Source organism: Eublepharis macularius, chromosome 6 (genome assembly GCF_028583425.1).
Source record: "Eublepharis macularius isolate TG4126 chromosome 6, MPM_Emac_v1.0, whole genome shotgun sequence".
NCBI classification, from domain to species: Eukaryota; Metazoa; Chordata; class Lepidosauria; order Squamata; family Eublepharidae; genus Eublepharis; species Eublepharis macularius.
The window spans coordinates 9,296,544-9,368,632 of NC_072795.1; the positions used below are offsets into that span (position 1 = coordinate 9,296,544).

Here is a 72,089-nt window from a genome sequence, read left to right on the forward strand (position 1 = left end):
GACCTTTTGTACCATTTGAACATGTTCTTCCTCGGTGTCGGAATAAATTAAAACATCATCAAGGTACACTACCACCCCTTTGTATAGAAATTCATGTAGAACTTCATTTATCATGGACATGAATACAGACGGGGCTCCCGTCAATCCAAAAGGCATAACTAAGTATTCATATTGTCCGAGGGGCGTATTAAACGCGGTTTTCCACTCATCCCCTGCCTTGATACGAACGTGGAAGTAAGCATCTTTTAAATCTAATTTCGTAAAGATCTTACCTTGGGCCACGACGTTGAGAAGGTCTCGGATGAGCGGTATAGGATAGGCGTTGTTGGTGGACACTGCATTTAGTCCTCGGAAGTCCGTGCACAGTCTGAGCCCCCCATCCTTCTTTTTCACGAAGAGAACTGGAGCGGCGTGGGAGCTAGAGGCTGGGCGGATGAACCCTCGTTGGAGGTTGGTGTCGATGAATTTCCGGAGCTCCTCACGTTCATGGAGACTCATGGGATAGAGTCGTCCTTTAGGCAAGGAGGCTCCGGGTAAAATTTCCACCGCACAGTCCGTTCTTCGGTGCGGGGGTAGAGTATCAGCTTCCTCCTCCGAGAAAGCATTCAGAAAAGGCCAGTACGGTTCAGGTATTTGGTTGACTTCTTCTTGGGTGAGGAGGGCCTTTTCTTTATAAGTTGGGTCTTCGCCCCAGTTTTGATTCCAACGGTGATTTTTACAGTTGGCATGATTGAAGGTAATACATCCTTGAGCCCAGTCTATGTAGGGATTGTGATCACATAGCCATTTGCTGCCTAGAATTAACGGGTACTTGGCAGTAGAGCTGATGACAAAGGACCTCTTTTCCCAATGTTGTCCCATGCCTGTGATCACTGGGATGGTTTCAGTCGTGACCGGATTCATGTTGGTACCATCCATTTGTTCAAAAATTACTGGATTTTGTAAATCCCGAGTTGGTAAAACCAGTCCATTGACTAGAGCTGGGGCTATGATGTCTCTTGAGCAACCCGAGTCAATAAGAGCTTGCACCCGAATGTGCATTTTTCTCTCTGGGTTGATTAAAGTCACTGGCATGAATAAAATGGACCCAGGTGGCCGGTTCCGTGCAGGGACGGGCTTGGGGCGGATCTGTCGTTTGGGCCCTTTTACGACAGATCCATCTCGTTTCCCGACTGGGGACTTTCTGGATTGACTTCTGCAGATGGGGAAGCGGGATCGTATTCCATAACTTCTTCCGCTTCCAGCCCTCTTTCTGAGGCTGGCCTTTGGGAAGCGCCGCGGCCTCTGTTTGCTCGTGGAGCTGGAGTCGGGCGTTGGAGCGCAGGGAACGGAGCAAGGGTTGGACGCCGTAATTGGAGCGGAGGTCTTTGCACAGGCCGGTAGGGGCATTGTGCTGCAAAGTGACCAGCCTGTCCGCATTGCAAACACAGCCCTTGTTGCCATCTAGCATCTCTCGCTCCACGGGTGGCGTAACCAGCTCCCCGAGCTCCCTTTTGTAAGGTCAATGGTTTTCTTTGTCCCGTTTGTTGTTGTTGCTCAACCAAACGGACTTCCAAAATGCGATTTTCCACTTCGCAAACAAGTTGAATCCAACCTAACAGCGTAGGGGGATTGTCTTGCATGAGGGCTCTGTCCAAAAGTCTCGGATTAAGTCCTTGTTTGAACAGAATAATTTTTGTGGACTCCTCACACCTGGGGCACTTGGCAGCCAATTGTCGGAATTTCGTGATATAGTCTCTCGCTGCCATGTTGCCCTGCTTAATGGCCTGCAATTCTGTTCGGGCCCTGGTTTCCTCTAAGGGATCTTCATATTGTGCTCTAATAGCATCCACCAACCCCTGGAGAGTATCGAGTTCTGGGGCCCCGATATTATATAGTCCTACGTACCAGTTCGCTGCTTTCCCTTGTAAACGGGAGCCGAGGTGTTCAATTTGGCTGGCCTCGCTGCCGAAGAGGTGTCCCCACCGGTTGAAGAATTGCACGACTTGCACTAGAAAAAAGCCCAGTTTGGAGGGATCCCCATCAAAAGTGGCGTCTAGTTTCACCCAACCCATTGGGAGGTCTTGCCTCGGAGCCGGGGCTGGGTAGAAGTCCGCCGGAAGCCTCAATGGCACTTGAGGTATGAGGGGACCCGGTTGTGCTGGCGGTGGCCTCACCGGTTGAGCCGGGGGTGCCGGTCTCGGCTGGGCTGGTGGCGGTGCTCTCGGCAGGGCTGGTGGCAAGGCCGGAGGTGCTGGCCGTAGCGGTTGAGGTGCTGGCGGTTGAGGTTGATGTGGCGAAGTAGTAATCGGCCGCTGAGGGGTGGGTTGGTGGGGTCGCAGTGGTGTAGGTCCCATCGGTTGGGTCGGAGGCGGTCTTACGGGTTGTTCCAGTGGCAAACGTATCGGCTGCAGCGGCGGGGTTAGTTGTGGTCGAAGCGGAAGGGGCCGCAGCGGCGAAGGCCGAATGGGTGGAAGGCCGCGCGGGCTTGCCCCTCCGGGCGTTGTTGTTCTGGGAAGCGTCGGCTGGCCTTTTGGCGCTGGTAGACCATCTCCCGGAGGTTGCCCGACGGGAACAGTTTCGCGCGGTTGACCAGGGGCTCCCTCCCCTGATGGAGCCACGGGTGCTCCCGCTTGGTCCGGCCGGACCGTTGTCGGGGAAGTATGGGGGGGTATCACCGGTGTATCACTTGGCTTTTCCTCCCCTTCCGTAGGCCTCTCAACGGGGGTCTCGTCTGGCGGCACATCCCCTCCCGTGATAGGAGGTTCGATGGGAGTCTCACCGGATGGCACAACCGGGTGGTCCCTTCTCGGTGGAGTTTCCCGCTGAGGGGGAAGTTCCTTGGGTTGTTCTCCCGATTCGCCAGGATAGGTGCCCCCCCCGCCGGTAGGCGACGACCGCTGCTGGACTTCCTCCATCGGATAGGAGATGACACTTTGAAGGGTAGCTATCTGTATCGCCATCTCTTCAGGAGACAGTCTTTCCCCTGCCCCCATTGAGGAAATTAAATGGATGGCGTGAGCCAAGCTTTCTTCCATATCCATCAGCTTAGCTTCTAATTGTTGTATACGACTTGGCCCTGGTTGTTCGCTCAGGGAACCTTCATTCGCTGTACTCACCGGGGAGAAAGGGCCCCACGGAGGAGGGTCCCCTTGAACTATTCGCGACCTCGCGGCTAGAATTCCCTTGGCCATACCCGTCACGGCCGAGATGCTGGTATCTACCGCATAGGTGCGACCTCGTATCTGCTCCCAACTTGGTTCAGGGACTTCCGTTGGCTCCTTCCACGGGGCAAGTTCGGAATAATCCCAACTCAGGGCGCCTCGGCGAGACGTGTCCCCCTCCATCTGCTCAAACGTCCTGTTCCAATATCGCCATGGTTGGCTGCTATCTAGTTCCGGGACGGTTTCTAGGCTTCGGCGCCCGTCCATCGAGACTCGTGGATGGAGTCCACCTGCCCGGCGCTCTCTGGTTTCTCGGGGTCTGGCTCCCCACTCCGACGGGGTGGGCACCGAGATCAAGGGGAGAGCGGTTGCTTTCGGCCTTGCCCCGAGATTGCTTTCGGTCTCGTTTCGAGTACTGAAGTCGATGAGAGGCAGGGTAGAAGTGGAAGCTCCGGTTCCGTTCCCGGTTGCTCCCAGCTCCTGGGAGTCTTGGGTTTGCACCGGTTGATTGTCGGGAGACGCATACGGATCAAACAAAGGATCCCTGTCCGGGACAACCTTGGATTCCGCTGGGCCCGACGCAGACATCATTGGTAACAAAATGTCAGACTGTGGCTAAATAAGGTACTCTCTGCAAGATTCCCTTTAGAAGCAAGAATAAGTCCAATGTCTGGCAAAGGAAGCTTTATTGCAGAAAAGGTCCATTATAGTCCACTGTCCTGAATAGGAGACTCAGGATGGTACATGATCATTGTTACCAATGAAGAGCAAGCATAGGATACAGAGTAACAATACCCATCTGGAACAGCCTCCCCCCACAGTTCTCAAAACAACATCTTGCAGTCCTGGGAAGCTGCTCTCCTTCAAGGCCAATGCCTGGTGGAACGGTGTTAGACAAAACAGTCCTCTGGTGGGAATGCTGCCTGGGAACTGGTGCACCTGAGGAGAAAACACTTAAACACTAAAAGCATTAGAAAATGGAGTCAGTATAGTTAAGATATATACTGGACCTGACAGACTGTGGCTAAATAAGGTACTCTCTGCAAGATTCCCTTTAGAAGCAAGAATAAGTCCAATGTCTGGCAAAGGAAGCTTTATTGCAGAAAAGGTCCATTATAGTCCACTGTCCTGAATAGGAGACTCAGGATGGTACATGATCATTGTTACCAATGAAGAGCAAGCATAGGATACAGAGTAACAATACCCATCTGGAACAGCCTCCCCCCACAGTTCTCAAAACAACATCTTGCAGTCCTGGGAAGCTGCTCTCCTTCAAGGCCTGACATTTCTCCTGACATTTCTGCCCCCCTTAAAATAGATCCCCCCCTGGTTTATATGGGTAGCGAGTATGAAAAGCTTTGGTCAATCTAGGAGCATGAACATGTGCAGAGTTCACCCATTCATCGTAACCAGAATCAAAGTCCTTCCATCTAATGAGGTAAAAAAGCTGATTTCTCTTGATTTTAGAGTCCAAAATTTGTTGTACCTCATAGTGTATTTGGTCGTCAATTAAAGTTGGAATGGGTGGAGCTTTGATATGCCATTTGTTGTCGGTGGGAGCTCTCTTCAAAAGGCTGACATGGAACGTATCATGCACATGGCGAAGGTTCTTGGGCAATGTTACAGCGACAGTCACTTTATTTATTACCTTGCGCACAGGAAAAGGTCCTAAGAATTTCAAAGCGAGTTTGCGGCTTGTCTGAGCTAGCTGTAGGTTCTTTGTGGAAATATACACATGATCTCCTGGTTGTAATTCCCATGCGGCCACACGATGGCGATCTGCGTACTTTTTGTAATCCAGTTTGGCTTTTTCAAGGTGTCTCTTAATGATAGTCCATTGCTGCACCGCCTCCCCCCACCATGAGGATACATCTGGCAATTTAGAGGAATGGGGAGTCGCCTTGAAGAGCCAGCAGCAGAGCAGCAACAGATGTGGCTGCCTAAGGCAGTCCAGGCAGCAGCTAGGTTGTTAGGGGTGGGGCTAGGAGGTGGAGGCTGGGATTGGTGAAGGGATAAAAGGGGAGTCCCCGCTACAAGCAGGGTGGAGAGTAATGAGTCAGATGAGAAGTGTGGAGAGATGAGGAGGAGACAGGAGTACCTTGAGAAGGCAGGGACTGCAGTTAAAGGGGCAGTGGCTGACCCCAAACCCAGGGGCGCTACCAACCCAGAGGGGAGAGCGTCACAATCATATTCAAAACTTCTAGCCTGGATCGAATTCTGTGGCAACACAAATACTATCTTACTCTCAATGCAACTAAAGATGCATAAAAGTCACCGCTCAGCCTCTGAATGTTTGTAGTTGTTTTCTGGATCATTCCTGTTACCCCAACCCCACAGCTGGTCTACTCTTGCTGAAATCACTTCATCTCTTCTGGGTTTCCCACAGACTGCAGCAGGCTTCTAATGCATTGGCTCCTTCCTTCTCCTTCATGATTTTTACTCGGAATAGAAAAGGTATACCTTTGCTCTCCATCTTTAATCTATGTGACCGTGGTTGAGGCTGTGGCACCCTGGACTTGTCACAGCCCCCTTACCTGAAGGTGGATTGGTCACCAGCAGCAGGCGCAGGAAGCCCCTGGGATGGGGTGCAGCTCCAGCCAGCAGAAAGGGAAGGGAAAAGGGGGGCAGAGGGAGAGACCAGCCAGAGGCACGCTGCCCAACCCCACCCCAAAGGGCAAGAGGCACACACACACCTGCCCATGGTGCCAATGAGGGGGTAGAGGTATTGGAAATCGCTGCCCAGGCCCCAGGGGAAACCAGCAACAAAGGGAGCTGTCTGCACTCCAGGAGACCAGCCCAGCTCCTCGTAAGCAAAGGCAGAGGAGGCCACCTGGAAAGGCCTGGCCAGCCGTGCCCTGCAAGAAAGACTGAGGGAAGAGGGAGAGGAGGCACACCTGGGGGAAGCCCCAGCTGGGAGGCATTCACATACAGCCTCACCCTGCAGGAGAGGCCAGGAAAGCCAGGAGAAACTAGGGAATGAGAAGGAACACCTGAGGGCAGACACAGCTGGGCAGCGTCAGGAGAGAGAAGGAGCCTGGAAGGAAGGGAGGGGGAAGGTGGAGGAAACCCTATAAAAGCTGACTCGGGGGGGGGGGGTGTTTGTGGTGGGTTGTGTAGGAGTGATGGAGTGGAGAGAAGTGAGAGAATGCGAGGAGGCAAGTTGATGAAGGAGGAGGAGAGTAAGATTGGTGATGGGGTCAGGTTGAGCAGGCCAGTGAGTGGACTGAGAGGGAGCCGGGGTGAGGTATACCGCCCCCCCTTTCACAGAGCAGGGTCCTGCAGCATCCCTGACACCCCCCTGATGTTGGAGATAGGTGCACCGGCATGCTGCTTAGCAGTGTCTGCAGCAAGCCCTGACATTATCCACCCTTATTTTCCAGTTCATATGGCACCACGCAGAGACGTTTTGCTCCTCTCTGTTAGTTAGTTAGATCCTCATGGGTGGAAATACTAGACACTCACTTCTCTCCTGTCCCTCCATGCCCAATTTTCCCCATGTTTACACCTTTATCTTAGATGTATCTCCTCCAAATTGGATGCGACATTTGCCCCAAGGCCAGTGCTCTGGCTCATGCTGTCTGTCACCCCTGTGCCCTCATACCTGGCCTCACCCTCAGTGGTGATCCCTTCACCTCTTCCTTCATGCCACCTCCTCCTTGACTCCCAGCTGGCTGCTGTGAGGGGAAAGGCTTTCTGCCAGGCTCTACTGGCTCCTCTCCAATCCCTTAGGACTGGGAGGTTGCTTGCATTTAATCAGGAGAACTTTTGCCCTCTCACAGTACTACACTCAATCCTTCAATAAATGTCTCTCTCTAAACCTTTTAATCTGTTTCTGTTCTTCTTTTCCTACTGAATCATGAGCCTCACAGTTACTCACAGCCACCTCATTAAGTAAGATGCATGTTCCTACTATCTGCATAAACAAGCAAGCTAATTTCTAGTCACTCTGAACACACATGTTCACATGCATGCAGGGGTGAGGAAACACCCATGGAACAAAATTTGCTATTCGTAGGTTTGGATTAGAGTATATTGATGTTTGCTAGTAAATGGTCTTCCCCATAATTATTTTGATAATATGAGTGTTACTTTAATCCATGCCTAGATAACCAGTTTCCAAAACTACTTGGCTACGGTGCTAGGAGACTCCCCATATATTTCACTTAATCTATGGAGCTTATAAAAGGATGACAGCAGAAACGTGAGACAATAATCTGTGAGGAAAGAAAAACCACTAGAGAAAGAACGTTCATCTCACCTAGCTGCACTAGACAGACACAAGGAAGGAGAAAACAAAACAAGGACAATGCTGGGTGAACAGGCATTCCTTCTTTCTCTGCTGGCATGTCTCCTGATTCTGTACCTTCTGAAACGGCTCTTGTCTTGCAAGGGTGGAGAAACAGTCATGAAACAAAATTTGCCTCCAGGGCCTCCTCGGCTTCCACTCATTGGGAGCATTTGGGTATTAGGGCCGGTGATTACTCTAGAACGTCCTATTAAGGTATGTAATTCTATTTTATTTATTTAATCAATTCATTTTATCACCTCCCTTGTTTGTTGACAGTCAAGGGCAAACTACAGTATTTGTAAAAGCAATGCAATAAAGAGCATTATATTACACAAAATACGCAATGCTACAAGACTGGATTGCACTATTAGGCAGTAAACGATGCCATCAAGAGGAATTATGCCACTAGAGAAGAAGAAATGAAGAACAATATAATATACAGTAAACAATGCATACAGTGGATAATATAGAGTAAATGATACATTGGTGGAGGGAATGTTATTTTTTTAAAGAACCAGACAATTCAAGCTACAGCCCTCTGTGTGTGTGTTATTCGCTGCCAAGTTGATGCAGACTTAGGGTGTCCCTATGGATGAAACACGTCCTATCATTAACAAACTTACTCAGATCTTGTAAACTGGAGGGTTTGGCTTCTTGTACTGAATCAAGCCATCTTGTTTTAGGTCTTCCTCTTTTCCTGCTGCCTTCCACTTTTCCCAGCATTATTGACTTTTCCAGGGAACCTTGTCTTCTCATGATGTGACCAAAATACGATAGCTTCAGTCTTGTCAATTTGGCTTCCAGGGAGAACACAAGCTTGATTTGATCTAGAACCCACTTATTTGTCTTTTTGGCTGTCCGGGGTATCCAGAAAATTCTCCTCCATCACTGCAGACCGAGGCGATGTTCATCAGAAAGGCTGAGGTCTTAGATGGAATTGTGCTTCCCATGTGTGATGGAATTGACCAACTCAGTGAATAATCTATGGTTTAAACTGGGCTCAACATCATTACTGGACAGGCAAGTTAATTAAGCTGCAAAAAATTCTTTCTGCCATTTTAATTTAAACTGGAGGATGGCTCTCTGCTTTGACCTGGACGATGTGGTAAGAAAAGTGAACCATATATAAACTCCCAGGAGTCTTTGGCTCCATCATTCTGTAGTAAGAACAAAGATCTGAAGTCATGTTTTACCATAAGGGGTTCCATGCCATTGCACTCACAAAGATCTGCACCAAGACCTGCGTTCAGCACGCATCGTTAAAGATCTGGTTATTATTCTAGGATCGGGGGATAAAAACAGCCACTTCTGCGCTGCTTATCTTATCTTATTTGTCTTCTAGCAAGCTTCACGTTAATTGGCTTGTTGGGAAGAGCTTATCTAAAAGTGATACAGACACTCCCTTTGAGAGGATGTATTAGGAAGAGAACAGTTAAGTAGATTTCATTATTTGGGATGTAGATAATTCTGCACTGCCTTGCTCCATATGCTAGAAGCATTCAGAAGACATCAGCAAAATGCCATTTCCTTCTTTTCTGCTCCATCTATCTTCCATCGCAATTTCCTTCTTTCCTGCTATACCTGTCTTTAAAAATCTGTTGATTCCAGTTGCTGCAAACCTTTAGAGATGACATTGGAGATGCTGGACCAGGCCCATATGAAAACAGGTTAATGCAGGACAGTAATAGCATCATAACAGAAAAAATACAATGGGCTCTAGAAAGGGGAGGGCAGGCTGGTGGGTATTACAACCTCCTCTGTGCCTGATCCAGGCCAGGTGAAAGGGGGATGGGCATTGCCACCTGCTCTGTGTCCGATCCCGGCTGGGTGAAGGTGGGTATTGATGCCAGCACCACACATGATCCTGGTCAGGCGAAGTGGGGATGGGCATTGCCTCCTGTTTTGCACCTCACCCCGGGTAAGTGAAGAGGGAGGGCATTGCCACCTTCTCCATTCCTGATCCCTGCCGGGTGAATGCAGGGATAGGGATTACCTCCTGCTCCACACCTGATCCTGGCTGGGCAAAGAGGAGGCAGGCAGTACCTCCTACCCCACACCTGTTCCCAGGTGGGTGAAGGGGGGCAGGCATTGCCTCCTGGCCAGGTGAAGGTGGTAGAGAATTGCCACCTGCTCTGCAGCTGATCCTGGCCAGGTGAAGGCAGGAGCAGGCATTACCACCTGCTCTGCGTCTGATCCCAGGTGAGTGAAGGCAGGAGGGCATTGCCACCTGCTCCGCTCCTGATCCTGGCTGGATGAAGGGATCCAGACAGCATCCAGAGCATTATGATAGAAATATGCTTCAACTCAAACTTTAGAAAACACTTGAACAAATCTGGTAGTATTTTATCTGAAATGTGATACAATAATAAACTTCTCAAGATCTCTGGCTGAGTTGAGCAGACAGCCGAGAGGACTTCTTTTCATTAAAGGGGTCACAGTTACCTACAAGTGGAGAATCTTTATTATCTCCTTTCAATTTGCACAGACTTCCTCAAATGCATTTATTCACAATTTCAATGAATGCAAAATGTCCGGGGGGGGGGGGCGGGGTGCAGTTGAGGGGGTCACAATCAGGATTTCAAAAATACTTGCTGTTTGTCTGCTAATGACAGATAAACCCCTTCCTGCGCTCTTCATCCCCTGCCCTTGCTCAATGGAGAGGTAGGGGAAAATAATGAAGGGATGACATCACCACATTGAGCAACTCTCTAGGAATTCTCCCAATCTCTATGCTCTTTACCATAAAAGACTGCGGAAATTACAGTGTTGCTTGATATTTTGACATCACTTCCCAGACTCCACCCTGAAGTGATGTTGCCATACCATTTGACTATTCTTCTCCCCATGCCCCACTCCCAAAGCTCTGGCTATTGCAAGAAGTAGGCCTGATAAACCTAGTGAACAAGCTGCATTCTGACTGAACCATGGAAGTCCAGATACCCTCGGCTCACTGATACTTCCATTAACTGGCTATACCTTTTCTTACATACTGCTAATTTTTTATCTTCTCTCTCAGCATCAGGGGAAGTTCAACAGTTTGTTTTCATGTCAAAACTCACATGGTGCAGCTTCTGAGGAAGCTGATTTAGTTTTTGAAAAATTTTTATGCACAATCGATAGTGGCTTTCGTGTTTGTGCAGAATTTCCAAATGGACAGTATTATACAACCACAGAGTTCAGAAGGGCTTATAGACTACCACATTCAATGGTTTGCTAAATGGTGAAGTCAAAGCTAGAGCACCTCCAACAGACAACTGTGCAGTTTCTGGTTGAACGCCTGCAACAACGAATTGTTTCCACTGTTGAGCCACCGTGACCATTAGTAAGCTTGTTCTAATGTTCAACTGAAATCTGGAGGTAGTGGGGAATGCTGTCAAGTCATGGCTGACTTATGGTGACCCCTGCTGGAGTTTTCGAGGCAAGAGAATAACAGAGGTGGTTTGCCATTGCCTGCCCCTGCATCCCTGATCTTCATTGGAGGTGTCCCGTCCAATTACTTGCCAAGGCTGATCCTGCTTAACTTCTGAGATCTGATGAAATTGGGTTCCCCTAGACTATCCAGGTCAGAACAATTGCCATCAGGTACATGGCAAGAACAGAAAGCGAAAATAGGGACCACCCCGGTGCAAGCAGACAAAACCAGGGCTGTGAAGTGAAAACTCAATGAATACACATTAAGAACACTCAAATTATCAAAAATATAGTAATAATGTGTATATACAAAATAATCCAAGCACTAAAGTAATCAAGATGTGAGTATTACAATAACCATCCCAGTAAAAACAGCACAAAAGTGCTCACTGGCACAAAACAGTAAAGGGGGGGGTGCACGCAGGCACCTCCTAAGGATTATACAACCTAAGGGCAGCGACACTCAATTACAACAATACAAGGGTGCACACTGGCACTACCATTCAATTAGGCAGCCATGAAACGGTTTACAAAGAAAACATTTAAAGGGCGAAAATGTCCAATCATATCAAGCTGCAATTGAAGAAAAGAGGCTGCGAAGAGCTGAAGGGGTCCAGCGCCAAGTCAGCAAATTCAGCCGCCTCATCAGCCACAGGACGGGATTTGCCAGCATACGTAGTATTAGCCCGTTTCGTGAATGGATCACTTCTTCAGCAGGCACATGTAGTTAGAACCCTGTGGAACAGTTTCGCATACTCTCTCAGTGAAGCCGCCATTAGTCACAGACGCTGTGAACAATTGCCATCAGGTACATGGCACCTGTTGGACTGCACAGAGACAAGGAAGCAAACAGGTTGCTTAACTATACCTCATGATTTCTTGTGTTCATGTGCATGGTCAGGCATGATACAGCCCATCCCTTGCAGGTGTCCGTCTTTTGATTGGGATATTGGTGTGGTGGTTATGAAGCTCCAAGTGGGAAGTATTTGCAGACAACCACTAGAAAGTACAGATCAGAGCACTTTCTCCCTTCTAAGGTGAGATCTGTGCAGATGTAGCACTCATAAATGAAAGTGCCTGTATCACTTGCAAAGAATGTTGAGCCACCTGTGTAACCCTAGGAAGAAAAAGACTGACAATGCTTCTTAAAATCTTTTTTAGCTGATTAATATCACTACTGAGATAATTGTTCAGGAAAGCATTTTTACAAATGGAGCAGGAATGTGGCAAAATGAAAGTGTGCAAAAGGAAACTTTTTATATTGGAAAACAAAACAATGGCCCACAGAGTGGAAATGGTCAGTCTGCATTGCAATTCTGAAAAAAGGAGATGCTAAAGAGTACAGCAATGATCAGACCATAGCATTAATTTTGCACACAAGAAAGAGATACTCAGAATTCTACATCAAAGATTCATACCATACATGGAATGAGAAATGCCAGGTGTTCAAGCTGGATTCAGAAAAGTAAGAGACTCTAGAGATCACATTGCAAATTTACAATGGCTACTGGAGCAAATGACATTTGGAGGTCTTTCATTAATAGAGTCTCCATAAGACAGAAGTGACTTTATGGCATATAACACACACACACACACAGACTCCGAATATCATCTTTGAAGTATATAATACCTCTTATATCTTCAAATATTTCATGCATCCTTGGGGGAAGAGACAGAAAATAACTCAAAAGGCATTTTTGAAAAAAAGAATGAGCTTTCTGAAGTCGCACTTTCTAGATTCTTCTACTAGAGGAATCTGGTGGCAAGAAGATTTTATTTTACTTATTTATATCATATCTGTATTCCGCCCTTCCCGCAAGCGGGTTCAGGGCGGATAACAACCTTAAAATCATTTTAAAATGTTCCATATTAAAACATTAAAACATCACATAAAAATAGCAACACGCTTTGCCTGGGGGCAGCAATACAACTATTAATGAACAATACAGCAGTACAACTAGATATAGCAGCACAGTAACAGTAGCTGAAAAACAGTGGTGGGCAGCTTTCACAGGGAGGTGGGTAGAAGTTGTATCCTCTGGCCAGCAGAGGCCCAACCTCAGCCATGAGCCTGGCGGAACAACTCTGTTTTACAGGCCCAGTGGAAATCCTGCCGGGCCCTGGTCTCAGTAGAGAGAGCGTTCCACCAGGCAGGAGCCAGGACTGAGAAAGCCCTGGCTCTAGTCGAGGGGAGGCAGGCCTCAACTAGACTGCTAAGATCGACTAGATAAATCCTTAACAGTAAAGACTTAAGATGCGTTAAGAGTGAGCAGCATTTCAGTGAGGTTGGGCTGAGGATGACAATCCACAGCATAGTTTGAACTGATGTCTGTCAAGTCCACATTTCTATAGTTTAACCTATTAGCCAGAACAATGGAAGAAACCTATCCCTAAATGGCAAGAGGAATTATTTACAAGACAGAGATTATTTACAAGACATACGGCCAATTCTCTGTTGCACCAGTCATTGAGAAGCTTACATCAATATTGTATAAAAGCAGATTGCAAAAGTGGGAAGCAGATTGCAAAAGTGGGATGGGTCCCGGTGGAAACCACCCTCCTCATCTGATGGGAGCCTCTGCTGCTGATGGGTGCCCTCTAATCAGAAGGGCATCTTGCAGAGACGTTCCAGTTCTAGTCAGGAATTGCTGGGGCATAGGCAGAAAAGAGAAGCCTGTAAAGGCAAGCCTGATCTCGTCAGATCTCGGAAGTTAAGCAGGTTAGTAATTGGATGAGAACAGGGGTCATGTCGTAGAAAAAGAGCTGGAGGAACTCATTAGCATAACTCATTAGCATAACTCATTAGCATACGTCATGCCCCTTGACATCACCAGAAGTGTGTCATTAGCATAACTGATTTGTATATGCCATGTCCCCTGACATCACCTATCCTGGCTGATTTGGACCCAATCTTGGCCATTCAGGGCCAGAATTGGGCCTGAAATGGCAAAAAGGGGCTGAAAATGGCCGGAAAAGGGCCCAAAATGGTTAGGATCGGGCCGCTGCTGAGCGGGAGAGTGATCCACCACCCGTTAGAGGCCAGATCCAGGTCGTTTCAGCCCCAATCCAGGCTGAAATGGGCCCAAAATGGATGAGGTGGGCGGGGCCACATGACATGTGACCTCTTTGGGGAACTGCTGGAACTGTGTTCCTGTGCGTTCCCCCTTGAAATGAGCCCTGGATGAGAATCCTCCAAGGAAGACCAGGGTTGCTATGCAATGGCAAATCATCTCTGTTAGTCGCTTGGCATGAAAATCCCAGCAGCAGTTGCCATAAATTAGCTGTGACGATGGCACTTCCCACTACATAAAAGGGCAGCTTAGTAAATGAGACTGTCCCCAGGAGAAGGTAGTGAATCTGAAGGGAGGGACAACCATGTGAGAAAGAATGGAAAACTGTGTGGAAGAATAGGCAGAGAGGAGAACTGCACATAGCTAAGAGCTGAAGAGTGGTCATGGTGAAATAAATATTGACCATAGGTACATTTAAGAAACTGGAAATTTATTTACTATCAGTATAGGGTCTTCATGTACGGCATCCTGCCGCATGAGTACCAGCTACACAAAGAAAAAATAAAACAGTACACTATGGACTGTATACTATGTATATGCATATTTTATACACACACACACACACAAACACACTATGGCTTGCAGAAGAATTTGCAATATGTTAGCAATCTAACCTGAGGGTGGGAAAGTTGTCTCCAGGCAGAAAACATAAAGAATATTCCACTTTATATTAGGCTTCCCAGTACCCTCCAATGGCGGGAGGTTTGCCTAATTACCCAGCAATTGCTGTCGATCAGCAGGAGCTGGCAACCTGGGAACGTGCGCACTAGGTGCGCTCCCAACAGGGAGCAATGATGTCACTTCCCAATGTGATGCCATCACATCAGCTGCAGGACTGCTCCCGTACCTTGTTGGGCCAATTTTGGCCCCAAATAAGGTGAATTGGCCTGTGCAAAAAGCAGGGGCATGTCCATGGCCAGCACGGTGACATCACTTCTTGGAAGTGACATCCCCATGGGAGAGCTGGGAACATGTATATGAGAGTAGAAGATCCCCAGGAAATGTTAGGTAAGTGCCAGGTTCCTCCCCGTCCCACCGGGAGGATATAGGGAACTCACAGTGCTGCTTTAGATTCTAAGGAGTGAGCAAAGATTAGTTTAAACTGATCTGTGCTCACTCCTGTGCTTCCCCCTCTGTGCTGTAGCCACAGCCTAGAAGCTCTGTATTAGCCTAGAAGCTCTGTATTACTGTTAGCAGAAATATGTGCTATCTCTTTAAATACTCGGAATCATGGGAATGGTAGTTCTTCACTCTCCCCTAAGGAGAGAGGGTAATTTGAGGTATTTACAACTCATCTACCTTCCTTAAGTGATAATTTTATTATCTCACCTCCCCTCTTTGTATGTATCTTATTCACTCCCTCAAGCAAGGATAGGAAGCCATCATGAATTTACCGCTTGTCTATGAATAAATCTAGCTCAATAAACACGTACCCACGTGCTGTTCACTGGCTTGACTGTAAATAAGGATGCCTTTGAGGTCTGGGTTTAAAAGGACAGTGTGTTGAAGCTATCCAGGATCAGCCCCCCCTTTTCCAGCTCCCGGAATACCCTCCCTTTATCTTGTGACCTTTTCATCTTTCATTCTAAATTTCATTTTTATGAAATATCCACTTCAAGAGGTAAGGAAAAATGAAGAATGTATGTTATACTGAAGCATTCACGTTATAAGAATTCAGCTATTTTGTTTGAATGTAACTTTTGTCTCTTTTGTTGCAAATGCCAGTTGGCAAAGTTCTATGGAAACATCTACACTCTGTGGCTGGGATCTAAACTGGTGGTTGTGCTGTCTGGATTCGAAGCGGTGAAAGAAGCGCTGATAAACCACTCAGAAGACTTTGCTGGCCGGCCCGAGACTGTTTTAAGTCAAACTATAATAAAAAAAACGCGGTAAGTTGTTGGGAATAGTAAATGAGCTTCCTTGTCTTCTCTGCAAAAAACAAAAAATACACATAGGTACAAAAGAGAGCAAAGAAAGTCGCTGAGCATTTCAGTCACTTTTAGACTGAATTGTTCTGCCTTTACCACTCATGTTATTCAGCAGACCAGAAACAAGACATGAGCCTAGGCTCAGGTGTAATAGGAGAAGGCTCTTTGGGGAAGTTACAGGTTTTGTGGACATATTTAAAGGGGAGCCATGCTGCTACCTTGACAGACACTTGCAGAATCAGTGGTTTCATGGACAAGGAGCAACCATGGCAGGGATGGGGCTCATGCAGGAAACAAAGGGAAGCAACAGCAGGTGCCTTGTGAAAAAGTGAGTAGGATGGTAAAGAACCAAGCAGATGATTTAAAGATTTTGGCTTTCATTTGCCCCATACCTCACCTTATTATATGTCCGATCCGATCCAAGCCACACAGTCGCGTCTGACCCTCGGCTACTCCGTAGATCGTCCCCCTCCAGGCCTTTCTGTCCTATAGTGCATCGAGGGAGATCCGCAGAGTCCCGCAGTGAAGTTTTTACAGGGTAGTTCACCATTGCTTTCCCCAACCCTTATTATATCTACCATCTTACTTTTACTGCATTGTCTTCTACCTTTGAAATCCACTTCCTGCATTATGGTATTTCCTGCTTTAGACAAGTTTTTTTTTGGTTTGCATTGTTTTCGTATTGTGTAATCCTAGTCCCGTTGCACAGCTTATTGCAGGGGTCTGCAAACTTTTTGGGTCTGTGGGCACATTTGGAATTCTGATAGAGAGCTGTGGGTGCAACCACAAAATGGCTGCCAGAGGTGGCAAAGCCAGTCACAAAACCATACTCTGTTATATGTATTTATTTAAAATATTTACAGCCTACCTTCTCTCTGGGATGGAAGGCATCATAGCGGAGCCCAATCTTATCAGATCTCAGAAGCTAAGCAGGGTTGGCTCCTGTTTGAACTTGGATGGGAAACCATTAGGGTAAACTGGGGTTACTCTGCAAAGGAAGACAACGGCTGATTCCACACGTGTTGGATAATGCACTTTCAATGGACTTTAGCTATCATTTGGAAGTGGATTTTTTGTTTCACACTCGAAAAATTCCGCTCCAAATGATCTCTAAAGAGGATTGGAAGTGCATTATCCAACATGTGCGGAATCAGCCAACGACAAGCGATGTCTGCTTCTCACTTGACTTGAAGGCCTTTTGCTGGGCTCGCAGTATGAAATAGAAAAACAAACCAACAAACCAACAGATCAGTTCCAAGCAAGCACCAGTTGACCCGACACAAACTAGTAATGAAACAGAATTATTCTGGAACCCCTAGAACTAGAATTGTAATGGAATCATTTTTGGCACACATCCCTATTACACAGTTTTAAGGTTTACCGTGAAGAAACGGAAATTTTTAAAGATTTGCCATTCATCAGCTCAAAAATTAACCAAAAGAGAGATTGCAACCAAGAAATCAGAAGGAGTTTGAGAGCTGGAAGGAACTGGAAAAGATCACTGGGGTCAAAGATCAAGATAATTCATACTATGGTATTCCCCATTATTATGTATGAATGTGAAAGTTGGACAGTGAGGACAGCTGACAGAAAGAAAGTTGATTCATTTGAAATGCAGTGCTGGAGGATTTATGGATACCATGGATTACCAAAAAAAGAAAAAAACACACAAATCAATGTGTTCTGGATGAAATCAAGCCTCAATTCTCCCTAGAAGCTAAAATAACAAAAGTGAGGCTATTGTGGTTTGGTCACGACATCATGAGAAGACATACTAGAAAAGACAATAATGCTAGAAAATGTGGGAGGCAGTAGGAAAAGAAGAAGGCCCAAATGAAATGTCTCGACTCAATAAAGGAAGCCACATCCTCCAGTTTGCAGCATCTGACAAAAGCTGTTAATGATAAGATGTTTTGAAGGTCATTAATTCAAGGGGCCACCATAAGTTGGAAGCAACTTGATGATACACAACACACACATTATGTGACTTCCCTCACACACTTCATAAAAGCCAGCCAGCATTCAGCCCAGGATGAGGGAAAAGAAGAGCTTTGTGCTCCACATTCAAGCTAGTCAGCTAGCTTCTGTCCCAGGTGCTGCAGCTCAGAAAAAAAAGGCTGGGGTGCGGGGATTTACCCCTGCCATTCAAGCCAGCCTTCGTGTGGAATGGTATGGTGTTGCTCAATCTTGTCAGATCTCAGAAGCTAAGCAGGGTTGGTACTTGGATGTAGGCCTACCAAAGAGGACTTTACAGAGGCAATCCACCCCTGCTCCTTACTTGCCTTAAAAGCCCATTTCTAGGGTCACCACCATATGTTGGCTGTGATGATGGCACATTCATAGAAGCGTGGGAGGAAAGAGTTAAATACTCCCCCACACACCCAGTCACCTTTGCCAAATCTTTAAAACAGCCACTTGGAGCTATTACTTATTTATATGTAAATTTTTGGCCTTCCAGTCTACAAAAAAGGAACACAACATTTTTAAAAAATGTTTAGAAATCCATGGGATATAACAACCAACAACCAACCACCACCACCACCACCACCACCACCACCACCACCACCAACAACAACAACAACAACAACACGGGTGGTGCAGAGTATGCCTGCTAGTATTGGATCCACAGGAGATTGCCTCCTTGAGATCTATTAAACAAGTTGCTTTCTCAATATGTAGTAGTGCCAACGTGGTTTACTTAATCAAATGTAAATGTGATTTGTTATACGTTGGCAGCACTACATATCGGATAAGGCAACACCTGCAGGAGCATCAATCTTGCATTAAGTGCCTGAAGCTGGACATAAGAAAACTGAAATGTACCATTCTCTATGCATCCCAGGTGTCTTGGGCGGAGGCAGTTTTATTGGATTTACGTAGGAAGGAAGCCACAAAAATGGATCCACAAAATGAATAGTTTAACCCTGTGGGGTATAAATATATTAAAAAAATAATTTGACGTGTTTCCTATAACCATTATGTGTTGGTAGTCGACAGAGGGCTTGACCCTTTAACAATTATTGTGAGCAGGGAAACCAGCTGTAACCAATATCTGTTTAAAAAGCTGTCAAACCTTTTCTGGCCAGCCTCCTGCAGGTGTAACCTGCTTTGTTCAAGAGCAATATCAAATAAATAGATTTATCTAATTTAAGAACTGGGAGAGTTCATGTCTATGACAGTGTGATCCCACCTTGTGACACTTGCATTTATAAAAGATTACAATGAACAAACTTGAGGGAAAAAACCATCTTATTTGGAACAATACAATAATAAAGCATATATAACAACAATCATGTAACAAATCAGGCCTGTTTTACTCAAGCAGACCCAGGTCTCAGTCTTTCTGACTTCTGTAGGGTGGTCAGTCCCTTGAATTGCAGCAACTTGTAGCTGTGCTCTACTTTGAGATGCCTTCTGTTCTTCACAGGAGCCCTAAAACATTGAGAGTTCATAGAAAGGCGTGTTTCTGAGGAGAAAGTGTTTCTCCCTGCAGTTTCAGGCCCTCCAGTCTCTCAGGGAAAATTGCGCCTTTTTTTCCTTATAAGGAATACCCCAACTGTCTATCTCCCTCTAGTGGGCAAGGGTTACACAGGGGCTTTGCAACAACGTCTTTCTAGGAGTTAGAACTACATTGATATTGTAAGTATGGACCTTACTTTGAATTATGGAGTTAGTTCTTAATTGGTTGGGGTGGGAGTATGTTATCTTTAGCCTGTTTTTTAGCCTCATTGGTATGTGTTTTGATGTAAATTTCACATTGTGACTGCTTTGAGAAAAGCAATGCAATGGGATAAAACGGCACCCGACCGCCCATTAGCTAGTCACATTTGATTGATTTCTTGGCTCTACAAAGAAAGAATTAATCAGCTTTAAAACATAACAACAGCTTTGAAGCTGAAACTGAAGTTTGATATGATCCTCTCTGAATGTATTGAAGGAAATATGGATCTCTAACACATGCATTCCACAGTATGCTGTTTTGGACCTCAGGACTGTGACAATATATGGAGTAGAGCAATATTCAACTATTTATTGATTGATGTATTTATGTACTTATGAAATGTATTTTTTGGATATTATGTACTAGCACTTTATTGTTACAAGAATGATTTATTGCAAGTGAATTTCATACTGGTTGGAGGTTGACTCAGTGGATGTTTTCACATATTTATATTTCTGATACATGATACTACATGACATAAATATATGAAGCAGACACAATTTTGAATTACATTCTTTATTAAATGTTTACTCTTATTTAACTTAGTCAGTTTTCACCATTTTTTTTTCTTTTGGTAAGCTCTTAATCATGATACTCTCTGTTCTACAAAAAAGGAACAAAACTTTTTTAAAAAACAATGTTTTAAAATTCATGGGAGATCCTGTTTTGGCCCTAAAAGGCAGTTAACTCATTGCATATTTTCTACATACAAGAAATCCTAACTTTTCTCACCTTGTGCTCGCATAGGACAAATGATACATGTGGGATGAGACAGTGGAATTGGCTTCCCAGTGATGTGATGTCTTCCCCTTCATTAGCAGTCTTCAAGGAGTGGCTGGAAAAAATAGTTGTTGGGGAAGCTTTAGGCTGTTCCTGCAGTGGGCAGGGGGTTGGACTGGACAAGATGGTCTGTAAGACACATTTGAACCCTTACATTCTACGATTCTATGAATTGGACGACTATGTTTCCTGCAGCCTACCCCAAGCAGATTGACAGCTCAGGTTTACACTGTTCTCTAATGGCATGTCTGCACTTGTGTGTCATGCATGTGGGTTCTTGTGCATGTTTCCAGTAAGATACACTCATGTAGCACTAATGCTCTCTGCAGGGATTATGACTTGTGTTGGCACGTTTTGCAAACACTGTAATCCCAGGAATGTAGTAATAACTTCTTTCATGTATTACATTATCCTAAGAATAGGAAGGGTCAACATTGCATGAATTTCTTAATGCTGGAAGATGGGGGTGAAAGTATGCCTTCCTTGTCTAAAGTACATAGAGCTGGCCAACATCACAGACATATCTCAGCACCAGACAGAAACTGATTTTGCATCAGCATTGCAATTTTATTGTACTTACTAGCAACAAAGCCGGTTGTAGGAAAAAATACAATGGACTCTAGAAAGTTGGGGCTGGGGAGGGCTGGCAAGTGGAGGAGGGGCTGGGGTGGGCTGACAGGTAGGGGAAGGCTGGCAGATGGGGCAGGCTGGGGAGGGCTGACAGGTGAGGGGCTGAGGAGGGCTGGCAGTTGAGGCAGCCCAGACTGGGAAAGGCTGAGACATGGGGGCTGGAAAGGGCTGATGAAGGGAGACTGGGGTCGCACCTTTGGAGGCCGGCAGGTGGCTCACCCTTCTCTCCCCTTGCTCGCTCAAATGGGGCTGCAGAGGGTGGCTGGCGGCTCACCCCTCCCGCCTCTTGCTCAGCTCAAGTGGGGCTGAGGAGGGCTGATGGGGGGAGCTGGGGATCGGGGCGTTGGAGGTCAGCAGGGAGCTCCCCCTCCCCTCCCCCTCCCCAGCTCAAGCAGGGCTTCAGAGGGCAGTGGGCGCCTTGCCCTTCCCACCCGTCCCTATCTCTAGTGGGGCTGCTGAGCATGGAGCAGACAGGCTCGCCCTTCCTACCCCTTGCCTGGCTCAAGTACTCACTGGGGAAAGAAGCATTTCCTCTCCTGCATCTATTGCAGGAGGCGCAGGGAGCACAGGCAGGGAGGAGGGCACCCAGCAGGCTGAGCGCTCCTGACCATGCACCCAGAGGCATGGGGCGAGCAGGCAGAGAGACAAGCAGCCAGCAGGCTGAGGCGCTCCTGCACTGGGCGGCCGGAGGAGAAGGGAGAGCAAGCGAAGAGGCAGGCAGCCAGCAGGCTGACACACTTCTGCACCAGGTGCCCGGAGGTGGAGGGTGCATGGCAGGGAGCATGGGCAGTGAGGTGGGCAGCCAGCATGCCGATGCGCTCCTGCACCGGGTGCCCAGAGGCACGGGGAACATGGCAGGGAAGAGGGCAGCTGGCAGGCCAACCATGAGGACTCACCTCTTATCCCCACTAGGGGCGCACTATCGCACCTGTGTACTGGGATAACCAGTGAGTAGTTGGAAACCCACTTACTGAATTATGTGATAGGATATATGTAAGCATTAACTTTGATGTTTTCTATCCAGGCAACTTAACCTTTTTTCTTTTTTAACAATAATTTCCCTGAGTAATAATTTCTAAGGGGCTTTTTATGGGTGCAGGTATTATATTTACCAATGGCCACACCTGGAAGGAACAGAGAAAGTTTGGCGTAGTTACCATGCGGAAGCTGGGACTGGGGAAGAAAGACCTGGAGTGCCAAATAAAAGAGGAGGCCCATCAGCTAGTTGAGACTTTTGCACGGGCAAAAGGTAAGTGATATTAGGAAACTGCGATGGCCTGTTTGCTACTTTTCATTACTCAGGGCCAAACAACAGGAAATATACATTTGAAATTATAATCAGCTCCAAAATACTGCAAATAACTCCCTGCAATGGCCATTTCAGCTTGGGGGAACGGTGGGGGAGAAGCAGTAGGTAAGGTTGCCAACTCCAAGGAGAGAAATACCTGGATATTTTGCGGGTGGAGGTTGAGGAGGGTGGGGTTTGGGAAGGGGTGAAGCACAGTATGTTATAATCCTATATAGTCCACTGTCCAGAGCAGCCATTTTCTCCAGGGAAACTGATCTCTGTCACCCAGAGATCAGTCATAATTCTGGGAGATCTCCAGCCACCATCTTCTCCCACACACACCACAGTTCTGAGCCAAATCAGGAGCCTGATAATTTTAAAAATTATCTTCCCTGAAGGAATTATGCGGCTGTGAAGAAAACAAGTCAGGTCCAGGGAACCTGCAAACATATATTAACATGTATTTTGGCCTTCAGTGGATGCTTGAGTTAATTTGCTGTGCATAAGACTGTAAATAACTCCCCTATATATGCCCAGCATTGAAATTATGTCTCCTCCTCTAGAGGCATCCCAAATACATAATATTTTATTGTGTGTTAGCTGAGTGGGTTTATTTGTATATTTTGGACATTTTGAAATGGAACTTAATATATTTCTTCAGATTTTCTAATATGTAATCCAGTTTTAAGATTTCAGAGACCTCGTTTTCCTTTAGCTAACTGCACTATCATATCCGTCTCTAAGTATCCACAAGGGAAGAAAATTAATGTTACGATTTGTAAATAACTTTATTTTCAGGGCAGCCATTTGACCCTTCATTACCCATCTCTATGTCCATCTGCAATATGATCTGTGCTGTGGCTTTTGGACAGAGGTTTTCTCTTGAAGATGAAGAATTCCCCAAGTTGATGGAAGCCATTGCCTATTTGTCCAAATATGTTGGCACCATTTCTTATGGTGTAAGTCAACTTTTTGTTACCTGTTGAGTCTGACATGTCCCATCTCCCAAGGTCCCTAACCCTCCATCTTTGGCCTGAAAAATGTATGGATGCAGAAGAATTTAACATATTTATTGTTTTGACTATCAAAATATCCCCCACTCTGTACTATATCTTTGAAACTTTTCTCCTTGGTCAGAGGTGGTACTCAACCCCATGAAGGAGAGAAAGAGACATGAAAACTACTTTTCCACAGTTTTGTTTACCATGTTACTGAATTTCTTTGCTAGGGGACTGTATCGCTGCTGTTTTCATATTTGTCCCCATAAATAAGTACCATCTAAATCACTTCTGTCGTATCCTCATGTTCGTCATCTGAGCTGTACAATCATCTCCATTGTTTTTATCAGCCAAGTTTCCAAACACACTTCGTGGCTGCTTTTATAGTACTTTCGGAAGGTTCCACACAGATAGACTTTTCCTCGGGAACAGGATTCATTTTTTAAAATCTTATCTGAACCTCATACACGACAACACAAAACCCCATGAGTAGCAGCTTGGCAGGAACATTCAGATTACAAATTTTGATACAAGAAGAGTTCAGGGCTCTGGGAAGGGTTGGATTCAACCTTTGGGAAATGTTGTGTAGTGGCAGTCAGGTTCAGATTTTCTATCCTCTAAATAATGTATTGTCATCGCAATTTTGTTCCCATGGTAATTTACCTGATTCTGAGATTCACAGTGGCTAAGTTTTCTTAGGTACCTTTATAAGGGAAATTTTGACTCTGCTATTCCCTGTCTTTTTATAATTCTTGGAACAGTCAACAAGTATGGAACCTGTTTCTACTGGCAATAGTTTAGGTGGGTGGCTGTGTTATTCTACAGTAGAACAGCGAGATTAGAGTCCAGTGGCACCTTAGAGAACAACAAGATTTTCAGAGCATAAACAGAGTCATAATTTTTAGACACATGTAAGAATGGAGAGTCTTTAGACACAAGTAAGAATGGAGATCCTTATGCCTTTATATCAGAGGTAGCAAAGGAAGACATCAGGATGTAAAAGGACAATAGAACTTGATTTGCTACACCCCTCTCATCTAATCAAGCTGCATTGTACCTTTACATCCTGATCCCCCACATTGTAACACCCCAGCCAGCTTGGGTTGAATTATTAATGGCTCAAAGGTTTCCACTCCTACTAGTGTCTGAAGAAGGAAGTTCAGACTCTCAAAGGTTACACTCTGAAAATGTAGTTGGTCTCTAAGGTGCCACTGAAATCTAATCCAGCAGTTTTACTTCTACCCGTTCGTCAGGTGCCATACATTCAAGAACCAAAAGTTTCCAAGACTGAACAATAAGAATCCGAGTATATAAAAGGCTAGCTGTGTTCCTGACAACACACATCGTACTCTGGTGCTCCTCCAGAGAGTGCACCATGGCAGGAAGCCCAGGCCAGGATCAGGCATGGAACAAGCAGCAATACCCACCCCCAACTTCACCCAGCTGGGATCAGGAGCAGAGCAGGTGGCAATGCCTGCCCTATCCTTCACATAGCTGGGATCAAGACCTGAGATGGAAGCAATGCCTGCTCTCTGTCTTCACCCAGATGGGATCAGGAGTGGAGCAGGTGGCAATGCCCACCCCCCAACTTCACCCAGTTGGCATCAGTAATGTAGCAGGTGGCAATGCCTGTCCCCCTTTACCTGGCTGCCTTCACCCAGCTGGGATCAGGAGCAGGGCAGGTGGTTATGCCAGCTGCCCACCATCACCAAGCTGGGATCAGCAGCGAAGCAGGTGGCAATGCCTACCTCTAACTTCACCTTTCTGGGATCAGGTATGGAGAAGAGGCAATGCCTTCTCTCCCCTTTACCCAGTAAGAATCAGGAGCAGAGCAAGTGGCAATGCCTGCCTGCTCCCTTTACCCAGCCAGAATCAGGCACAGAGCAGGCAACAATGCCTGCCCCCTTTACCCGGCTGAGATCAGGCATGGAGCAGGTGGCAATGCCTGCCTTCACCCAGCTGGGATCAGGAGGGGAACAGGTAGCAATGCCCATCCCCCCTTCACCCAGCTGGGATCAGGAGTGGAATAGGTGGCAATGCCCACCCCTCGCCTTCACCCAGCTGTGATCAGGAGCAGAGCAGGTGCCAATGCTCATCCCCCACCTTCAGCTGGCCAGGATCAGGCATGGAGTAGGTGGCAATGCCCGCTCCCCTTCACTCAGCCGGGATCAGTCATGGAGGAGGAGGAGGCAATGCCCCCTTCCCACCCTCCCCTTTCTAGAGCCCACTGTATTTTTTTCCCACAACGGGCTTTGTTACTAATCTTGAGATATTAACTGTCCGCTGTTACACTAATCACTCAAAGTAGGAGTCCAGTGGCACCTTAAAGAATAATAACATTGATTTTCGCATTAGCATTCATAAGGCAGGGCTTACTTTGTGAGATGCAGGATGCTGGAATAATTTCTTAGAATCATTAAGGTGCCAGAGGAATTTTAGTTGCTTTTCTGCAACCGAAAAACACAGCTTCCCCTCTGCATCACTGTATTGATGCTCAGGCTTAGCAGTAACACATGTGCCAATCTTCTGACAACTTGCTCCATTAGTGAAGAGCACCTTTGGAGGCTACAGTGAGGAGAGAAAAATAGTAAGAACAGCTGCTTAACCATTCTGTCCGGTTCTACTAGTGGTCCCATCTTTCACGCGCTGAAAGTCAGTTGGTATAATCCAAGCCATAATGCTAATGTGGGAACCCAAAAGAGGTGTTTTACTAACTGTTTCAAAGAGTGGTCACAAGGTACTAATAGGATTTTGTTTTCTTCTTTCCTGTAGCTGTTTGAAATGTTCCCATGGATTGTGAAACATCTCCCAGGGCCTCACCAGAAAGCATTTCTACATGCAAAAGTTATACAAACATTTGCAAAGAAGGAAATAGAAAAGCATAAGGAGCATGAGGCCATGCATGAGCCACAAGATTTCATCGATTTCTATCTATTGCATATGAAGAAAGTAAGTATTCAGCCTGTACATGAAATCAGAAACTAAATCAAAGGTCAGGGGGAGAGAGGTAAATGAAAACTGTAATCTTTGAACATGTATGTCTACTTGCTGAATGAGCTCTAGGTTCAGAAGACTGAAATGAGGCCTCCCTCTTGGCCACTGGATCACTTGTTCAGGTGCTAGGTAGTGCTGCTTACACACATTCCACCTGTGCAGAACTTAAAAAACATTTGTAACACACAGGGATTTATTGTGCTGTGTAGAACTGAAGGAAGTGGAACAATTTCAGAATTTCCAGGCATTGATCAACGGTTAGCTTCATGTTTGTTACTGTATTTGTATCTGTCCAAAATTAATTTTGATGCGTACCGTTATGTATAATCACTGTTAAATTATTGTATAATCACTGTCAAATTCTGTAGATTGATTTGAATGTTCTTTGGGAAAGCAGAGTGATAATGAAACTGCCAGTACTTTTCCTTAGGATATGATAAGCAACGCAGGATGGAGAATGTCATCTGCTCTGCCTGGACCATTTCCCTTAATTTTCAGCTCAGAAGAACAATAGAATAGACTGTATATGTAAACAGAGGACAGCCAAACTGCTCTGTCATGGAGGTTGGGCTCAATCTCGATGAACTAAAGAATTTCTTTGTCCTCAGATTGAATTGTAGGGAGGGGATTGAACACCTACAAATGTGTGAAAATTGACCACATTTCAACTGGCTTTTTATTCCAGATGGCTAAAATCAGTACTTTGAATCATCAAAGCAAGATAAGGGGTTGAATCCACTGCAAAATCTCCAGTTGTGCCAGAACCCTTGCACAAGTGGAAATGGAAGAAAATGATCACAGTAGCCACTAGTGCTAAGTCAGACTTACTGTATCTGTACTAGAAATGGGCATGAACCGGAAAAAAAACTGAACATGGTGTTCGTTGTTCATTGCCATCCATGAACAACGAAGAACGAACATTGATGAACATGACCTGTACACGAACTTGTTCGTTGTTTGTGGGGTCCAGCAGGCTGTCCTCCAGCCATCAAGATCCCTACCACACCATTCCCAGAAACCTTACCTGAGTAGACAGCAGGAAATGTACCAATATTAAATAATAACTTTTTTTAATTGGGCATAAGCTAGAAGCCTCCAAATCATGATAGAGGAGCTGGCATTCTTGGCGTCAATGATGTTTTAGGAACTCAGGTGTGAAATGATTGAGCCCTGAATCTCTGTAGGGATCAAAAACTGGTTAAATGGCCAGAATAAATTAACAATTTTCACAAAGGAGGGCAGTGAGTGGCAACATCCCACAAGGAAGTATCAACCGGTTTACAGATCTGTGTTTATTTGCCTACCAATACAATCTCACCCAGAGTCACTTCTTTGGGGAAAACCTTCATCAGATACCCTTGAGATCTAGTGTTGTGTTATGTGCCATCAAGGCGCCTCTGACCTATGGCAATTCTATGAATGAAAGACCTCCAGAACGTTGTATCACGAACAGACTTGCTCAAATCTTGCTAACTATAGGGTGTGGCTTCCTTTATTGAGTCCACTTTGGGTCTTCCTGTCAGGCTCTGGCAGTTAGGCCCTTATAGTACTCCACTGCACACACTCCAGTGTATGAGTTAAAGTTACTTTATTAGCGATCCATCAGTATCAGCATACACAGACAAGGATATTGGCAGACGTGACGTATAAAGGTTTGGAGGGGTTAGTTATAGGGCAAGTTCTTGCCTGTAGAATATGGACAGTTAGGATTCTGGCGCGAAAGAGCCAGGGGGAGGGGGGAAGGGGTTGAGACAGGAGGAGAGAAGAACTGGAGGAGAGAAGCAAAAAATGAAGTCATTTTTAGTTCCCAGGCTCAAGCCGGCACTCAAGGACACATTCCCAAGTGGCTGCAAAAACGAAAGTAGACACCACAGTAGGCACCTGTAATATAAGCAACTCCCAGCCAAACAGGCCACCGATATGCAACTTCTATACTCTCAGAGGATCAGTACAGAGCATAGAATACAAAAAAATACTCATGGCAGATATGTAGACAGACATATATGACACTTCCTCTTTTCCTACTGCCTTCCACTTTTCCTAGCATTATTCACTTTTCCAGAAAATCTTGTCTTCTCCTGATGTGACCAAAGTGCAATAGCCTCAGTTTTGTCATTTTAGCTTCTAGGGAGAATTCAGGCTTGATTTGGTCTCGTACCCACTTATTTGTCTTTTTGGCTGTCCATAGTATCCGCAAAACTCTCCTCCGGCACCACATTTCAAATGAATCAATTTTCTTCCTGTCACCTTTCCTCATTGTCCAGCTTTCACATCTATACAGAATAATGGGGAATACCATAGATTGGATTATCTTGATCTTGGTTCCTAGAGAGACAGCTTCATCTTTAAGGATGCCTCACAGCTCACAGCTGCTCTTCCAAGTCTCAATTTTTTCTGATTTAATTCCTCAGTAGTATTTGGGAAGAGAGACAAAGTTCTCTCTGTCTACTGCCTCTATCTCTTGCATAATTTTAGAAACTCTTATCATGTCTCCGTTTAGTCATCTCATTTCTAAACTGAACACTCCCAGACTCTTCAGCCTTCCTCATAGGAAAGGGGCTTGAAGTCCCTAATGATCTCGGCCACTGTCTTCTGTACTTTTCCAGCTCTGCAATGTCCTTTTGGAGATACAGTGACTAGAACTGTGCTCAGTGTTTCAAATGAGGCTGCACCATAAATCTATTCAGGGGCATTATGATATTGGCCATTTTATTTTCAATCCCTTTCCTAATAATCCTTAGCACAGAGTTTGCCTTTTTCACTGCTGTGAGTTGACACTTACATTGAGCTATCCACTATAGCCCCAAGGTCTCAGCCTCTCTCAGTCTCAGCAAGTTCAAACCCCATTAGCATATACTTCAAGTATATATTTGAAGGGTGTTTTTTTTATTCCAGTGTACATCCCCTTACACATACCTCCACTGAACTTCATTTGCCACATGATTGCCCACTCAATTGGAGATCCTTTTTCACAGTTAAATTTGGGTTTTACCATCCTGAATGATTGCAATAATTTGCAAATATAATACTTAAGACAAAACAAAAACATGACCATTGAAGTCTATGAGAATTTTGCCACTGGTCTACCTGGTTGGATCCTTGAGCGTTCAGTCATGTAGCTTCCTTGAACAAATTTTAGGGTCAAGTTGCATTGACAGTCTTGCTGTGCTTCTTTCAAGCCTGATTGGAATAGGAGGGAAGGAATTAAATGAGGGGGGTTGCAAGCAAGCACACAAAGCCTAGTAGGCAAGGGAAATAAATTTAGTAGCACTGGGCATGTGTGTAGTGCTTGGCCACTGCACCCCCCACCCCCAGTTCCAAATTTTGCATGAATAAACTAAATAGCATAGGCCCCAAGACCAATCCTTGTAGGACCTCACTACTTACTTCCAATTGTTGAGACATTACTATAGTTTTGAAAGGGGGTGTGGTGAGGGAATTGGTGCTATTACCTGTAGGCGAACTTTTCAGTACAATAGGATTCTTTTGTTTTGCAATGCAGGGAGTGCCTCAAAATGCCTGCTATCTTCTGGGATCCTGTCATTAATCTGCTACACATTTTATTCCAAATCTATGGAGAGACTGAATTAAGAAATAAAAGTGCAGAATACTTTAGGGGTTCCCTATCGTAGATCAAATATCCAGAAAACCTGGTGTAAACGTGCATGCTGGAAAAAAACCAACCTCCAGATGGAGACTGGATTTCTCCCACAATGACAACTGATCTCCTGATTATAGAAATCAGTTGCCTGGGAGGAAATGGCAGCTTCAGGGAGCATACTCAATGGAATGACATCTCTCTTGAGCTCTCTCCTTTCCTCAAATGCTGCCCTCCCCAAGCACCGCCTCCAAATCTCCAGAAACTAGTCAGGTCAGAGTTGGCAATTCTATCCATGGTTGTTGAGTCAAAATGTCTTGAATTCACTGTAAACTTTTTAAAACTTTTCTTATTCTCAACGACAGACCAAGAATGACCCCAATTCTACATACAATGAGGAGAACCTGGTTCAGTGTATTTTTGATCTTTTCGTGGCAGGAACAGAAACGACATCCTTGACGTTGCGGTGGGCATTGATCCTCATGGCAAATCACCCAGACATCCAGCGTAAGAGAGAATTCTGCACTGATTCAAAGAAAGACCACCTTTATAATCGCAAGGAAGATTTTTCTTCTAATTTTTGTAAAGAGATTATAATTTGTCTAAGTTTTTTATTAGGCATCTAGTTAATAGTAGAAACCTGTATTCCCTTATGTAGGACTAAGTGTGATAGAATATTGTGGAATATATGTCTGAGGGTCTCTTTATATGAGCGCAAAACATAAGTTTTGTTGGGGGAAATCCTAACTCAACCTGCATTTAACAGCCTGAAGCTTACCTTTAAAATGGGTGGGGAATAGGCTCCCACGCATGCATGGAGACAGGAGCATCTTCATTAACTCCTTTCTATTTGTCTTCCTGCTGGTTCCACACATGTGGCCAAGATCTGCCTGTATCGTCTAATCATTCCTGGGGAGACATGTGAAACCAACAGGAAGACAAATAGCATGGAGTAAACAAATCTCCTTTAACATTCCTGTGTTCTCTTAACATTCCGGTGCTGCAATTCATTTTATAATCAGCATTCTTGAATCCCTATGGAATACTTTCAGGCATTGACTAGTTTTGATGAGGTAAATGAAATGCCCAGATAAAAGCTTTCTATTTTATTGTTTTCCTCAGAGAAAGTCCACAAGGAGATCGAAGATGTTTTGGGTACCTCTCAGTCATTCAGCTATCAAGATCGAAAAAGATTGCCTTACACCAATGCTGTGATTCGTGAGATCCAGCGGTTCCAATATATTTTATTCACTGGGATCCCCAGACAATGTGTAAAGGATGTGAACATCTTTGGTTTTCATATTCCCAAGGTATCAAAGGGTGTCATAGTTACATTCCTGAATCGCAAATGTGTATTATAGGTAGCATTTTAACAGGTGTATTCATATGATAGTGTGCTCTGTAATGATTTCTGAAGAACAAGAAACTCACCCTATTTTCAAAACATGACTATATTATAAAGGGATTATTGTATTCTCATAGCTGGCCCCACGTGTATTGACTCATTAGTGTTCACCTTCTTTGTTTATTTTGTAGCTGTATCCAGTACTTAGATGAGTATCAGTTTAATGTTTTTCTTTTTTTAAAAAAAACATTTCAATCTTTAGTTTCTGGTAGGTAACAACTAGGGGTGTGCAGGGCCAGGGTGATTCGGGTTTCCCGATTCGGTTTACCCGATTTGAGAAAAAGATTCAGAATAAAGGGAATTCCCAACTGGCAAGCCACTTCGGAATACCCAGTTCGGAAAGATTCGGGTTTACTTCTTAAAGATTCAGCCATTGATTTCAATGGGGAACATGCTCCCGGCTTTCTGGGAGCCTGGGGGGGGGGAGGTTCTTTACAAAGCAAACCAAACTTGGAGGGGTCCTTCTAACTCTCCTCTAACAATTCCCCAAGTTTCAAAACCATTGGACTTCTGGGGGCCATGTTATGACTCCCCAAAAAGGTGTCCCCATCCTCCTCAACTGACCATTATGCCCTATGGGGAAAACACGGGGGCTTTCTAGGTGGCTTGGAGTGGCATTTTGCAAGCATAATGCACCCAATGCTCAGGGGACCTACTTCTACCTCTCCTCCCACCCTCCCCCAAGTTTCATGGAGAACCTTCTTTGGGGGGGCATTTTATAGCCTCCCAAAGAAGGTGCCCGTATCCTCCTCTCCACTATTCCCTATGGGGGGGGAAGGGGGCTTTCTAGGTGATTTGCTTGTGTCATTTTGCAAGCAAAATGCACCCAATTTTCAGGAGTCCTGCTCCTCCCTGTCCTACCATGCTCTCCCCAAAGTTCAGGGAGATAGCACTTCGGAGGGCCATGTTATGGCCCCCCAAAGTGGTTCTCTCACCACACCATTTTATTTCTACTGTTGGGAAGACTCCCACACAGCAGAAACACATGGATTGTGGCTGCCAATGACTGCAGCCACAGCATGGCTACACTACACACACCCCAAGCAGCCCCTCAGAACCAAAGACACACACCCCAAAGTTCCTCACCACCCCCAGAGTAGCATGGCCAGCCACTCCCCATTGTTCCCTATGATGGGAACTTTTAAACTGTCTTTCCCTGGGCAATTATGCACAGGCCAGAGGTGCCACAGTGGAGGGCACACTCCTGAATGCAAGCTCATCCCTGGAAAAGCACGCCTGAACCACAAACACACACACCCAAATTCCCCAACACCCCTAGAGCAGGCTGGCCCGCCATATCCCATTGTTCCCTATGATGGGAACCAACCTTAACACCAGGGAATAACACACAAACACACATTGAATCAAGTTCTTTTTTTTTTAGCTTTCAGTTACAGCATTAAAGGCACATGACACTAGTGTCACATCACAACAGTCTCCTAGACAGTGGTACCACTACTGACCTCACATCAGAGAATCACCAACACACACAAACACACACACAATCACTTGCAGAAAGATTTTATTTCTTGGCTTTAAGTTACACAGCACGGAAGGCACATCACAACATATCACAACAGTATCCTAGGTCAGTAGCAGCAGAAGTATCCTCACTTCCGAGAATAAAAACACACACACAGAGTAGTCGTTGCAAAGACACTTTATTTCTTGGAGTTCCTGGGCTGAGGGTGGGAGACAGCATACAACAACAGCAGTTCAACATTTTAAAAAACCCACCCCATTTAACTATAGTGACTCCAAGGAAGCCAAACCACAGTGTCACACATCCATTCCACCCAAACCAAACTGAACTGAGGGAAACGCTTGCAACTTAGTCCATCAGAACCATTGTCATTTCCTGCAGCTGGGCTCTCAGTTCAGCCAGTGGGGAAACACCACAGAGCAGAACAGTACCTAGCCACAAGCACAACACAATGGCATTTGCGGAGCACGGTTGCAGAGGTCCCCCCCACACACACACACAGCAGCTGGAAAACACCTGAGTTAGTGTTGGGATGTGGCCTTCATCATCAGCTGGCAGTGGCCCCCACTCACACCGTCCCTACCTGCCCCACTCCTCCCCCACCCCTCCAACATGAACATTTTTAACTTTAACAAAAACAACTGTAAACAACATCAAACAACATTAAAGAACATTCTCCCTTAGCACTGCAAAATAGCCAAGTTTGACAGGCAGCTCTGAGTTTCTTGCTGGGAGTCGCTAACCTAATCAGTCCCTATCTAACCCGTCTCTCCCTCCAGTGGCAATTTCTGGGGCATGTTATTAATTATCAGAATAAATTTGTGCCCACAGGGTCTGTGACAATTTTGGGTCATTTTTCCCCTGTTGTGGGGGAAATTGCAGGGTGCATTCCCTTTGTCAATGAGTTCCACCCTCCTTCTGCTGGACATTTTTCTACTTCTAAAAATTTAATGTAGGGAAGAGCACGATTCTCCAGGTCCTAGACTCATAGAGGATACAGGCCACAAGGTGGGCTCACTTAATTCACTCTGGAAGTCCACTCCTAAGAAACTGAAGAACCGTGAGTTGACCTTCAGGAAGACCAACTTCTCAACTCTCCATGGGAGAAGGTGAGAGCAATGTGGGCTGACAATGTCACCCATATAGGAAAAGATGTGCTTGCTCTCCAAGCTCGTTGGAGGGCATGAGAGGAGCCACTGCGCCTTGAGAGAGAGGTCCGGCCAGACTGCCTCCTTCTTGGCCCAGTAGCTCAGCGGATTGGTAGACAGCAACTTGCTGGGCTCCGCAAGGTAATCCCTGATCACTGCCTCCGCCGAATCCTTTCTCACATGACTCATGATCCCAGAGGGGCTGAGGGCTGCGAGAGCATCTCCATCTCCATGGACATTCCGTTGGTGGCCGTGGGGGAAGCCTGCTCAGAAGGGGCATGAGAGGGACCCACAATGCTGGGTTGCCCACCCATCCCCTCTGATGACAGGCGTCCCCTCTTGGGTTGCCTGCACTTCACCCGTGCACAGAGGGCTTGGGTTAGGTTCCCGTCCCACTCGGCAAAAGTGCCCTTAATGCATGGGTTGCACATGGGCACCAACATGTACGACTCCGTCTGCATGAGAGGCATTAGTCTGGCAGCTATTCCCTGCTGCAGCCTTCTCACAAGCGCGTGCACCGCTGGAACACTGTCTGCATGTGGTGTGTCTGGGTCCACAAAGGAGGCCAATGAACTCTGGAGCGTGTGCAACAGAGGAAAGACCAGACCCAGGGTTGCTGTGTCAGACGAGACTGCTACAGTGAAGTCCTTGAAGGTCTTCAGGACCTCCACTGTCTGGGTGATGGTGAACCAATCCTCCTTGCTGAACTCACACACCTGACTTGCAGCATCGCTCTCTGAGAGCCACACCTCGAGTGCGGCCTGCTGCTCCACCAAGTGCTCCAGCATGGCACAGGTGGAGTTCCAGTGAATGATTATGTCAGAGATCAGGACATACTCTGGCATACCTGCCCTGGCCTGCTTCTGCACAGTTTGTGAGTGGATTTCACACTGCACAAGAAGTGACTAATGAGCCTCCAATATTTCTGCAGGAGATACTGGTAGTCACGAGTCACGAGTCACGGGGTCCTGGGGTTCCGGGGAGGAGCCCACCCCAAGCTCAGCTTTCACCACTAGATCAAGTTTGTGAGCCGCACAGTAAATATGTTCGTGGCTCACCTGCTGTGCAACTGCCTTCATGTTCTGGCCACCATCCATCACCATGCATCCCATAGTGACGGTGCCCTCACCTATCCAACCATCCAACTCCCTCCTCAAGGTGGCTGTGATGCTCTCCACCATGTGCGACACATCAAGAACCTTGGCATGGAGCAAGGCCTTGCAGTAGCTAGCCCGGCAGTCTCCCATCCTTCCCTGCCTAACTGCAGACACCTCATCTCCACCCTGAAGGTCTTCCGGTTGCCACCAATGTGCAGTAAGTGAGAGGTACACATACTGCACACTTTGGCAGGTCCAGATGTCAGACGTGAAGTGCACAGTTCTCCCAGCAATGCAGGACAACTGTGCCTTCATGTGGTCCCTGGCAGCCCTGTAAAATGAGGGCACCATGGCCCTGCTCAACGTCGTGCGGGCAGGGGTACCAGGGAAAGGCATCACAGAACAGCCCACTGAAGCTGAAGTCATCTACTACAGAGAAAGGCTGCAATCATATTGGCAGGGTGGCATGTCATGCGCCAGGTTGCCTTCTGGATCCCCTCTCTGGGCACACTTGGGCCCTGTGCACCAAGCTTCACTGGCAGAGAGGCTTGGTGTCCCTCCCCTATGGGAATCCATGGGAAGAGAGCACCAGATGAGCCTGCCTCCTTCGGACTAGCTGGCATCCATGCAGTGCCACTTGAACTCTCCCCACGAAGAAGCACCGCCTGGTGTTGCCTCTTCAGGTGGTTCTGCATTCCAGACGTGGAGAGATGGTTCACATCCCTACAACTGATCCGTTGCCTACAATGCTGGCACTGGGCAAACCGGGGGTCCTCCATTCAATGGAAGTGAATCCAAATATCGGAGGTAATGGGGGCCCCACACCGCACAGGGGAGGTGCTTACAGCCCTCCCAGCAGACATCTGTGGGGTGCTCGGGCCAGACACACCGTGTCCCACTCTTGGCTGGGCAGTTGGAGATGGATGAGGATGAAAGGGCTGAGATGTGGGCTCTTCCACCACAGTCTCTTCCTCTTCCTCCAGCACCCTCTCCTCCTCCACAGCCGTGAGAGGCCTGCTGCTGGCCTCAGAGAAAACAGGGGAGGACTGCCCAGCAGGGGGTTCCTCATGCAGTTCCTTCAACATCCTCCAGGTCCCTGGGGTGAGTGGGAAGGCAGGAAAAGTCATGTGTCCCACGTCCATCCCAGGAGACACCACATGCTGCCCCTCCTCCAGCAGCTGGATCTCAACTGCTGGAGGAGGGAAGCCTCAGCAGCAGGCCCCTGCCCAGTGCCAGCCCCTGCCTCAGACACCTGCATTTGGGGTGGCCCTCGAGCCGCTGCCTCAGGAAAGAGGGCCTTGCGAGAGCCCTCTTCCTGTCACCAGAAGCCAGGCTGGTGAATGGCAGCAGTGCAAGGGAGGGACTCCTCTGCTCAGATGGGGGGATCACTGCAGCACTCCCCCTCCCCTCCATCCCTCTAGACTTACCTCTAGCCTTTCCCCCGGGGCCCCTCTCAGCTTTCCTATCAGCCATTCTTTCCCCTCCTTGAACCTGCACTAACTACCTGTTAAGTTTTAAAGTAGAACCAATAATTTACAATTTGGTTTCAAAACCTATCTACCTATTTCTAAATCTGCTACTGGAGATGGTCAGTTAAATGTCTTTTTAAACAACCCTATTTATTTTTGGGAACCTAAACCTATCAAACAGCTGAATTCCTCCTCAGGAATCTAGCTGGCCCTAAACCCCAATCCAAAGGAAAGCCTATCACAACTAATGTGCCCTGCCTGGCTCCAAGGGTGGCTGGGCAGTGAAACCTTATTCAGTGGGCAAATATTCAGTGAAGGCCTAGTGGCCTACAACTAACCTACCTTCTAAAAACACTATTTAAACTATTCTGGGAAACCCAAAGTAAAACCAAACACAGCTAAACTAACAGCACTGACTGCAACAATTAAAAACTTTTACTACCCCGGCAACAATAAGCCCCAACTGCAACTTTAAATTCCCCTCCCCCCACCCAGACAAGCAAAAGCCCCCCAAAAGAAAACCACTGACTCTCTCACCAGTCTTGCAGTCCAGCAGGCAGGCAGAAATCCCCCAGGTGAAGTCTTCTCCTCCTCAGTGGCAGGCTGCAGCCAAACTGAAGATGAGAGCCTCTACAAGCCGCAGCAGCAGTGAGAGTCCCTCTAGTCTCTGTAGGCCAGGAACAGAATGGAAGCAGGTTAGTAATCAAGTTACTAACCATCCCCCACAACATGGAAAAAATCAAGCCCTAACCCTTTAAACCTTTAAGGTCCAGGCCCACTGGAAATAAAAAGCCACAACTAAACTATGAATCCAAAACAAAAAACAAAGGCCGCAGCCAGCAGCCAAGGCCAACACATACATACACACACACAAAGATCCACCCCCACAAAAAAATAAAGAAATTAAAAGTAAAAAGCTTCAAATTAAATTCCTTTCCCACCTCACCCCTAACTAGAAAATCTCTCCTGCCAGTCTCCTGAAGTCCAGTGCTCAGTCAGATGATCCTCACAGGCACAGCAGAAGTCCACTCCAGGCAGGCCAGGCCAATACAGAGACAGTGAGAAATAGACACTCTCTAGGCCAGCAGAAACACAATGGAAGCTGGCCCAAAGGCCAGCCTGTAATTTAAATCCCCTGCTGCATCTTCTTCCAGAGATTCCCTTGGCTGGAAGGAGAAAGGAGCGGTGGGATTGGACACTCCTAACTCCCCCCTCCCTTCCCTGAACCCCCTCCCTCCTCCCCCTTGTACTCCTAGTCTAGCACTCACCCCTCCTCACCCCTCCCAACCTGAAAATCAGGCAGGAATCTCTGGCCACTTGCATTGTGTTGCATTGCACTGCATTGCATAGCAATGCAAACAGCCAGCAAAGCAAAGATGCCTGCCTTTTTTTGCTAGATAGGAGGCATGAGGAGGAGGTAGTGAATCACTCAATCCTTCTCTCCTCCTCCTCTCCTCCAAGAAAGGGCAAGAAGCTTTAGCTTCCTGCAGAAATTTGCTGGTTGTTTGCAAATGCAAACAGCCAGCAAATGGCAGCTGCCAGCTATTCCGAACATTTCCGAAGCGATCCGAATCGCTTTGGAAATATCCGTTTCAGAATTTCTGAAGCAGGACGGAAATACTGAATATTTCTGAATCAGCCCCGATTCAGGTTTTTAACCTGAATCAGATACCCAAAGTGCACACCCCTAGTAACAACAGCAGCAGCGCCAATATGCTTATATACCACCCCTTTGGTAAAATTAGTGCCATACTCAGAGCAGTGAACAAAAACAAAGTTATCCCCATTGTACAGCTGGGGAGCTGGGGAACTGAGGCTGAGAGGAATTGCTTACCCAAGGCTACCTGCAGAGTTTGTGGCAATAGAACTAGCAGAGTGCTGATTCGGAACCCAGCCACTTGACCACTATGCTACCACACAAGTAGCTGTGTTGATCTGCAATAGAACAGCAGGATTTAAGTCCAGTTGTATTACACCCTGACTCCCTTCTTTGCTTTATTCCACTCACCTCCTGACTGGGATATAAAGTCTTAGTGATGTCCACTCTTCCTTGTATCTGAAGAAGGGAGCTTTGACTCAGAAGCTCATACCCTGAAAAACATGTTGGTCTCAAATGTGTCACTAGACTCAAATCCTTATGTTCCATCTGCAGCACTTCATTAATAATAATTTTAAAAATAACAGCCCTTCACAAAGATCTTTTCACACTGAGACCTTCTGGTTTCACAAATGAGTAGAATTTGGCTCCAGATCAAGAAGGGAGAGTTGAAAATATATGTGTGATGTGTTCTTAGTTCACTACAGCCAAGGAATTTTCCAGGATACAATTGCTCTTCTCTTGTTTTTCACAATTCTCTCTGCCAAACGCATTTAATATTTTCATTGAACTCACATTTTCATTCAGTTCTCATTCAAAGCTGAAGTAGCATAGTGGATAAAGTATTGGATAGAGTGTAGGACTAGGATCCAGGGAGACTCAGGTTCGAATCCCTGCTTCTTCCATGGAAGCTCACTGGATGACGTTCAGCCTATCACAAACTCTCTGCCTTCCCTTCCTCATGGTGTTGTTATGAGAAAATGGAGGTGGGGAGATGTTCCAAGCTACTTTGAGTTCCCAGCTGGGGGAAAAGGAAGGATATTATTAAGCAAATACAAATTCATTTTCAGAGTTCTGGTAGGGAAGCATGCTGAGTCAACTTTCCTCCCCTTCTTGCTGGGGACCAATGTTATTCCAGATCTCTGCTCCATTCTTCTAGATCTTAAGCAATGGTAGAAACTAGAGATGGGCATGAACCGGAAAAATGGCGGTTCATGGTGGTTTGTGAAAAGCAATGAATTTTATGAACTTGCCCTGGTTCAGAAACTAGTTTGGTTGGTTTGTGGTTTGTGTATTCCGGGGGCCATAGAATGGTCCCCAGGAAATTCAGAGATGCCAATCTTACTTGGAGTGTTCAGCAGGCCTTCCTCCACCCACCCTCCAAGTTTGGAGACAATTGGATGTCAGATGTCCAAGTTATAGATCTGCAAGCGGGTGACCCTAGGAAAGTTCCATTAGATACTGCAGCACCAAAATGTTGCAATAAAAACATGGGGTAAAGTTAGAGAAACTTCCTCTGAGAATGGAGAACCCTGCAGCACCAGAAGCTCAAGCACAAGCTTCAGATTCCTCCATCTGTGACTTAAAAATCCAATAGCGGTCCCTTCCTGTCTAACTGCCAGCTGGAAACTGAAACCACTCGCCTGAGAGCTTCTGTTCTCAGAGAGGAGAACGGGATCTCTCTGGTTGGCAGTCAGAGCTGCCTATCAAGCTTTGGAGGGCTGACATTGGCGTTTCCATGGCTGCAGAAGGTCTGCAGACATCCATCCCCTCCAATGCCAAGGGAATAGATGAATTGTTGCCAGACTGTCTGCAGTGATGAACAGAAAAAGGAAACCAAATGAACAGACTTAAAGTTCATCACAGTTCATCGGAAATGGGCTCTGACAAACATATGGATGACAACAAACTCTGGTTGGTATTTCAGTTCATGCCTGTCTCTTGCAGAAAGCTCTGGACTGAGTGAACAAGTCAGTAAAAAAATAAGATGTGCAATTTTTTTAAAAAAATGTTTTACTGTTTCTTACAATTTCAAGGAGTGCAGAGCATTGTTCTTCACATCCCTCTCAGCTGAATGCAGACAGTGTTTTTATTTTCTGTGTTTTTAGTCTGGATGTATCCTGAGTCAACATTTTTTCCCCTTGCAGGGGGCCATTGTTATGCCAAACTTCCGCTCTGTTCTTCTTGATCCCAAGCAATGGGAGAAACCTCGGGAGTTCAACCCAAATCATTTTTTGGATAAAGATGGACGTTTTTTGGAAAGAGAAGCATTTCTTCCATTCGGTGCAGGTAAAGGCAGCACTTGGACCTCATATTTATGTAGCTAAGAGCAATAACGCCCATTGTGGGAAAAATAGAATGGTGAGGGCAAGCAGGCAGGCATTCCCTCTTCCTCCATCACTGATTCTGGCCGAGTGAAGGAAGGGACAGGTATTGTCACCTGCTCCGCTCCTGATCCCAGATGGCTGAAGAAATAATGGGCATTGCCTTCTACTCTTCACCTGATTCCAGATGGGTGAGGGGGGCATTGCAACCTGCTCCATACTTGATCCAGGCTTGGTGAAGAGGGGCGGGCATTGCCTCAAGCTTCACTCCTGATCTCAGTCTGGTGAAGGGAGAAGAGGGTATTTCCACCTGCTTTGCTCATGATCCGAGCTAGGTGAAGAGGGTGGTGGGCATTGCCACCTACTCCACTACTGATCCCAGCTGGGTGAAGGCCAAAGGTGGGCATTGCCCCCTGCTCTGCATCTGATCCCTTCTGGGTAAAGGGTGGGGGACATTGCCACCTCCTCTGCTCCTGATCCCAGCTTGGTGAAGATGGCAGGCAAGCATTGCCACCTGCTCCCCTCCTGATCCCAGCTGGGCAAAGGGCAGGAAGGCATTACCACCTGCTCCACTCCTGATCCCAGCTGGGTGAAGGTGAGGGAGGGGCATTGCCACCTGCTCTGCTCTATACTTCAGCTGGGTGAAGGTGCGGGCAGGAAATGCTACCTGCTTCACTCTTGATTCCAGCTGGGTGAAGGCGGAGGGCGCGTATTGCCACCTGCTCCACTCCTGATCACTGCTGGGTGAAGGGAGATGAGCATTGCCACCTGTTTCACTCTAGATCCAGCTGGGTAAAGGGGAGGCAGGCATTGCCACCTGCTCTGCTCTGGATCCCAGCTGAGTGATGGGCAGGCAGTCATTGCCACCTGCTCTGCTCTGGATCCCTGCTGGGTAAAGGCCAGGGGCAGGCATTGCTGCCTATTTTGTGACTGATTTTGGCTTGGGCTTCCCACCACAGCATGCTCTCTGGAAGTCTGATAGCCTCATCTGGGCTTCCCTCCACAGTAGCGCCATCTGGATGTGCACCAGGGTAGAAAGTGAGTTTTCCTGAATACGCTTAGCCTTTTAGTTTAATTTAGTTTATTCGCTGTTTAACACACCCTTCCCACAAGGGGGTTTAGGATGGGGTACAACAATAATAAAATACAATTACATACACATTTTACAATAAAATTCAGCCATTAAAATCATATATACACAAAAACCTCAGATGGGTTGGCTACACATTCCTTCCCCCAGCATACAAAAAGGTGGGAGACAGACGGATGAGATGTAATTGAACACTGGAGACCAGTGGGAGGCTTAATGATGGCTTTTCCCCAGGGCCTGGCAGCAGCCCTAAAACCAGAGGCTGGGGCTAGAGCCCTAGCCCAGCAGCACTCCCAGAAGTCTAATCAGATCAGGTGCGGATAATAATGTGAGCCCTCAGCCGAGGTGTTCACTGGGCTTGGCTCCAGGACCTGTCAGCAGCCCTAGAACCAGAGGCGGGGGCTAGAGCCCTAGCCCAGCAGCACTCCCAGAAGCCTAATCAGATCAGGCACTGATAATAATGTGAGCCCTCAGCTGAGGTGCCCACTGAGCTTGGCCCTGGGGCCAGTGGAGAGATAGATCCCTATCTAACCACACAGAAAAAATCCCAGCTCCAATGCACTCTCCATGTCTTTCTCCCAAAATGCTATTAACAGCTCTCTCCTACTCCACTGCTTGCTGAAAATGAAAGCCAGAACTGGGAGCTCAGTGCCCTTTTATAAGCAGAGGTCTCATTGAGAAACGCAGGAGGTCTGTGGTTGGCAGTTAGAACTGCCTAACATGGTTTGCAGGGATGAGATTGTAGTTCCCATGGCCACAGAACACCCCCCTCCTCCCTCCGTCCCCCCCTGGTGTCTGCTCCCACATTACTGATTGTTACCAATTTGCACCTCCACGCTTGGAAGGAAGACCTGCCCATCAAGCTAAGTTGGTCTTTGATTGGGTTGTCCAGGGCGACAGAGGGAGTGCAGACAGAGTTCAGGCAGTCCCTCCCTCCATTACCAAGGCAATTGATTGAAGGCGTCTGAGTGTCTGGTTTCCCGAATGGTGGCCGATTGTAACGAACAAGGCTTGCGATGACCACCTGTTTGGCTGAAATGGCGCCTCCCGAACAGCCCATTCGCGAGCAACCAAGCAGCCTGTTCGTTGTTTTTTTCCATTCGTAATGCTGTTCGTGCCCATGTCTACTGGTGAGGGCAACTCCTGGCCAGTGCAAGGCAGACAGAGGGCCCAGCAGACATGCAAGTCTACTTGGCTGGTTCTCCTTCCTTCTCTCCTTTGTGGGGACAGGGCTAGTTCTGCATCAAGGGTCGCTGGGGGTATCTTGTTCAATTTGATTGAAACTTATGAGTCTTTACTGGACAGGGAATGCTAATTTTCCTACAGTTCGGGTGCTAGTTTTTGAAAAACAGCCACTCCAGGCCTCCAAAGCCCCTCCCCGCAATGCCCCTCCTTAGAATCATAGAATCATAGAATCATAGAATCCTAGAGTTGGAAGGGGCCATACAGACCATCTAGTCCAACCCCCTGCCCAGTGCAGGATCAGCCTAAAGCATCTCTGACAAATATTCATCCAGCCTCTTCTTGAAAACTGCCAGTGAGGGGGAGCTCACCACCTCCCTAGGCAGCTGATTCCACTTTTGAACTACTCTGACCGTGAAAAAGTTTTTCCTAATATCCAGACGGTACCTTTGTGCATGTAATTTAAACCCATTGCTTCGCGTCGTACCCGCTGCTGCCAACTGGAACAGCTCCTTGCCCTCCTCCAAATGACAGCCTTTCAAATATTTAAAGAGAGCAATCATGTCCCCCCTCAACCTCCTCTTCTCCAAACTAAACATTCCCAAGGCCCTTAGCCTTTCATCGTAGGGCTTAGTCTCCAGACCCCTGATCATCCTCGTCGCTCTCCCCTGCACCCTCTTGATTTTGGCCACATCCCTTTTGAAGTGAGGCCTCCAGAACTACACACAATACTCCAGGTGTGGCCTAACCAAGGCAGTATAGAGAGGGACTATGACCTCCTGCGATTTCGACGCTATGGCCTTTGATACAACCCAAGACTGAATTAGCCTTTTTTGCCACTGCATCACACTGACTGCTCATATTTAGTTTACAGTCCACTCTTACCCCAAGATCCCTTTCGTATATACTACTGCCCAGAAGTGTATCCCCCATCCAGTATTTGTGCTTCCCATTTTTGTGGCCCAGATGTAATACTGTGCACTTGTCTTTGTTGAATTGCATCCTATTCACAGCTGCCCACTTCTCCAGAGTATTCAGGTCTTGTTGAATTACTTTATTACTTAAGTAATAATGGAGGCCAAATAATTTTGGAATCCTGGAAAAACCTGAACCTGAATTCCAAAATGGTATCAGGGGTACCAGGAGACCCAATCACCATTGAATATTAGTATTTATGCCCTTCATAAAATCCATTTTTTAAAAAAAGGTTTCGTTCAGGTGCACATCACTAAAATCAACAATTATAATCTCTCAAGGTTAGGCCCACACCATTGTCTCTGAAGAGGTCAGACCTCTATTGACATATTCCATCATGGATTTTGGAGAATGATGGTGAGGTAGTAGCTCCTGAATTTTCTGTCTCTTATGCATGACAGGGCTGATTCATAAGAAGTAAGTCAGAAAGATACATTGGTAGGGACAGGGACTGTACACCTCTCAGTTGGGTACTGCCTGCTGATGTAGACATGTGCCTACATTGCTATACATGCCATGTAAATTAGTTATGCTTGGTTTAGAAAGATTTCCAGTTCAATCCTAAACAGAGTTACTCCTGTCTAAGACCATTGAAATTAATGGGCTTAGAGAGGAATAACTCTTCTTAAGATGGCACTGTTCATCTCTATGCTTTGGCTTAATGCTTGTTTTCAATTTTTTTGCTATCATGCCCTATTGAAGTCAATGGCTTTAGACTGATGTTACTCTCCATAGGATTGCACTGTGAATGTCCTAACAAATGTTAATTATTGTACTTTGCTCAGTGAATGTCCTAGCTCTTGATTATATTGTATTTTTACTTGTTATATGCTTTGGATATCAGAGAGAAAGGCAGACTAATAACAACAACAATAATGTATTTTTACTTGTGGTATAATATCCACCTGGGATAACAGGAAGAAAGGGAGACTATATATAGAGATCTAGCAATATAGAGATCTAGCAATAGAAACCACCTGATTATGGATGAAGAATACAACAGTAGTTCCCATTATCCTTGGGGCACTGGAAACTATTTCAAAAAACTTTGCAACTTATATGGAAAAACTGCAGCTTTCTGACATAACACCTGCAGAACTGCAAAAGATGGCGTTACTTGGAACCGCATACATATTACACCAATACCTGGCTGATACTTAGGTCTCTGGTGGAAACTTATATCTGCTCAGCAAGGCCAATCAATGATAATGTGATCTTTATTTATTATTGATTGTGTTACGTGTAATTCGATAATAATAATCATCATCCAATTACCATATGAAAACTCAAACGCTATCTAAAAGCAGGTCACATTACTTGCCCAGATGTGTGGACCACTCTCATTACCTGCCGTCTAGTTCTCTTCCCCCATGAACTTTTTTGATCATCGACTCATCATCCTTTTGCTAAATGTACAATGATTAAAAATGGAAAGGCTGAAAGGATTAATGCTATGACCCAATACTGGGTTTTGTGAGACTCCTCCCAAAGACAGTCATTCAACGTCAGTTAAGGCAATGAAACTAGACGTTGTCCTGTCCCTTTGCTCATTCTTCGCTCAGCCTATTGTTGAGGGGTGTAGAGAAATATGAATCAAAATGGAAGCAGCTTAGCAAGAGTGGGGAAGGAGCCATCCTAGTAGCAATGAGAAATGATGACAGGCCATTGGAAGGAAGCCTTAGCTCACCAACTCATATTTCCCTATCAAAATCCAATCTAGATGCTTCCCTGGAGGATGCATGCTAGAGTCTGTGTGGAAAGGTATTACTCACTTTTTTAAAAAAAATTTCCTTGCAGGAGCCCGTCTGTGCCCGGGAGAACAGCAGGCAAAGATTGAGCTCTTCTTCATCTTCACCAGCCTGCTGAGGGCATTCACTTTTCAGCTTCCAGAAGACATGAAAGAACTCAGCGAAAAACCGATAGTAGGGGCAACAGTGATCCCCCGTCTTAAGCTCCGTGCTGTTCCTCGCTGTACAAATTAGAGTGTCTCATTTGTTTCTATCAATTTCTCCTGCATTCCTGTAATAATTTTCGCCTCAGCTTCTTGATCACAGGTTGCTGGGTTTCTAAATCAGGTATTATTATTTGAAAAATATTTAAGGGTATGCAGTGAAAAGAAATTCCATTTCTGTTTCGGGTCCAAGGATTCCAAACAAATTATGTACCATTATCGTTTTTTTTCCCGATGGGGCATTGCTGGCTCTGAACTGGTTTCTTTGGTTTTGGCCCCATTCTCTGCAATGAGGGCTTCCAGGCTCTTTGGGGCAGCTGTTTTTGTATTTGACAGCATCAAAATCACACAGAACACAATCTTCTCTCTAAACCATCACTCCGAGTTTTGACTCAGTTACACTACACAAAACACAACAATGGACCCTGAAGAAGGAGAGTGTGGGCAGCTGCACACTATGAGATGAAACTGGCTGGCAAAGGGGTAGTGGGGCAATGACAGCATTAAAAACAATCCTGCTTTATGTTCACTTTTACTTTTTCAGTCATGCCAATAAATTATTATCTTGCCTTCCTGCTGTTGTCTGTTGGTTCCATGTTTCCACGTGCTTTGAAGCTTTGTTCCCATGATGAGGGGGTATTCTTGAATCAATTGCTGCCAGTCTCCATCACCCAAGTGCAGGCAGGCAGGCAGGCAGGCAGGCAAACAACACAATTGTTTGAACTGCTCACCACCACATAAACAGATCTGTGTTTTTTAAAATAAGTTTTTCTTTTGTTGTGGGGAGGCATGATTGTTTTCGTGTCCCCTTCTTACATGCCCAAGGTAATGCCAATCATGTTGGGATCAGGTAGCAATTTTGCCCAGGGCAGTTTGGCTACAGATCCTGATGGTGTTTTGCCATCCTCTGGGCATGGTGCAAGGGCCACTGAGGTTTGTGCGGAGGAGGTAGTTGTGAATTTCCTGCATTGTGCAGGGGGTTGGACTAGATGATTTGGGATGTCCACTCCAACCTTATTATTCTATTATTCTATGATTCTATGAAAGTTCAGAGTAGTCTAATGACTCACAGGACAGAGGGGAGGAGGAAGAAATTATAAACAGGTATACTCAGATGTAAGTCCATGTTATTCAATAGCACTTACTCACAGTGAAGTGTCTTTAGAGTTGCAGCTATGTTGAATTCATCAAGTTTGACTGATTAAACAGACCACTTGCCTCCCCATGTCACGTTTCCTCCCAGTGACCGACTGTCCAAATGGCTTGAAGGGGTGGAGGAGACAGACCAGTGCCTGGGCAGCAATGCAGAAGAAAGCTGCACCCCACTAGGTGGGTCTACTCAGATTCAATTCCCATTTTATTCCATAGTACTTACTGCTTACTCCTTGGGAATTGTCTTTAGAATCGCGATCTATGATTGAAGCCTCCACATTCCCCTTTCCAAATGTTTTCAAAGTTGATAGGCAGGGAGGGTTCTGCCCTTGCGAGGACTTAATTGGCAGGGAGAAAATACCATTGCCAGGGTAGCAGTGGAAAAAGGCACTTATGTGCATTGCACACATTCCCCCTTCCTTCCAGCAAAGTTAGTTAATAATATAAGGGCTCTCTCTCCCCTTGGTATCTGATTGATGACTGCCGTTTCTGAAAACAAGACGCTGCCGTACAGGCCAAATGGCTACCTTCTGAGGTAAGAATGAAATGAAATGATATACTCACTTTGGGGTGTAAGTGTATTGCTATAATTTAATTTTCCAGATTTGATTCTCTGTTCTGGAAACTGCTTTAACAAAACACTGCATTTTGTAACCTATGTTCTATTTGCTTGCTGGGTTCTATCAAATGATACAGACACTTCCGTTTGGCTGCAATGGCCCCAACTTCATTGATTATAGCCTTTTGGAGCATTGGCAAGGCATATGGGCAGCGGCTCCCTTGTCATCAAAAGGCCTATTGCTATTCGATGCATTATTCCCAAGCCCTGACACTGGCTCTGCGGGACAGCAAGTGATGTTCCACTGTCAACAAGTGCTAGATGGCCCTTGCCTCCCTTTGTGACTGCAGGGGTAAGCCGCCTGTTATTCCCTGCTCACCCCTTCAGGATCCATCTCAATGCCTCAAAACCGCCTAACCCCTAAAGTTGTGACTGGCTCACTGGCCACCTGGATCAAGCAGTGGGTGGGCAGGAAAGCATTCTGCTCCTGCCAAGGCACTTTTGGAATGGCACCAACCATGTTGCTACGCTCGGAGGAGGACCTACCGTCTGCTCCTCTTCTTTCGGTGCTGGATCTTGCCTCCACCACAGCCTAGCCCTCAGTTGCAACCCAGCCTGTGCTAAGTCTGTGAGCTTCCTTTGTGTGTATTACTTTTAAAAAAATCCAAATTTTTATTTAGTTATGCTTAATAAACAGTTACGATATTAAAGGAAAGTTGCTATATATTGGTATCTAATAAATTTTCTATTACATATATTAACGATGGTTTACATACCATGATAACAATAAGCTTTCTTACAAATAAGTGTTTCATTTTTGGATTTCAAATAGAGGTTAATTTACTTAAATGACATCCTAAACCCTGACATTAAAATTGAAAATTCTTTTTATATACATAAATGATTGTATTATTTTTTATAATAATCAGATAATTGTTAAAGATATTTGAAATAGATTCTATTATAGTAATGATTAAATAGATATGATTAGAAAGTCAAACCTTTTATGAATCAATTACAGATATTAATAAAAAGAAAAAATGACAATTTGTAACCCTTATTATAGCCCTTATAAACCTTGCTAGAATAACCCCCTTCCCTTCCCCCCTCCTTCTCTTAACTCTGTCTCCTCTTACTGATTAATACACTATAAACTAGATTAAATTGAGTTGCTTACTAAACAGTTCTCTCTAGCCCTAGAGTAACACCCTATAGACTATTTGGAATTCCGTATACCGATTTGAAGAACTGAAAAAAGAACTGGAGCCCTATCTGTGAGCTCCGCTCCATCCTTGCACCCCATGCCTCTATTTTTAAACCAGATTTGTACATAATACTGTCATAACTAGAGATGGCCACGAACAGCAATACGAACAAAAAAAATCCACGAATAGCTCAATCTGCTGTTCACGAACAAGCTGTACATGAGGCCCCATTCTAAACAAACAGGTGGTCATTGCAAGCCTCATTGGTTGCTGTTCGTCAAGCCAGTCAGTCTGGCACCTGCAATCAATTCCCTTGGCAACTTAGGCAGGGATTTCTGAACTCTGTCTGAACTCCTGCTGTTGCCCTGGAAACCCCAATCTAAGCCCAATTTAGCTTGATAGGCAGGTCTTCCTTTCAAGTGTGGAGCTCCAAATTTGTTACAAGGGAGCAAAGACCAGGGAGGAGTGGGGCTCCCAGCTCTGACTTTGCAGACATTGAGGGAGAGACAGTTGCTGTTGGCATTTTGAGAGAGAGAAAGGGAGAGTGCATTGGAGTTTGAATTTTCTTTGTGTGTGGTGGGATAGGGATCTACCTCTTCAAGTTCCGGGGCTGCTGCCAGGCTCTTGGGCCAAGCTATTATTTATTATTGGTACCTTTCCTGGTGCCTGCTCAGGTCAGGTTTCTGGGAGAGGTGCAGTAGGGATCTTGACTCGGATGATGGCTGGAGGAGAGCCTGCTGGCCCCCACGAACAGCCAACCACAAACATGTTTGTGGACAGGGCCATGTTCGTGGTTGTCTGTGAGTCCCTGTTTGTGGATGGCAATGAACAACGAACAACGAACATCATGTTCTTTTTTTTTCTGTTCATGCCCATCTCTAGTCATAACATTTTACAGGTATTTTTAGTTTGCTCTCAACTGTTTTCTTCTTTACTTGTTAGATATGTCTCACTGGGGTCTTGCCTTCCTTGTAAGGTGATAAAGGAATTGGCATTTTTCTCTTCGGTGAGATTCTGTCACAGTTCAGTGCCAAGGTTCTGCAATAGTATGTTCCAGTTTTCTGATCTGTAGCTTGGTAGATGGACTCTTGTATTTTTAGTTGAAGATTCATATATTTAGTCCATGTATATTTTATTTGAGCTTTTCTCAATGTTTCTGTGGTATATCTAAGTTATTTCCTTTTTTTAAAAAAATTGTGGATGGCACGTCTGTGAGAATTTGGATATGTGTATCTTTATGTGGAATTAAGCCTTTATTTCTTGCTATTTCCAAGATTGTACTTGTCTTCCAGTCAGGAATTGTAGCTAATATGACTCTTGGTTTATTGTTTTTTGGATTGTTTTGTATCCCCAGGCGAAAAGCCTTAGTGATTATTGGGATTGCTCCCTTTTCAAGCAGCATTTGCTATGTCAAACGTGACTCCAAAAAGGAAGGGAGATCTGCATTTACAGTCATTTGCTCCACAAAGTTTCTGAATTTAAGATTAGATTGTTTTGTCAGGATTTCCATTTGTAAAAGTCTTTCTTGAAGTTTTTTTATTTTCCTGTTGTAAGACAGCTATTTCAGACTGCAGCGATGTGCTTAGTATCAGTGCTTGGTTAGCCTTTTGTGCTACTTTGCCTAAATTCTGTTAGTTGTTCTTCAAAAGGATGGAGTATGGTTGAGATCTATTCATGATTTTTTGTTCCACTTGGGCAAATATTTTGGCAAGCATTGGATCTGCAGAAATAGATAAATTACTCTTACCCTCAACTGTCATTTTTGTTGTCGCACTTTCCTACTCTGCTGCTTGCTGCAAGGCTGGGAAAAAATCTTTTTTCTTCTCTGAGTTTTGTTTATGCATATTTCTCTCATTTTTGCTTTTGGTTTCTGTTATGACGATTTCATTTGAGGCTTTAGGGTAAGGAGGAACGGAGCTCACTTTCCAAGCATCCTCCCTTGGATCCAACCCTTTGCGTGTATTTCTGACTGTTCATTTCATTTTGCACAACCCTACAAATAATCTTTTTCTACTCTAATGTTTTCAAACAGATGTGCAGTTCAGAATTCTGGTGATATGTAAAGCTCTTTCAATGTATTTCTACTTTTTAAAAAGTGATGTAATAATCTAATGTAACCAGGGAATGCACCACAGTCTCCAAACCTTTTCTGTCCAGGAAAGGCTGCAGCTGGGAAAGCAGATGAAGCTGGTAAAAGGCACTCCTTTCCAGAGTAGCCAACTGCCTATCCAGCAGTGGGCATTGGTCTGAGAGCATCCCAAAAGGATATACTTTGTTAATGTTGGATGTTAAATTCTGGTTGATTAAAATTGATATGTCTAGTCTGTGTCCACCAAATGTCTAAAAGCTAGGGCTGGGTGCCCATTTGGACACACAGCTATTTCTTTAAAAATGCCTTCGGACCAGTGATTTCTCTTTTTTATGAAACTCTTCAGTGATCATGGTTTCTCCCCTGCCAGGTAAGTACTTTATGGGGCACCATTGAGCATAACACCATATCAGTCCTATTGGCAGTCTCTGGAAAAAGTGCAGTCAAAGTTTTTAAGACATATTTTGCAGGTCTCCTTTCTTTCTAATTCACTAATTCATTTGGAAACTAGTATGGTTACTTTAAAAGCACGCCTAAGGATTGCTGCTATTCTTTATTGGTTCAAATTAATGACTTAACCTTCTGGTTTAGCCAGTTTAATAGTAAAAGATTCTAGTGTACTCTATTGGATTAAGGAAACAGCTTAAATTGAGTTATTACGGTCCCTCTAAACAGATTTTGCTGAATATGGAACATAACTCTGTTAAACCTTTTCTTAAACAAAGAATTCTGGACATTGAAAGATAGCATAACCTGAGCCAGGTTAAAGGTAATCTTCCAGGAACAGAAAACTTTAACAAAGTGATAATGATGCCATATGTACAAAATTTAGATAAAGCTGGCTATAGAAGAGGAGTTACGCTTCTTAGAATGGATATGCTACCATCTGCAGTCATAAAGGGTAAAAGCAACCATAGAGGAAAGAGTATGTGTATGCGGAGCTGAGAAGACAGAAACGAGGGGACATGTTTTATTTGAGTGTAAACTTTATCAAAATATTAGAGCTGCCTACATAACTCCGATTTGCAATCAGTTTCCGGGAAGAAATGCTAGATTTTATTTTTTAAAAGCTTTCAGCCAATAGGGACCAGGAAACCACCTTAAATGTGGCAAAATTTTCTGTGCAGGTTATACGATTCTGAAAGCATTTTGTAAGGGGAAATATTTAATTATTTTATTAACTTTAAAGTTTTAAATATTTAAGAATTTGGACCCTGGAAATACAATGTTTTAGATGGATAGATTTTTAACAGTATGATTTAACGTGACTGTATGTTTTACTTAGATTGTATGTTGTTACCTGTCTGGTCTTTGACTGTATTAAACATTGATTGATTGAACCTGAGCCCTTCCGTGGGGAACAGCTCAGAGCTTGTAAGGGTTGAGTTGTTTTTACTCCTTCTGGCAGCTGGAAGGTAAATGCCCTCATCAGGCTGGTGAAGAAGACAAAGAGCTCTATCCTTTCCAATTGTTCCCCCAAGCACGAACACCTGCAAAGGAAATAAAGGCAGAGAGCAAGTGAATAATATCTCTTCCCTTTATTGTTCATTACGTGTTACTCTAGTCAGCAGCTAGTTTAGATTCTGAGGAGGGAATTTGGATTGACAGGCCAAAACACCTTCCTACTACTCAAAGTGAGCATTAGCAACTCCCCTTACCACGTCCACTGCTCCCATCCTGTGGTCTCTGTAGAACCCCTGAGGAAGCTGACTATGAGTTACCAGTAGCTGAACCCTAGAGTATGCAGTTTTAAGAGTAAGGCTTGGATCCTATTAATTAGTTTCACGTATGTCTCTGCCATGGAGCATGCCTTCTCTTGTGCTGGCCCTTTTGTTTGTGCAAGGGCTTAATGAAAAGCATCGATCTTGCCCAAGGGGAACTTGTTTGTAAGATCCTGTCCCCAGGTAGTATCCCTGGCTTAAGAGGTTTTTGAATCTCAAAAGCTGCACGAGTGTTTAGACACAAGAGGTCACTGTTGTACACTGGACAGGTTTAGAAAAGCATCTGTAACTACAATAAGGGGGGGGGAATAGGAGTATTTTCCTCATCTGTGATGCACCAATGCCTCAATGAGAACTGTACCAGATTCCCCAATAAGAAGTATCCAGGTGGAATCTAACTCGCTTATTGATGGATGTCACACATGAAACTGACCTTTACTGATTCAGACCAACAGCCCATCAAAGTCAACATTTTCTACTCAAGCTGAGTCTGCACAGGTCAGTTTTGCCAGTTCAGTTCCCATATTGTAGCAGAGGGGTTTTTTGTGACCATTTGTACCATCTGTACCAGATTTGCCACCATGGGTAGTCACTCCACCCACTATGCAGCTTTTAACGCGGCTTTCCTGGGAGCGATTATACACAGACATTTTTTTTTTTAAATCCACTTTGTGGTCAACTGTTTTCCTGTGCAGCTGTTTCCTCCCCTCTCCTGCCCTCTACCTGCCCTCTGCATTGTGATTACAGAATCACAGAGTAGGAAGGGGCCATACAGACCTTCTAGTCCAACCCCCTGCCCAATGCAGGATGAGCCTAAAGCATCCCTGAAAAATATTCATCGAGCCTCTTCTTCAAAGCTGCCAGTGAAGGGGAGCCCACCATCTCCCTAGGCAGCTGATTCCACCTTTGAACTACTCTGACCGTAAAAAAGTTTTTCCTAATATCCAGCCGTTACCTTTCTGCATGGAATTTAAGCCCGTTGCTTTGGGTCCTACCCTCTGCTGCCAACAGGAACAGCTCCCTGCCCTCCTCCAAATGACAGCCTTTCAAATATTTAAAGAAAGCAATCATGCCCTCCCTCAGTCTCCTCTTTTCCAAACTAAATATTCCCAAGGTCCTCAGCCTTTCCTCATAGGGCTCAGTCTCCAGACCCCTGATCATCCTTGTCGCTCTCTTTGGCACCCCCTCAATTTTGTCCACATCCATTTTGTATTGAGGCCTCCAGAACTGCAAACAGTACTCCAGGTGTGGCCTGACCAAGGCAGTATAGAGAGGGACTATGACCTCCTGGGATTTCAATGCTATAGCCCCTTTGATACAACCCAGGATTGAATTGGCCTTTTTTGCCACCGCATCACACTGACTGCTCATATTTAGTTTACAGTCCACTATTACTCCAAGAATTAGTTACTCTAGTCTGTCCAGCCACTCTCTCCCCCCTCCTTCCCATCTTCCCTTCAGTCCATCCCTCCCCTCCCCTCTCCCTACTTTTCTTTTGTTTTTTATTTTAAAATTAAGTCCAGTGCAGGATCAATGAGTCTCTGGTTTGAAACTATCCAGGGGATATCAGAAATAAATATTTTAATATGAAGTTTTGCTGTAAAATTTTACATCAAAGACTGTTACCATATATGGGATGAGAAATGCAGATATTCAAGCTGGATTCACAAAAGGAAGAGGCACTAGCGATCACACCACAAATTTACATTGACTAATGAAACATACCAGTGAATTTCAGAAGAAAATCTGTCAATGTTTTACAGATTACATTAAAGTTTTTGACTGTGTGGATCATGAAAAGCTATGGAGAGTGTTAAAAGAAATGGGAGTGCCACAACATCCGACTGTTTTGATGCACAACCTGAACTCTGGACAAGAGGCTACTGTCAGGACAGAATGTGGGGAAACAGAATGGTTTCCAATTGGCAAGGGTGTCAGACAAGGATGAATATTATCTCCCTACCTGTTCAACGTCTATGCAGAGTATATCATAAGGAAAGCTGGATTAGATCTAGAAGAAGGTGGAGTGGAAATTTATGGAAGGAACATTAACAGTTTGAGATATACAGGTGATGCCATGTTGCTGGCAGAAAATAATGAGAACTTGAAGCAACTACTGATGAAATTTCAAGGAGAAAGAAGCAAAGCAGGATTACATCTGAACATCAAGAAGACAAAAGTAATGACTATTGAGGAATTGCACAATTTTAAAGTTAACAATGAGGAAATTGAAATTGTTCAAGTTTTTCTATTCTTTGGCTCAAACATCAACCCAAAGGGAGACTGCAATGCTGAAATTAGAAGATCAAGACTTTTAAGAGCAGCTGTGAGTGAGCTAGAGAGATCTTTAAAGATAAAGATGTTTCTCTGGGAACCAAGATCAAGATAATCCAAATTATGGTATTCCCCATTACTATGTATGGATGTGAAAGTTGGACAGTGAAGAAAGCTGACAGGAAGAAAACTGATTCATTTGAAATGTTGTGCTGGAGGAGAGTTTTGCAAATAACATGGACAGCGAAAAAGACAAATAAGTGGGCACTAGATTCAATCAAGCCTGAATTCTCCCTAGAAGCTAAAATGATAAAACTGCAGCTATCATACTCTGGTCACATTACAAAAAGACAACATTCTCTGGAAAAGTGAATAATGTTAGGAAAAGTAGAAGGCAGTAGGAAAAGAGGAAGACCTAAAACGAGATTGCTTGACTCAATAAAAGAAGCCATGTCTTCCAGTTTGCAGGATCAGAGAAAATCTGTTAATGATAGGACATTTTGGAGGTCTTTCATTCATAGGGTTGCCCTAGGTTAGAGGCGACTTGATGGCACATAACACACACATAACACATGGAGTTTTAGATTCTCTTTTTATCCCACGGTGGAGAAAGAGATGCTTGGGGGCAAGAGAAATGGAGTCATGAATGGATCTTTGCCAACGATGCATCGCTGCTCGGATGAGAAGATTACTTCAAAATATTTTTTTTTAAATGTTATTTCTCTTTGTTTCTAGGAAAGAACATTTCTTTGCTTGCATGAGTGATTCAAGTGCATGTTTGTATTCCCCCTTCCCACTTCCTATATTGTTTCCATTGTTTGGCTGGCCAATAGGTAATTCTCACAATCAATCACATTTGGAAATGAAAACGAGGAGCACAGGCAGATCGGTGAATCAGGATACACAATGGGAGGGGTGGACCGGTGGAGAGGCTGATGCACCTTTTTACAAAACCCAACTGAGTAAGTTTTAGAATGAAACATGTTACATTCTCAATGTTTTATTAAAAAAAACAAATTACCGGTTTCTAAAGGGACTGGATTTTTTAACATGATCAAAAATATTATGATTGTGCCAAAATTTACAGCCCTAGAGGAAGGTGATCGATCAAGTTGGGTAGCCGTGTTAGTCTGTCTGTAGCAGTAGAAAAGAGGAAGAGTCCAGTAGCACCTATGAGACTTAACAAAATTTGTGGTCGAGTATCTGAAGAAGTGAGCTGTGGCTCACGAAGCTCATACCCTACTACAAATTTTCTTAGTCTTATAGGTGCTACTGGACTCTTCCTCTTTTCTACTGCTAGAAGAAGGAGTTAGTTGGTGTTCCACCTATACCTAGAAGAAGGCAAAATGAGAAGGAACATGAAAGGTTGCTAAGGAAAGTTGAAAAAGTGGATTTTATCAGTGTAACTCTGCTTAGGATGGTATTGTTAGACTTCGTGAGTTTAGGAGTTTTCACAGAAGTGAAAACAAGTGTTATTTCATTGATGATCCATTTGTATTGTGAATGAGCATTCTGACCAACAGTCGTTCTCATTACATTCGCTTTACAACTTGGAATGAATCAAAAGCTAATTTTAGCTTCAAGCAAACACCCTTAGACGGACTGATTTGGAATAAGAAAAACAAAATGAGAAGTAGTAGTTCTGGTGTAATCTCTGATGCTGTGAGAAGCAAAGCAGCAGAGAGCTGAATCCCAAAGAGGCTTAAATTTTATCCCATTGCTTTCCACCCCTTTAGACAACAGATGTAAAACTCCATTAGGATGCGATTGTCTGATAACATTTACTTGACTTCAAAGAGGATGGAAATACTGGGACCTCTGGGGGAGCTGTGGATTAGTGGATGGAGATCTGTTTTCCATTTAGGAGATCCCAGTATCAATCCCTAGCATCTCTAGTCATTTTTAAAAAGCACTTGATAATATGTGATGTGAAAATAGTTTCAGGTGAGTAGCCTTGGTTTATAGTAGAAGAGCAAGATTCAGGTCCGTAGCAACTTAGAGAACAACTAGATTTCCAGCTTCCGAGAGCCAAAGATCTTATCCTTGTTGGAAATAGCAATGTGTGGTGTACAAGAAGGAGGAAGGGAAGAAGAGCCTTCCATACAGGGGGCAGTAAGTATTGCTTATTTAGGACAGTAAGGGCAGCATCTCTCTTGTCTCCTAAAGGTCATTTCCTTGTCTTGTCCCCTATTGAGCTAAACAGGCGATTTCATTTCTCTGCTCATGCAAGCTTCGACCTTGGCTGGTGTGTTCCCCGTCCCAGGCATGGTGCAGAGGGCATTCATCAGGCACCTGTCCCAGGAGTAGGAGGTGATTAACTTCTTGATTAAGGGAGGACCAGGAAATCAGGCCTTGGATGAGTGCCAGGTGCTTAGTCTTATCAGTTAGGTCTAAATCATCAAGGCCAGCCTGACACGAAGAGCATTTCTTGGCCTTGGTCCTCTGATTGATCACCTTCCCTCTCATCAAGACCCTTTTGGGGAGGGTGGTGTTGCCAGTGGGCATATCCAGCTTTAAAGGATATAAGTCAGAGTGAGAACCATCTTGGTAGGGACTTGGTACAGATGAAAGCTGGTGTCCTGCTGTACAAAACGTGGCTGTGGAGTCTGCCCGTTACTGCTAGTGAGGGTCCCCTGGTGACTGAAAGGCATTGTGATTGCTTCAGGTTGCATCTTTCCTTTGCTTTATGTTATGCTATATATGTTATATGCTGTATGTTTATCCCCTTGTCTTGCGTCTTTATGTATATGCTGCATTTGATTATTGAATTTGATTTGTGTAATAAAGTAATTTTCCTTCACCATTAAAGTGTTTTCATTGCAATCAAATCCAAAGAACCACCTGACCCTTAACAGAACACCCTTCCCCCCCACCCCACGAGGGCTGAGTGTAACCTGGGCCCACAGATCAAGGCATCGGAAGTGTGTACTGTGGAGGAAATTTCATTTTTCTTGACAGTCTTGGTAGAGTTGCAGCTACCTGAAGAAAACAGTTTCCTGCTTCTTTAATAGACACTTAATGGGATATTATTTACCTGGCAATGTTATTTATCTCCATGTCATGGAAATTGTCAATTGCCCATTTCCACACATTAAGCCTATCTTAATGTCCTGTCTTGGATAGCCAAGGTGAGCTTGATCCCGTCAGATCTTAGAAGCTAAGCAGGGTCGGCCATGGTTAGTAAATGAATGGGAGACCTCCAACGAAGACCAGGGTTGCAGAGACAGGCAATTGAAAAAAAAATACCTCTGTTAGTCTCTTGCCATGAAAACTCCACCAGAGGTCACCATCCGTCAGCTATGACTTGAGAACACTCTCCACCACCAAAAAAACAGGATATTTTTCTCTAGGTTGGTTGGCAATCCTAAGTCTTAGGTTACAAAATCAGAAGACTTATTATCTATTTAGTTCAATCAATAGAATATATAAAAGTTTGCCAAGAGAACACCTGAGAGCCCTGAAATATTTGTGAAGAATTTTTAAAAAAATCAGAAAATAGTCAACCCATCTATCTGTACTTAAAAGACAGGAAAACAGAGGAGGAAAAGGAAGGATAATGGTGGCGACATGGGCAATTGATTGCTCTGCAGGCACAACTGAGTCTGCATTTTTTGAAACAGCTCTGGTCACACAAATCCTACCCTCCTTGGCCTCTTCAGCTTCCTTTCATTGAGAAGGTTTGTGGTTAGGGTTCAAACTTTCTCAAGGTACTTTCATTAATACTAATATTAACAACATTCAATTTACATACCGCCCTTCAGGATGACTTAAAACCCACTCAGAGCGATTTACAAAGTATGTTATTATTATCCCCACAACAACAATCACTCTGTAAGGTGGGTGGGGTTGAGAGAGCTCCTAGAAGAGTCCCATGCTCTTAACCACTACAACAAACGGGCTCTCAGTTTGTCTTTCTAAATAAATAAGAAGCTGGATTGGTCTACAATAGATGAGCAGGGTTAGACCAGGAGTATCTTAAAGACCAACAAAAAGTCTCCAGGGTACAATGGAAGTGTGACTCTTTCAAATTTATAAACCTTTCAAATTTATAAACCTGGTAAACCTTTGTTGGTCTTTAAGGTACTACTGGACTTGACCCTTGCTCATCTAAATTAAGGAATTAATTAATTATTTCAGGGGTCCCATAAGATATTGGAACACCCTCATTACAATTCCTGTCATGAACCGTGGATTGCTTTTGTTTTAACTAAACTGCCTCCTACTGTATCAAAAGAGAATATAGTTTCTTATTTGCCTGTGGATAGAGACTCGAGGATCACGTTGGTTTTTGCAAAGTATCTCTCCACTATATATTCCTTAAAGAAATAAAGCCTCCTTATCCACTGCTCAAGATTATTGGATTTATTTATTTACTTGCGTATTCAAGTTATAATCTGCTGTCCCTGCACACAGGCTCAGAGTGGATCACATCTGAGTTAAAATATAATACAAAATACAATGTAATAGTTAAATAAACAGTGCATGTTTATAACAGTTAAAACCGGTAGCAAAAAATTCATCACATGCAGCTCACTGTACAGTTTACATAATCCCTGGGCCCATGGTGGCGGATGTCAAACAGCAGATAAAACAGAAGCCATGAGGCGGACTTCCCTCCCAGTAGGAGGCCAAAGAGGAGTCCCGCCTGCCTCAACCATTGAAAGTCTAGTAGAACATCTCCGTCTTGCAGGCCCAATGGAATGATAATGTCTCAGACACTCCCGTCACCTGTCCACTGATGGCAATGCTGGAGGACAAACTAAAATGAGGTGGAAGGAAGAGGCAGAATAGGTATTACTCCCCCCCCATCAGGTGGGAAGTAGCAAAGCAGGCAGTGGGGAGGGGGAGCAAAAGTTATCATTGCTGCTGCATTCTTCGCTAGCTAACCTGCCCAGCAGACTGACATGCTCACCTGGAGAACAGATCAGTCAGCCTGCTGGGTCATGTACCCCTCCCCTCCCCCCAGTGCCAGTTGTACTGGGTAGCTGCTTCTTGGACTGGTACCTCCTCCACCTCCAAACCCTTCCTCTACCTAGATGAATAGCTACGTGAGTCTGTCTGTAGCAGTAGAAAAGAGCAAGAGTCCAGAAGCACCTATAAGACTAACAACATTTGTGGTAAAGTATGAGCTTTTGTGTGAGTCACATACTACGTCTTCAGATACCTCAGAAGTGAGTAACGGATAACTTCTTCAGGTATCTGAAGCTATCTCTGTGCAATCCTCCTGTTCATCTCCTCCCAAGCTCTAGGCAAGTAGGGACAAAGGAATGGGTGGGGTCAGCAGTGGAGAGGGACACAGAGGGCTGCCGAAGGTTCTGGCCTAACTAACTCCAATTCCCCCCACCATCAGTCCCCTCTTGTAAAATCATATTTCATAAACACATATTTCTCTTTAGTGGTATATTTACCTCTCTCAAAGAATGACTGCTCCAGCCTTTCCCACAGAGTCTTGAAGTCATGAATCAGGCACCACAGGTGCCTAAGTTGTCAGTTACATCCATTTCAAAGCTGTTAGTAGATGCACACATAGGCAGCCAAAGCAAAGAAGATCTCTCTGCAATCTCTTTGGACTCTTGGCAACATCATCCTGTGTATGATGCAAGATGACCTGCAGATCGCTGCAGAATAATACTAAACCTACATGACTGCTCTCCAAGGCACATCCAATTCTCATGAACACACAAAGCATCCTTATTCTAAGTCACAGTGCTGGCCTGCAAGGTTCACTCTGTTGTTCAGTGGAATCCAGAGTTGAGCTCTTTCACATCACCTGCTACCTGGTCTTTTTAACTAGTGATGCCAAAGATTAAACCTGGGACTCCTACCGTACTACTGAGCCAGAGCTCCAAATTAAACATTTATGTATTTAAAAGTTCATTTGGCATCTTATTTTTTAAACATTTTTCTCTTTTTTTAAGGAGAAAAACTGATATAAGGGGGGGGGAGGTAGGAGGAGATAAAATTGCCTTGCAAGGTAGCTGACTTTTTTTTAAAAAAAAATTATTATTATTTCACACATACATAGACAGACATGAGACAGTTATCATTTTGCTTGTCGATATCTGTTATCTATTTCTTTATCTCTTATATTTCATCTTGTTACCGCTTTAATTGTGAGTTCTATTATGTCATTATACAGTTAGTCTTAGTATCATATTTATGTTTAAACATTGTAATTATTTGTCATCCATTTGTAGAAGGGATTCCATGGTACAGAGAAGTCTTCCATTTGCCCTTTCATTAACAATGTTAATTTATCCATTTCCACTGTCTCCATTACTTTTGTTATTAATTCTTCTTGCTGAGAGATTCTTTGTTGTTTCCAATAGGTTGCTAGTAAGATTCTAGCTGCTGTTACTATATGGATTACCAAGGTTTCTTGCTCTCTCTTCATATCCGGCATACAGTTTAATAAAAAAAATTCTGGTTTCAAAGGAATTGATATCTGTAAGATATTTTGTAATAGCTTATGTACCATTATCCAATATCTATGCACTTCTTTGCAGGACCACCACATGTGGAAAAATGTTCCTATACCTTCTTTACATTTCCAACAATTATTTGACATATTTTTAAACATTTTAGCCAGTCTATCTGGCATTAGATACCATCTATGGAACGTCTTATATAAATTCTCTTTAAACACAGCAGATTTAGTTGTTTTAACATTTATTTTCCATATCTTATTCCACTGTACTTGGTCAATATCATTACCTAAGGAAATGAATACAACAACAACAACAAAATTGTTAAAATGTTGTTAACATTTCTTAAAAGAAGTTATAATATTCTGTCTGATTAGACGAGCCAGGGTGCAGAATCTTACTACCTTGGCAGTCATTTCGTTACAGCAGTCAGAAGGAGAATGGAATAAAATTGATTAGATCTGCCTCAGCAGGCAGCAATAATTGGTTTGATGAACTTTATTCAGATCTCCTGATAACACTGGCAATATAAACGAATGTGCTCCCTACAGGTCCAGATTGACAGAGGCAGAGACATTTACATATGGGATATGAGCATCTCTCTCCTCCAAAAGAGCAGAGGGGAAAATATTAAGTTGAGCTAAAGTAAAAGCTCTGCGGTTTTTTGGAAATTCAAACAAAAAAAATAATTGGGCAGAGCAAAATTTTGTTTTGGATCATACAAGGCTCGTGTTTTCTGCTTATAGAGAGGTGTCCTATAATCTCTGTTTGATAATTACTCTGTTTCCTTGGTAATCAAGGTGCAAGAGAGCTGTACTGGAAAAACCAAGTAGTGACAGTTTGTGCTCTATTGTTGAGACCCTTCTTGAGCAGTAACTATCTATGAGGATTAAAGAAAATCCTGAAGAGGATAGCTTTATCCTGAGCCATAAGGAAATAGCATGGAACCAAGCCCAGGTTTCCAATGAGACTAATCCAGCCTCTAGCCTAAGGAAAGTGTTGTGAACACATCTTGGAACTCCTAATAAAGATCTCTAAAATTTTGATTGAATTGCTTCAAGTTTGAAGTAGTTTTTGTACAGAGATACCTGCACATCATACATAAGCTGTGGTACCATCTTGCCCTGAAAATCCTTCAGAGCATAGGGAATATAAGCTCCTCCTTTGGTATGAAAGAATCTCAATGTTGCTAAGGCTGTTTTTTGGGTGGATTTAGCACCACGTGGCAGCCATTCCTTGTGAGGAGTCTTCTCTTGAGGAGGTGATGCTTTATTATCTCTGTTGTGTCTGAGAGTTCATTTCTATCTCCCCCACCCAGTGTAAAATTATCTGGGTCTGTCTGTAATAGCAGCTTCTCCTCTGCATTCTCCTCCTCTACATTCAGGATGCTGAGTGAGTTGGGAGATGAGTAAGCAGAAGTTTCACTTACTATTTCTTTTGACAGAAAGTCATAAATTCGTAGTTGCTTCGCTGTTTTCAAAAGAGAGTAGAAGTCTAGGCGGCTGCTTCTTTACTTTTTCCCCATTGTTGGTCTAAGTTTGTTTAGAGAATGAGTACTTAAGTTGCTCTTGACTCCTCCAAGGTTAAAGCTACTGTGTTATCAGAAGCCAGGCATTCGGCCAAAAAATAAATGTCAAGCTCAAGTTCTTCTTATCCAATTATACTAGTTGAGGCTGATAGAAATCTTTTCAAGGGATTAAATGGTGTATAAACAAGTAAAACCACAGAACTGCTTAGAGGCGATGCTATCTCGCCTCCATCTTGCCAGGTTCCTAAGTTAAAGTAGCAGCACTCTTCTCCCAGTCCTCAAAAGGGAAATTTAATTTTTTAAAACCTGTTCCATACATTTGAATTTGAGTCCAGTGGCACTTTAAAAACCAACAAAATTTTCAGGTATAAATTTTCAAGAGTCAAAGCTCCCTTCATCAGATACAGTTAAGGAAGGGAGTTTTTGACTCAAATCCTGCTATCCTACGGCAGACCAACATGGCCACCTGCCTGAAACATCCTGTTCTATACATATGAAACAATGTTAGCAAGTGTTAAATCTGTGATACACACTTTAGCACACTAGACAGAAATCATGTTCCTCAGAGACTGAAAAACTTCCTTAGTGAGTCTGGCAGATTTAAATTGAACTGCTGTGCTATGGGTGAATGGGATTGTAGCATGAGGCTGGAGACAAAAGTGAAATGAGAAAACTTCCCACTAAGCTAAGAGGAAACAAGATCAAGATCTAACAAAGGAAGCAGCAAGATTTGAGTCCAATAGCACCTTAAAGACCAACAAGATTTCTCGGGTATAAGTGTTGGAGAGTTGGATATATTTTACCCTGAAAATCTTGTTGGTCTTCAAGCTGCTCCTGGGCTTGCATCTTGCTTCTCTACACCAGACCAACACGACTGCTCAACTGAAACTAACAAAAGAAGGAAAGGCTGAGAAGATCTATGAAAAGAAACCACCTGACACTGAGTGGGAAAGTGCTTAACTTTCCTCTTCCGCCATGCACATCAAAGCACAATTCTCTCTTGCAGGAGATGAACTGGGCACCAATTCATTTGCTCAACTGTAGAATGTGCTGAAGTTGGTTCTGCTTAGTTGCAGAATTCATATGTATAATTGCACTGAGCCCTTAAAGAAGAATTAACTGAGTCAATGGGCTTAGACTGGAGTAACACTGATTAGGACTGCACTGCAAATCATTGTAAACAAGCCCCACGCACAGGGCTCATTTCAAGGGGAAACGCGCAGGAACACAGTTCCGGCAGTTCTCCAAAGAGGTCACATGTCAGGTGGCCCCGCCCACCTGACTCTCAGCCATTTTGGGCTTGTTTCAGCCTGGATTGGGGCCAAAACAGCCAGGATCAGGCCTCTGACAGGGGGTGGATCACTCTTCCACTCAGCAGCAGCCTGATCCTGACCATTTTGGGCCCCTTTTCGACCATTTTCAGCTCCTTTTTGCCATTTTGGGCGCAATGTTGGCCCTGAATGGCCAGGATTGGGTCCAAAACTGCCAGGATAGGTGATGTCAGGGGGCGGGGCATATGCAAATCAGTTATGCTAATAGACCACTTCTGGTGAGAGCAAGGGGCATATGCTAATGGTTATGCTAATGAGTTACGCTAATGAGTTCCTCCAGCTCTTTTTCTACGAAATGACCCCTGCCCACCCATATCAAATGGCTTGCCCTTTGAGACCATTTGGTGAGTCTTTTGACTCACCATTTTTCTTCAGTTCTTCTGAAATAAATGAAAGGCCTTTACTTATTTGTCTGTTTGATTGTTTATAGTCCACCTTTCTCACAGAGACTCAAGGTGGATTACATAGTAAAGCTCAATAAAATCAACTGCTAAGGCATTCAACAAACAATAAAATATTTGCAAAAATATGATACAGAGCCAAAACATTGTTGGAATAAAACATAAGCAATTTGACATAACCGAATAAATGACAGTAACAGAGAGTGCACAGTAGGAAAATCTATAGTCCTATCCCTTTATTGAAGCATTTCTTTGAACAATTTCCTTACAGCATACCCCTATTACCTGAGTAAAAAGCCCTGCTGATTAATTCAGTTTTGTACAGTTTGCAGAAAACCAAGAGAGTGGAAATTTTCCTGACCTCTCCATGCACACTGTTCCATAAGGTGGAGGCAGGCCTCTGAGCTAGGGTTCCCAGCCAGTATTGGGCAATCTTCTAGAGGTTTGCTCCAATACCCACCAATTGCTGGCACTTAGTTGGAGATGGCAACCCTCCTCATGATCACCTACCCCCAGCAGGCAAGTGCACAGCAAGCATGCTTCCAGTGGGATGCGATGATGTCATTTCCTCAAGTGATGTCATCACACTGGTGGCAGGTGTGTGCTATGTGCCGTCAAGTCACCTCTGACCTATGGCGACCCTATGAATGAAAGATTTCCAGAACGTCCTATCATTAATGGACTTGCTCAGATCTTGCAAACTGGAGGATGTGACTTCTTTTATTGAGTTAAGCCATCTCATTTTAGGACTTCCACTTTTCCTATTGCCTTCCACTTTTTCTACCATTTTCCAGAGAATCTTGTCTTCTCATAATGTGACCAAAGTATGATAGCCTCAGTTTTGTCCTTTCAGCTTCAAGGGAGAATTCAGGCTTGATTTGATCTAATACTGTCAGGTTATGGATGACAGGCTATGGCAGATAGATCCCTGTACTATTGCAACAAGAAATCCAGGCTCTTTGTTAAACAGTTTTATTCAGAAATCAAATCATTTCCACAGATATATCCATAGGGTTACTCAGAAGCAAGGTAAGTGTCTGAGCAGTAAGAGCAAGATTGACAGGAATAGTAACATGGGAAAAGATCTCTCCTCTTAACACACACGTTTGCTCCTTCCCCCTCCCAACAATAAACAGGACTTTTGGCGTGCATTGGGGTGAGAACATCTTACATATTTGAATTATCAAGTAGAGTCACTGAGAAAGCAAAAGATCAAAGTCAAGACATAGCAATGCACAGGAATGAGCTGTCTACAAGGTCAGAAGCTCCAAAAGTTCCTACAGTCCGTTAGATAAAGCACCTGCCAGAAGCCTGTGAAAGAAAGAGTTGTGGCATTGGCAATATGACATAGAGTTACAGCATGAAACATTGGTTCAGAACAGCAGGTCAGTATTAGCATGAGCATTGGCATGGATGGGGCTCAGACATGACATTCTACCTCCCTAAAGATGGCCCTTTCCTTCAAGGGCCAGGTTTATCAGGGTAACGTTTATGGAAGTTAGAAACCAGCCTAGGGGCATTCATATGGATTGTTCTACCCACTTCCTGTAACATTCATCAAAGTCCTTCCACCTGACTAGATAGAAAAGTTTGTTATGTTTTATTTTAGAATCCAAGATTTCTTCCACTTCGTAGTGAATATCTCCACCCACCAACATTGGGTATGGGGCCCCCCATTCTGGATGCCATTGGTCAGGTGGGGGAGCCTTTTTCAGAAGGCTAAAGTGAAATTCTAGGTGGATTTGTTTTAAATTCTTGGGGAGTTCAATTGCTACAGTAACTTCGTTGATTAATTTCTTTACAGGAAAAGGCTCTAAAAATCTCCACCCTAATTTTTTGCTAGGTTGATGTCCTTTAATGTTTTTGGTGGAAATGTATACAAAGTCTCCTGGTTGTAGTTTCCATCGTTCAGAGTGTTTTCTGTCAGCAAATTTCTTATAGTCCTCTTTTGCTTTGTCCAGAGTCTTTTGGATGATTCCCCATTGGGAAGTTAAATTAGTCCACCATTCCACCAGATCGCCTGGTCGTTGAGATCCAGGGGTTGTAGCAAAAGACAAGGGATTGTAGTACAAGGAATAAAATGAGCCTGTTTTGAAAACAGATCCACCACTACTAAAATGACTGTATGTACAGACATGACAAACCATTACGGGACTTGAGTCTTTTCTGGGTTTCTCTGGGTACTATAGAAGATTTGTAAAACAGTATGCAACATGGGCTAAGCCCCTGAATGCACTTCTATCAGAAAAAAAACTGAATGGCAGAAAGGGTAGGTTTTCACCCCGTCTGGAAGACCAGTGGACAGATGAATGTCAGAGAACTTTTGATGATCGTAAAATTAAATTGACAACAACTCCAGTGTTGAGATTTACAAATTGCAAGTTACTATATGTTTTACATACAGATGCTAGTCTTATAGGCCTTGGGGCAGCTCTTTATCAGGTTCAAGAAAGAAAAAATCGAGTCATAGCCTATGCATGTAGGGGTTTGAGTCCTAGTGAGAGGAGACATCCAGTGCATAAGCTTGAATTTTTGGCCCTCAAATGGGCCATAGCAGAAAAGTGTCATGATTGTCTATATGGTGCAAAGTTCAGAGTAGTTATTGACAATAACCCTTTCACTTACATTCTAACTACTGCAAAATTGGATGCCACTTTTCGTAGATGGCTAGCTGCTTTAGTTTCATATGACTTTGACATTATTTACAAAGCTGGAAGATTAAACTGTGATGCAGATGGGTTGTTACACTGACCTCATGAACCTATAGGGGATGATAAAGAGACACAAAAATTCTTGGAAAGAGTAGTTGAAGGAAAGGAAAGGTACAAGAACCAAGCGTGATGCTGAAAGTATAGACTTAATATCTCAAGCAGAATGTAAGGCCATTTGCCAGTCAAGGAATGTTTATTTGCTGGCACAAATTGTTAGCCAAACTGCCTCAAAGATGGAGAATTAATAAGCAGCGGGGTATTATTAAGGGATCGTGACCAATTTAGTCATGTAATACTGGTGGCCGCCCAATAAAGAGGAGCCTAATATTTCAATGGATCAAAGCCTTTACTTAATAATTCTTCAAGCTTACAGGGTCTAAAATCACACATACACATTCAATGCAAGGCTAGGAAATAAAAGATGGGAAGGTATAGAGTCTGTTGCATTAGTAGGAATATCATTACGCAATATGCACCTGTCCTGATGAGAAGCAGAGATTCAGCAGTGAATGGCAGAAAGCCTAGTGAGATGCCAGCAATGCACTAGGTGGGATGGGGTAGGAGGGGCGGGCCTTGGGGAGTTTGAACATCTCCCTTATATAGCCAATTTCAGCCCCTAGGCTAGACCCAAGGTGGGCTTATGCCCTGTCAAATGGTTCTCAGGAAATTTAACAAAATTAAATAATATGCCACTCAGGTGGGATAAAGGAGATCCGGACTGGGTACTTTGGAGCCTAATGTTTGTGCTTGTGACACCTCAAGAATAACAAAAGGGACAAGAGGAAGAGAGGATGAGAGGTGATTGATTTTTATGATGGTCCATGGCGACACTTGCAGAGGTAAGAAAGGACAGAGGGGAAGAGTGGATGAAAAGTGATCTGCATTTTATGATCATCCATTGCTTGATGGATGGAAGAGATTATCTTGATTGTGGGATTACTGGGAGATCCTGAAGCACCTTTTGTTCCTGGCGTCTCCATATCAAGAGGCCCATCTGGAAAACAGTTCATGACGAGACGCAGACATGCCATGGCTTCCACAGGAAAAATAATTGTCATTTTCAAACTGTCTCTGGGAAAATGGCTTCTCTCTCTTTCACTGTTAGTCCTGGTTCCTGCAGGAATCTCAGCAGGGGTTAGCATCTTGACAAGCAGGCCCCTTTATCTGGGTGCAGTGTGGCCACTCCAGAGTGTTTGCAGAGAGGGTGGCTTGTGGGTGCTGACCAGTGGGGCTGCCAGTCCCATTATGCCCCCCCCTTTTAATAGTTTTTATTGAATTCAAATACAGAAGATAAAGATTGTAGTTTGTTATTTACAGAAAATTCTAGATTAACTACTGTAATAAATAAAAGTAATAAATTATAACAATTGCTTGTGTCAGAAGGCGAATGAATTCTATGATACACACCAACATGCATAAAAACACTTAACATTAGTAAAGAAACATAAAAGTAATTTACACATATGTATGTAAATAAAACTGTTTTAAGCATAAGGTACAATAAAATTGGTTAGTCTTAAAGGTGCTACTGGACTCTTTTTGATTTTTCTTATGATGGGCTCTTTAATCAAAGCAGTGATGCACCACTTCACAGCACAGCACACTTCTTTCTCAATCCAGAAGCCAAAGAATATTTACCTAAGTGGTTTGGCTCACCAAAAGCAATGCCTAGTGACCCTCTAACTACAAGTGGAACAGGTGATTGAGTACAGAGCATTTTAGAGTCTGCATCTGAAGATTGTCCTGCAGATTGGGATGTTGTTGAGGAAGGCGATGGACAAACAGGAAGTGGGCCTGAATGTTTAATATGTTCTTCCACACCTTTGCCTAGGAGAACTAGCAGGGTTAGAAAGGTTTCTAGCAGGTTTAATGACTTTGTTACAAAATTCTAAATATGTTACTTCTGTCGGGGCAACAGTATTTTAGTAGGGGAGAATGTAACCCTTGTCTACTAGAAGGAGATAAAGAGTTGGAGTATTCTTGATAAGGAAAGAAAGGCGCAATTTTCCCTGAGAGACTGGAGGGCCAGAAACTGCAGGGAGAAACACTCTATCCTCAGAAGCTCTCCGTTCTATGAACTATCTATTAATGTTGTAGACTCCTGTGAAGAATAGAAGACGTCCTACCGAAGAGCACAGTTACAAGTTGGTACATTTCAAGCGACTGACCAGACAGAAGTCAGAAAGACTGAGACCTGGGTCTGTGGAATTTATTTTCTCTGTGCAGTCCTCATGTTTGTCTCCTCCAAATTCTTGGCAGGCAGGGACACAGGAATGGGTGGGGTCAGCAGTGGAGGGGGACACAGAGGACTACCAAAGGTTTCTGCCTAACTGGCTCCAATTCTCCCCACCATCAGTCCCTTCTTGTAAAATCATAATTCCACAAACATATATTGTTGTTAAGTGGCATATTAATTTATCTCAAAGGATCAGTGCTCCAGCCTTTCCCACAGAGTCTTGAAGTCATGACTTAGGCATCGCAGGTGCCTAAGGGCCAAGCTACACATGACGAATGACACTTGAACGGCAATTGGATTGAGTGGAGGGCAAGTGAACAGGGAGAAATACACTTGCTGTTCAAGTGTCATTCATCATGTGTAGCTTGGCCCTAAGTTGTCAGTTACACCCATTTCAAAGCTGCTAATAGAAGCACACATAGGCAGCCAGAGCAAAGACGGTCAGTCTGCAATCTCTCCGGGCTCTTGGCAACATTGTCCTGTGTATGATGCCAGATGACCTGCAGATCACTGCAGAATAATACCATATCTATGTTACTGCCCTCTGAGGCCAACTCACAGGAACACCTAAAGCTCTCTTATTCTGATTCAGAGTGCTGGCCTAGCAAGTTTCACTCTGTCATTCAGTGGATCTCCAGAGTCAAGGTCTTTCATACCACCTGCTATCTGCTCTATGTCAAAGATTAAACCTGGGACTACTACTATTCTATTGAGCCAGAGCTCCAACCCAAACATTTATGTATTTAAAGGTTCATTTGGCATCTTCTTTTTGAAATATTTTTTTCTCTTTTTTTAAGAAGAAAAACTGCTTTGAAGGGGGAGAGTAGGAAACTTACCTTGCAAGGTAGCTGGAGTGACTGTCAAGCAGTAAGGGCATCTTTCTCTCCTTCCCTAAGGGCATATTCCGATGGATCTTAAAGTGTATCTTAAAGCAACAGCCGAGGCAGGTTTTTTTGGCCTGATAATGAACCCAGCTTTTATCAGGTGTTGTTCCCTCCCAATCACACACTTGGTTTACAGATTAGCACCATTGTTTGTGCTTGTGTGGCATATTATCTGTCCAGAGGTGCCGCAGTTTCTTTTTTATCACTCAAGTATATTTTAGGAATAGGTTCATAGATTGGTCAAATGATAGTCTGGTTTAGTGGTTAGGGCACAGGATAGGGATCTAAGAGATCCAGATCCAAATCTCCATTCTGCAAAGGAAGCTTGCTGGGTGTCCTTTGGCCAGTCACATACTCTCAGCCTAACCAATCTTCCAGGGTTGCTGTAAAGATAAAATGGAAAAGCAGAAATTATTGTAAACCACTTTAGGTCCCCAACGTGAAGATACGTAGGGTATGAATTGGACTACCAAAGCTAGGGTGGGGGTGGGGGTGTTACCGGAACTGGTCTCCTTGCAATAAAATGATTTGTGGGGGAATTAGCAAGCAAGGAGAATGGCTATGCAAGAGGCCGGTAACTACAGGGATTTACCATCAATTTCTACCAGGTCCCTTCCCAAAACAGCAAACGAGGCTGGTTCTTAAAGTCAAACAATCACTTTTATTAAGAACAAACTGGCATGCATATACACTCGCAATTACAGGGTAAAAATAATCACACACACCGAGTCCTAGGAAGTTTAGCCAGAAATTGGGAATAGAGAGAGGGAGTAAGTATATCTACCTATCCTGAAGAGGGGGTCCAGTCAGTGGAGGGAGAACTTCAAACATCCAGCATCCTCAGCCAAGGGAGCAAGAGGCTCATGGCAAACCTCAAGGGAACAGCGCTTTGTATCCAATAAGCGTGCACGGAGAAAGAGAGAGGCTTAGGGACGTGACCGTAAGGGAGCAGCCAGGAAGCATGCACGATTTAAATGAGGCCAGGGCTCTACCTTTATAGGAAAAATGTGCCCTGTGGAAGAGCCCACCTAGCCGTTAGAACAAAGGCTCCAACAGTCAGTTCTTGGGTTTGACAAAAGGTTTGATCACCTTGATTGATAGCTGTCGGGGTGTGTGAAAGCAAATGCAAAACATGTTCTAGCACTGCACAAAAGGGATAGTTTGTTAGTGAATTTCACTGGAGCTGATGGATTTTCGGTGGGGACTGTACTTTGCCAGGAACAACTACATAAATTTATGAATGTCATTTGATTAGCTCCTCAATCAAGGACAGGAGATCTCATCACAGAAGAAGGGAAATGAATATGTTAAGTGGGGAGAAGTCTGCGAGACTTTTGTTGCACTGGATCCCTATGGGGCTGGCCAGACTGCAAATCCTATCACCTCTTAATCACTCTGAATTCCTGTGCAGCATTCCATGCACGCCGTGTTCTCCCGGGCTGGACTCAGCAACTGTTGGAGGCTCTCTGGTGGTAATACAGCAGCCATTTTAAGACCAAAGGCCAGGTGATATTTTAATATCACAAGCAACCATATTAAAATGGCTATTAAAATGGTGGAGGCTGGGCCAACCGCTTACAGAGGGGGGTCCCGAACCTCAGCTCCCAATTTCAAAAGACTGTCGTCTTTACTGACCTTGCTGTGCTAAGAACAAACTGCACTTGAGAACTGCTTTGCCGTTTCTGTTGAGGGACTTTGGTGGCATTGGTCGTGGCCCCTGATGAAATCGTGGCTAGATGAAACAAGCTAAATAAATTAATCTTGCTGGCTGCTTGTTGGGCCAACCTGGGACCGGGCTGGCTCCTGGGATACGTCTGCCTGGATCCTCTACACTCAAGACCTGATTTAGAGGATCACTGTCCACCTTTTTGTTTCCACATTGTCTACTATTACACTGCTGACGGCTTCTGGACTACACGGACGTCTGAACTTTGAAAAGACTTGAGAATGAACGGATGGTTTGACTGACTTTATTTTCAGCGCCATGATTCTGGTCTTGGGA

General features: G+C 44.5%; 1 protein-coding gene across 1 annotated transcript; it reads left to right on the plus strand.

Annotated features, from left to right (window-relative positions):
- Positions 1-7,449: 7,449 nt before the first annotated feature.
- LOC129332460 (cytochrome P450 2J2-like) lies at positions 7,450-45,977 on the plus strand. The gene is made up of 9 exons (XM_054983600.1): positions 7,450-7,644; positions 15,639-15,796; positions 22,061-22,221; positions 23,059-23,219; positions 26,031-26,207; positions 30,216-30,357; positions 30,973-31,160; positions 40,197-40,338; positions 45,418-45,977. The coding sequence occupies exons 1-9, from the start codon at positions 7,450-7,452 to the stop codon at positions 45,600-45,602; spliced, it is 1,509 nt and encodes a 502-aa protein (XP_054839575.1). The 3' UTR covers positions 45,603-45,977.
- The last annotated feature ends 26,112 nt before the right edge of the window (positions 45,978-72,089 follow it).

What these genes read in the sequence shown, in the direction of transcription:
- LOC129332460 (XM_054983600.1), top strand. Translation starts at nt 7,450, where the DNA reads ATGCTGGGTGAACAGGCATTCCTTCTTTCTCTGCTGGCATGTCTCCTG. An exon ending in GACTTTTGCACGGGCAAAAG is followed by an intron (nt 22,222 to 23,058) that starts GTAAGTGATATT and finishes CTTTATTTTCAG; the next exon opens with GGCAGCCATTTGACCCTTCA. An exon ending in ATTTCTTCCATTCGGTGCAG is followed by an intron (nt 40,339 to 45,417) that starts GTAAAGGCAGCA and finishes ATTTCCTTGCAG; the next exon opens with GAGCCCGTCTGTGCCCGGGA.